Source organism: Rhipicephalus sanguineus, chromosome 6 (assembly GCF_013339695.2).
Source record: "Rhipicephalus sanguineus isolate Rsan-2018 chromosome 6, BIME_Rsan_1.4, whole genome shotgun sequence".
In the NCBI taxonomy this organism is placed as follows: Eukaryota; Metazoa; Arthropoda; class Arachnida; order Ixodida; family Ixodidae; genus Rhipicephalus; species Rhipicephalus sanguineus.
The window spans coordinates 95,671,847-95,743,935 of record NC_051181.1 but is presented as its reverse complement, the minus strand read 5'-3'; the positions used below and the strand labels follow the sequence as shown (position 1 = coordinate 95,743,935).

General features: G+C 44.8%; 1 protein-coding gene across 2 annotated transcripts; it reads right to left on the bottom strand.

Moving 5' to 3' along the window:
* Positions 1-27,909: 27,909 nt before the first annotated feature.
* Positions 27,910-65,433, bottom strand: LOC119396004 (thiopurine S-methyltransferase). 2 transcript variants are annotated; one of them, XM_037663028.2, is made up of 8 exons: positions 65,282-65,433; positions 59,074-59,166; positions 58,302-58,431; positions 55,614-55,666; positions 40,361-40,435; positions 36,148-36,239; positions 31,959-32,003; positions 27,910-29,160 (listed from the first exon to the last, which is right to left on the bottom strand). In XM_037663028.2, the coding sequence occupies exons 1-8, from the start codon at positions 65,371-65,373 to the stop codon at positions 29,018-29,020; spliced, it is 723 nt and encodes a 240-aa protein (XP_037518956.1). In that variant the 5' UTR covers positions 65,374-65,433; the 3' UTR covers positions 27,910-29,017. The 2 variants fall into 2 exon arrangements, with proteins under 2 accessions (XP_037518956.1, XP_037518957.1); XM_037663029.2 differs by lacking the exon at positions 40,361-40,435.
* Between the last annotated feature and the right edge of the window lie 6,656 nt (positions 65,434-72,089).

Sequence of the window (72,089 nt, the reverse complement as noted above, 5' to 3'; positions counted from 1 at the left end):
TTGTCGACGGCTGACGCTCTGTTCGACACTATCAGTGTACAGTGTCTATTGCTGTTGTTGGACTTTCCGTTTCCCGGCCACAAGTTCGGCCAAATAAAGAGTTTCATCTCGGACGCGCCGACTGCTGCATTCGTCGACGTCACGACCCTGTGACAATACTTAGGGCATTACCCCGAGACGTCCTACTCTCTATCACCGTAGCTATGCCACACAAGATGGGAAAAACACCGTGGACAGCACTGCTGATTGTTTGAGGCTAAACGGTTTACTGAAGGCTTGTTTCGGCCGAACTGGAGAGCCTGGAGAAGTTTCATAACCAGGATAGCAGCGGACGAGGCAGCGGCGGTCAGTATCCGCCGAACCAGCTAGCCCTAAGTTGCACTTGAGATCAGCCCACTTCATCTGTTCTCCTAACAAACTGTTCTTGTGACTAAATATCTCAGAGAGATTTGCGTGTTCTGCGCATCAAGGCCGCCTTCACCAGAAGCGTGTCCAACCAATGTGTCCACGACGGAGAAGAGGCAAGCGTCGTCCAGTCATGAAGAATGATTAACATGTGCAACAAAAGGACACAGCGCGCGCGAGAGCAAGCGAAGGATCTCTTGCTCGCAGTGCAAAGATCGCCATGCCTCAAGTATGTGCGATTTACAGAGGATTATTCAAGCTCGCATCAAGGCGTCATAGAGACCGTGCAAGAAGTCCAAATAAATACGCAACTAAAGGAAAAGTGCAACAAAGTCGCAACCAAGTACGTCACTCGCAGTTGAAGGTCGAGAAGATACAAGCTCACTCGGCTGTCCCACACTGACTGGAAACCCTGAAGACCATGATGTGGCTTCCCTGTTTCAGACGCCCTCTACCTCTTGGAAGAGAATACCTACACAGAGACTGCATTGCACGTTAACCGCAAGCGGCCCATCTAGCAGAAGAAGGTTGCACCACGTCAACTTGCAGTTCATTGTAACATGGAGCAGGCAACATCAATGGAAGCCAAGATAGCCGAGTTGTGATCGAAGTTGCGCGAGGATAAAATAGATTGTGAACGGGAACACAGTGACATTGCGACCAAGCTGCACCAACTTCAACGCCTGCTTTACGAGGAGTGACGACATCTTGAGAAACTGGAATATAAACTTGCAGAAGTATTGAGGAAAGCCGATCACGCAGAGTTGGTGAAGCAGTGTGAGACAAAAGTACAGAAATTTACTAAGGAATTGAACGAGGTGCGGTAGCGGCTGCTTGCATCAGAAGAGAGGGTACGACCAACACCGCCCCTGGTGCCCACGATAAAACAGAAGTTGGTTGAAGAGTAGCAAGATGCTGAATTGGTACAAGCAAAGAAGCAGGCAAGACATATGGAGACACGTGTGGATCAGCAGACGATTGGTTAGGATGCGCCATTGGCTAGCCTGGAGAGCCGTTTACCAGAGTCGGCCGAGGCAGTAGGAACATACTAGTAATTGCGAATGCAAGACCAAGTGTTGATTTAGAAGCTGCGAGGGTATCTCTTAGTTCAGTTCAGTTCAGTTTTATTGAGCATTTTCTTCACAGAATTGCGGAAAGAAAACGCAAGGATAAGAGCAAAAAGCTGCTATGTTAGCAGCTTGACGAGGCTCCTACCCCTTTTTCACTTGACATCAGATATCCCCAGAGCATAAATATGAAATACAATTTGACATTTCAGCTTCAAACTTCGGGAAATTAGGAAGTAAAAACAAAAAGTACCACATTACATCAGAGTTTCAGGTTTACATAGAAATAAGCAAACCACAAAAAGAGAACGACAACAAATAAAACAAGAGAACCCGCATACAGTTCGACAAAGAAGCATACTTCACTAATACGGTGGGCATTGGTGCCAAGACGGCAGAACTCCCTTACCAAGACCCGCACCAAGACATGAAGACATTGCTGGACAGTTTTAGCAAAAAGCACCTGGAGGCGGGAGAGCCGCAACAGCGGATGAGAGGCCTGTTGACCTATTTGCCTGCTTCCACGAGCTGTCGGTAAATGAGGTTCTCGATCTACACGCCATGTGAAGAAGCTTCACAAAATGAAGGATCAGTTTGAACAGTATTAGGCTTATCATGATAGGAAAAGGCAACATCGACAACTACGGAATCTCGCAGAGATCATTCAGTCGAGAAATTCGGGGGGTAGCGTACGATCTTGCACTGTGGAACAACAAGGAGGCGATGACGTAACAAGGCCGCTCCAAAAGTTCTACCGCCTAGAAATCCGTGATTAGCATCACTGCGCGGCCGGAAATGTCGATTTCATCACAAGCGCATGCGGACCAACAGAAGAGGAAGAAGAAACGTCTGAAAGCGCTATAGCAGGATCTTCATGCCTCAGTCAGTGTAAATAAAAGGCTTTCTGAAATATATAGACGGAATCGAGTTTTTGTACAGCGGCTCTACGCCATATCCGAAATCCATGTCATGTACGGCATGACTTACATGCCACGCTCATGGTGCGCTCGCGGCTGTTTTGCTAGCTTGATATATAGCGAAATTGGTGCTGCGCGGCATGGCTTTATGACGGCCATAAATGACACGTTTTAACATAAAAATGATTACATGCATGCCATGTACGGCATGATTTACATACCACCCTAATGGTGCGCCCACGGCCATTTTATTTGCTGATTTGCTGGATATGTACCAAATTGCTATGGCGGGACGTGAGTGCACGGCGAACATAAATGATGGATCCATACAATAAAATCATGATATACATAATATTGGTGGCGTGACTTACATGACACTCTCTCGGTGTGCTTCCAGCTGTTTTCTTAAATGGATATATATCTAAATTGGTATGGCATGACATGAGTGCGTGACGAACATAAATGGTACGTCATGTGTTGTATATACCTGAATATATATTTGAATTGCATAGTATACATCATTTTGTACATGCATGCGTGCATGGTAAACATGCGATAGTGAACTACACGCCATGGCATGGATGACATCATCTTCCTCCAAGTCAAACAGTGCGATGTATGCAGCTCTTTGCTGACTGCTTCGTATTACATCGATTCCCACAGTGCGAGAGATCTTGCAGATTTTTTCAATCATGAGAACTAATTCGCAATAGTTGCTTCCTAAATAAATGACATCTTCAACATGGTTACTAGAGCTTGATACCCCAAAATAAAGACGAAGAACCGTATTGTCTCGTTATCGCTTTGCTGAGTGCTCAAGAAGCTTGATTTTTAAAAGGATGAAAGTTCGCCACCAAACTCAAAGATTTGACTGCGCGAGCGCCTCTCCGTCAGTAGCTTCAAGAAATACCATACTTAGCAGCAACATGATATTCTGCGTATTTGTTACAGCGTACTTTTTATCCAACGTGAAGTATTTTTAGCGCACGAATAGCATTAAGCCGCATGTATCTCTCTACGTGACCGGCCTCCGTAGTCGTGATGCCATTGTGGTCATTTCATTAACTGTGTAATTACATGTGCGACCGCGCATGGCGTAACGAGCATGTACGAAAAACGCGAAATACATGTCGTTAAATGAATGAAAGGAAATTGTCCTGGGGATCTGTTTTTCATTTTGCGCAACTTTATTAAGCCAACACATAACGAAGGCAAGACAGCATTTGGGGCGTTATTTGTCGTTTTTTATGGAAGCGTCGTAATAATGGGGCAAAAGGAAAAGTAATTAAGCAGGACAATGTGACAAAACTGCGGGCCACGCACAGAACCTTTGCATTAGGAGTGCGATGTTTTATTAACTTACCTACCACTGCGGCCGTTCCCTCGACAAATTTATTGGTTAATTCTGTTTGTGCGACCTTAGGAGTGTTGGCCAAAGCTAGGCGTTGCAATGCATTAAAGCTAGATCAGTATTTTTTCTAGGTGGCGTCATGTAGCAAGCGATCGTTTGTAAGCCAGATGTTTGTATATGAGCTCTGCCGTAGTACCCGAATGTATCAAGCCTGCCAGGTCGAGACCGCCGCTGTGAAACAGGCAAAATAAGCGAAAAACCCATCTAGTGTGCAGAAATGCCGACCTCGAAGATGCGCTTGTCTCATGCGCATTTGTACACGGCGTTTACGAACAAGTGATGCTTTCTAGGCCGTCGGCTTTTCGACGATCAACCTACTGTGATATGGCAGTCTGATCGTTTACTAAAATGACTCGTCATACAGCATTGCCACATTTCATTGCTGCCTGGATATTAACGCATGACCGTCAATATCGCATGTAGACACGTATGTGTTGCGCTCCTCCGTGTAATTCAAATTCTCACTTCACTCAGGTAACCAAGGAACCAATTCCATCATACCGACGCAAAATTAAATAATCCTCTGCATAGGGAAACACTTTGGCGTCGTATGTATTCCTTACATCTATTGCTTATGTAATAGGGTAAAAAAATTGAGAAGTACGTATCGCGTTATTGTTGTTACTGCGGCTGCAGAAACTAGGTAAGATAGCCACCCCGTGCAGATAAAGAATGACCTATTAATAGGCAAAAGGCAGATTAGTGTTCCTTTCGTATACAACACGGGGCTGTTTAGTTATTGCTGTACAGATGTGGTATATACAGATTTCTTTAGCGGTGGCCGCTTCTACGTAAGGAGGCAGTTCGTTGTGTTTAGCAGATATTAATGGAGGATAAAGTGCCGGTAATTCGAGTATCAGCATCTACTCTTTCTTTACATTGTCGAAAGTGTAAATCCACGCTGAAATTCGATGAATAGGTTGTGCTGCACATGCACAAGAATAAATAAGCGAATCTCATGCTCGAGACCTCGCATGACGATAGTAGCAGTAGCGCATGCGTATGCCAGCTTCTACTAAGTTGCATAAAGTAGAAATGAAATGCCTGACTAGACAAAAATGACTGTCGCATATACAACTCTCCTTATAGAGACACCTTAACTCTTTTTTTGAAGAGATTTACGTCTCGCGACTTTTCAACATCTATTTAAAATGTCTATTTAAAGAGAGTTACATCATTGACAGCTACATTAACAGACCAAAACAGTCAAATGTCTGTTTTTTCGTAAAGTGTGTGGAGTCAATCGCGTGTTAGCAATAACTGAATGAGCCTGCTCTTACCGCAGCATAGTCACTATTACTCTCTCGAACCCAAGGGTCGGAGTACAATCTCCTGTTTCCCAACAGATACTTTGTATCTTGCATACGCGTTGCATTTACGTGTCCGGGAATGGCACGTGTTACAACATGACCCTGCTCATACAACTTTAATGCTGGTCCCACGTTGAATGACTGTAGGCGAATCTATAAACAAGTTCTTCGTTCTGATAGAATGTTGCCGGTGTTCAATCACAGGATTTTTCGGAGGCGATGCCTTTAAAATTTCCTTTAAAGCAACTTTCATGCTTTGTGTCATGAGCTCTGAAGGGTGTTCTGTGTTTGAGCTTATTTGAGCACCGGCATTGTCCATCAGAATAATTTGCCATCTAAGACATGTTTGAATGCAATGCCGCATTTTTTTTATTGGATAATTGCTGCCAGCAGGATGAGAACTTTGTAAAACGCAGGAATCAAGGCGGACAAGCTCTCGTCCTCTTCACTTTAAAAAAAGGCGGCCACGTCGATCACCTTTTAGAATTTTTCCGGGGCCAATTATTTTTAGAACAGCTGACACATCTTTCCTGCAGAGAAAAATAACAGGTCACCCACGTGTGTACCAGCGATCGTAATTACGTTCAGAAATTCGTCTTCCACAATGCCAATTTTTCAAGCTGATGTGTACTTTCCCGTAGCCTAATTGTTTCTTCCATCAGAACACGCCAGAGAGCTATAAAAAGGATGCAACGGTTCAACTCCTATCCTCAGAACTCCCGCCCCTATTCACCTAACACTCTTTGAACATTTCTAAAAGCGGCAAAAGGTGAGCTATAGCGCTATAAATGTGTATCCGGCCTTGGATGTTATTTGTTCACAGATTTACAGGGCTCGCATGACGAAAGGCCTTCTAATAGTCTGTAACAATACTCTTTGCTAGAAGTTTATCTTAACTCAATGGCTAACTGTTGCTAGTCGACATTACCGCCAATACCATTTTCTTTGAGGCATTGGAAAATCCGAGTAAATTGACTATACGAAACAGATTTCTGTTTAACTTGTTTACTGCTTTATTTTGAAGTTGTTTTTCTTATTTTTGTGCTTGTACTAGGTATACTCTCGCAGCTTTGCCGCCGCTATTGTACGGTGGCTGTGGCGCTTGGCGGCAGACAAGAAAGACGCAGGTTCGATCACGGCTGCGGCAATCGCACTCTGATAGAAGCCAATTGCTGGAGGCCTGTCTACTGTGCGATTTCGGTAGAGGCGACAGAACCCTAAGTGGTCAAACAAGGTGCACTCCGCTACGTCAAATATCATATCTTGAATCAAGCAAATATGACTTTTTAAGGGCTCGTTTTTTTTGCTAGACACAATATTAATGAGAACGCACAGACCATTATTCCAAGGAAAGTATAGGGGGTGTTATTTGTAATAATTTGGATATAAATGTGAAGAATTAAAGTGGACGAAAAAATAACTTGCCGCCGGCAGGGACCAAACCTGCGACCTTCGAATAACGCGTCCGATGCTCTACCATTGAGTTGAAGCGGCGGTCACCCCCGTCCACTTTATAGGTTTAATATGCGCATTCAAACGTAGGAGTGTTAGTCAGCGCCGATCGCAGCCATGTTGGCTAGTGTAGAACACTCTTTTTCTGCCATTTGGCGTCACGTAGCACGTCACATGATGCCATCAGGACATTACATCGTAGCTTGCTCAAAAGTGGGCAGTTCACGGAGGCAGTGCAAAACCAGGTGAGGTACCCGCGATCTTGGAGGCAATGCAAATCCACGCTAGATGAACAGAACTTTCGGAGGGTGGCAGGGCACGATCCGTATACATCGACTGAGATGAAAAAAAAAACATGGCTTTCGCCATGTTTAAAAACATGTCTTAAGTGAATGTGTAACCCTGGACCCTGCGAGATTTTGTTACGGACAGATTAAGTGGAAGAAGAAGAAGATCGGCAGATGCTGGGTGGTACGCGAGTGAGTTAGACAGCCATATTCACGAACAGTCATACTGAATCTATTCGCCTACCATCAGGTGGGGTCGAACAAATATCCCCTCTTCGGTGTTCTTTCAAAAAGAGCGTTCTTTGCTGGTATAACATTGAATAATTTATTTTATTCATGTGCTTTCACCTTGAGTAGACAGCTGTTAAGGAACTCTGCCTGCCACAAGTGCAAAATTACCTTAGTGAAGAATCACTCGTTAAGTAGAAGTAACAAAAATTGCGAAGACTAAAAAGTTTGGAACAGCGCCAGTTTACCTTTCTAATTGTGCTTAGTTCAGACAGGCCGTTGTACTATCGCCTCCTGTAGTGGTGCAAAACCTGAAATGCAATTCAAATGCAACGTGCGCTTGCGTGTCACACCTCGCGATAACACTCTTTATGCGTGCTTAACGAGACTGCCGGGCGATTTCAATGCAACTAAGTTTTGACACGCGCCTTTTCAGGAAAAATGCTTCAGCATGTATTTCTTTAAAGTTATTTATTCTTGCTGTATTCTAGGATAGAAAGCCGGCTTCAGATCTTTCTGACCGTGTATTAGCTTATCTAAAGCCGAATTTATCCAATTCCTCTTCTTCGGAAAAAAGTACTAGTTCACAAAAAAAAGTAATCTGATCTAAAATAGAAAGTTTCAAGTTCTCCTGAGCGCGATCTCACCGCTCTCATTGCATCGATTCTCAACCGCGTCGTTGCATATATACATTCTGATCTCTCCTACGTTAATTGTGTATCTAAGTTAATGGTTCTCTACGCCAGAATCTCTTCGCCAGAGTCTTCGCCAGAAATTGGCCAGTGAATTGCAATGCGTTTATTGTATCGCAAAAATTCACAACATGATCAAGTTTTTCTCCACTATAATCATTTCAGTCAAGCTCATTCTGTATCTGAACATATCAGCTATGTTAAAGATGCCAGTTCAGGCCCACATCTTCAGTTGTTTTTACAGCGAAGCTATGTATTGCTAGGGGCAAGAAAAATCTCCTGCTAAATGGGACCATGAGGCCATGCGAAGCCGGAGCACTTGCACGATCGTGTTCCGTTGGCTTTCGTTGGGCATGCTACCGACCTCGCGTCGTGGAACGCGAAGAGGAACGCTACGCGCGTCTTGTCTTCCCTCTAGCCTTGCCCTTAATTCTCGCAGAGCGAGCGGGGAGCGCTGTCATCAGGCGCGCGAGCGGAGCAATGTAGGAGAGGAGAGGGGGAGGGGACGCGCATACGCTGGCGCTCATCGCGGCGTTGCGCAGGAGAGGGGCGATGCGAAGCAGCGTTTCGGCATGTTGAGCCCGCGTTTCAGAGGGGAAGTGGGAGTGGACAGCGGTAGAGGGGGAGGGGAAGAGGAAGTTGAGAGGGGGAGAGGGAAAGTGGAGAGAGGGAGGAGGTTGTGGAGATGGGGGTATGTGGACAGGGTTTGCGCATGCGCAGTAACGGTGGTAACGCCACACACCACCACCGTTTTCAGCTCCGCTAGAAGATGCTTCGCATCTACAAAGTCGTCCATGAAACGTACACAAGGGCTCCTTGCGCGCATTTGCCACCGAAAGGAGGTCCCGCCTGCGGTGTGTAACCTTGGGACCTCCTCCTGCATATTTACCTGCAATGTACTATATTTTTGACAAGACTAATAAAATTTGATTGATTGATTGATTGATTGAAAGTGAGCCAGCCCCACAACTCACCGCGGGCAAAAACATATGTGAAAGAAACATCGGGTAAATCCCACTACTGACGACTGGCCCTCTAAGACTAAAGAAGGCAAGGTCGGCAAGTACCAATTCTGGACAAACGTAACTAATAATTGAGAAAGACTTTATGAACCGTCGGGATTAGGCCAGTGGTAGATACCGGTGTCGTTCTCTTAGAGTTTGCTGGTTAACCACCTGCACGGAGAGCTTGGGCGGTGACTTTGTCGAAACATCCTTTGCCTTGTAGAACCATCCCTCGAATATTGACCTTCATATTAACACTGTGCACTTTAATGTCCCCGTGGATTCACTATTTTTACCCACCCTTTGTAAAAACCTGCGTACCGGGTCTTTTTATTTTCAAAAAATAAATACATAAATAAATAAGCAAATATGCTATTCCTATACTGAGGTGTGTTTGCGATTCCAACCTTGTCGCAAACATGGATCTTGTATTACGCAGGAACCGTGTAGGGTGCGTGCGGCTTGGTGGACAATGGTTGCACGTTGCTGCACAGCCAAACTTCGCGGATTTTCTCTAATAAAGTTGAGTGTCTGCTGAGTCGAGTGGCTAAATAACCTCCTTATTCTAGGATACGACAAAGAGTTAATGTTTCAGAACGTATTAGGACGTAGAGTGAGCTGACGAAAGCGGAAAAGATTGCCGCTTTCTGATCAAAGTTTTTTCTTTGCAGGTCAAGCCAACATGAAGTATTTCCTTGGAATGAAGATACTGGTTATCGTCGCTGTCGTAATCGGTAAGGGTTGCTGACTTCCTCTATGCCCCGACTTAGAGACCACATTGAAATGCGTTTACTACAAATATGTGTATATATATGATATTCAGCTCTATATCAGCTAAATCATGTGACTTAATAGAACTTTTTGTTGGGCTAGTTGGTACATGCTTACTGAAAAACCAAAAAGACGCGTACCTTCAAGGAAAAAAGTAAGGACAGGACAGAAAGGGCGTCACTCGCAACTAACTTTATTCCCAGAACATCAGCATCATATATAACCACAGCAATCGTGCGCGCGCACATCGCCTCACAAGCTCGTCAAAAAACCCGCGATAACAAGATTAACTAATCGAAAAATGAATCGATGAAACTAAATTCACTAAATTCACTAAATAGTTGCGAGTGACGCCCTTTCTGTCCTGTCCTTACTTTTTTCCTTGAAGGTACGCGTCTTTTTGGTTTTTCAGTAAATCATGTGAGTGTGAGTCCGCTGTCACTCACACCAAGTACGATAGCACAGTAAACGTTCTTGAGTTGAACTTTAAGCTGTGTGTCACTCATGGTTCTCGGCGACGTATTTCTGAGGTCCTGAACCACCCCTCGAGCTTGGTGAAGAACCGTATTATACAAACTGCAAACACTCCTGTGAACAGTTCAGCTAACTTTTGTTGAGCTAATATGTGGAGCGCGAAGTCGCCACTTTCACAAGTGTCCTATCTTCATACAGAGGTCCCATCCTCGCCTACATCGGGGGGTTTGGAGCCAGCTGTACGTTGTCAAACGGCAGGTTGCTGCTATTGGCTGAGTTCCATAAATAAGGGTGACGTGTGGATCAGATGCGTTTCTTTCCGCGGGACGTCGCCACGTGCCACGCCGTGCTCTATAGCGTGATAAAAGTACATGGTAGCAACACTAGCGCGCACAGGAACCACAATGGGACAGAGCGATCGCGTTTCATGGCGTGCGTGGACGTAGCTTCTTTCCTCCGAGTCATCCCTCCCCGTGTAGCTTCCCGTGGGCTCGTCCGGACGAGAGAATAATGTGCCTTAGGTGTGCGACAAATCGCTGCACTGCGCTCGTTCTTGACAAATTCGAGAATTTTCAGCGGCAGTCTGTTGGTGAGGCAATAAGCTCTGATGCTCAGGTCATTCGATCATTGCTTGGAAAAGTGCTTCAGGATTGTTTAATGGCAATATTTCATCTGAGATCTGGAATAATAAACTTTCAGAAGACTAACTACTTGGTAAACACGTATGCCTATTAATTCGTTGCTTGTCGAGAAACGCATCACGCCGTGTATTGCAATTGCAATAGACAGTATTCATCTGCCGCAAACCTTTTAACATAAGGTTGTTACCACGCATGTTTCGAGTGATGTCATGGCTTCAGTATGCTAGATATACCTGAAGTGGATCGCAAGCAATAGCCGACATATTCGACTTTCGACTTGGCCACCGACGGGGCGCTACTGCGTTGAAAGGAACGGAAACTGATAGTATCCCTTACCCGTTCTTTGTTATCTTAGTTGCCTGACTTTCTGCCTCCACCTCGCGCTTTGCCTTCTCTTGGAGTAGGTCACATTACACTACTTTACGATGTGAGCTACTGCTAAAGCAGGAAAATAGGGTTAGCAGCTGATCAAAAATAGGTACTTTTAAATTGCACGAGATGTAAGAATAAAGTGGCTCTGTATCAATGCACCACTCGTGTAACAAGAGAAGCAAGGAAAAATAATCGCGTAATTTGTTTTAACGTAATGAGAGGTCTCAATATAAGCCTTAAAAGTGTTCTTACCATTGAATTTGTTGAATTTCTCTCTGTTGAATTTTCCATTGAAGATATAGTGAAAATAGATTTCGTAAGTAACAAACTATCCATAGATTGCCTACACTCGGCGAACGAGCTGAATGCAGAGTAAAATTAACGACCGCATCCAGCATGACAGTGTCCCATCACGTGATAACATTTTCTTTACTGCCATGCAGCCTCTTTGGGCATGGCTGATTGTGCGGGATTCCTCGCCACTGAAGCAATCCTCGGCAGGTCTGAAGCTCGAGCAAGCGAGGACTCCTAAGGCTTGCACAGAAGACAGTGTTCGCTGTGTCGCCTACACATACTGTGCTCTACATTGAGTTCCTGGTGTTAGTAAACATGGATGCACAGTGAACATGAAGAGTAATATGGGCAAAAATAAACACCATTTTTCATAGGCACTTCGCCACTCCTAGAAAAAATTCACAACAGACATATTTTTGCGCTGCTGAACATTACAAATACGGATTGCAAAAATTTCATTTCTCTGCGTGTCTCTACATTGACGTGCGATCATTCTGGCTTGTGTAGGGTATGTTTCAAGAGGCACGATATTCGGAAGAAGTTAACAAGTGAAGTATTTATGATTATGATGATGTGCTCTTCCTGATGGGCTCACCCACAAAGGGTATTGGCGCGATCCAGAGAGGGCGTAGTAAACAACGTTGTCTGTTACTAACCACGTAGTGCCCTGAAAATGTTCTCCCTGGAGAAAGTTCTTAACAAAATGCTGACCATTTTTCTGTTCGTGAAGAGTGAATTTGAGGAAAAACATCTGATATGCTATTTAAAGTACAACAAAAATAGTACAGGAATCAATTTATTCAGTGAATACCTTGATGAAATGTGTAAATATCATTGGAACATCAATGTGACGTATTGAGAAGGTAACATTAGTTTTTCATGAAGCTTTCCAGGCTTTAATACCTTTTTGCGGCATTATATTCAGTGTAACGATTGTGATACAATGAACATTTCCAGGTTAATGACTGAAAATCGCGGAATAATGAGAGCGCACAGCCGCGCACTACGCTGTGCGTGGTCATGTGTGTTCGATGATACGTGCTCACGTGTTTGATCGAACGACCTATAGGTGAACTTGTCGCACAATTTTCTGACAGTTCTCCCATCTCTAAAGCAACCGTGCTTGTTAATTCACGTGCAGAAGGAAACTATATGTGCAAATGTCAGCAAAGAGAAGAAAACTGAAGTAGTTCTGAAGTAGTTCACGAAGGAACTCATTCCTTCACATCTGGTTAAACATTCACGGGGGACAATTATTCTTTTTCTTTCAAAAAATGGCGTCGAGAACCCGACGACAAGGTATTTACTTCAGAATGCAGTAGAGGTACATCCAAAGTTTTGAGGAGGCCATCAGGCTTGGCGGTCGGTACATTACGCCGGTACGAGATACGGTGAATTCTCACATATCCCTGGACGGATGAAAGTAGCAAGGGTACATTATGGTCCTGGCATACACTCTGTGATGCCAAAGCAAAACAAAATGCCCAAGGGATTTGCGCAAGGAACTTAGTGGCACATTTGCGAAATTTCTTCGGGTAGAGCTAAACTGGAGACGGACAAAACCCGTCGGACTGAAAGTAAGAACATATGTTTTAACCGGACTGTTTGTTGGCCAAGTTGGTAGTTGCTTAGTGACATATTTTAACCGCGAAAGAGCACATACACAGAGCAAAGAAACACACAACGACAGGATGGGCCGCACTTCCAACTGAAATGGTTGGAAGTGCCACCCGTCCCGTCGTTGTGTGTTTCTTTGCTCTGTGTATGTGCTCTTTCGCGGCTAAACTATGTCACTAAGAAAGTAAGAACATTGTAGAGATGTTTCGGAGACGGCATTCGGAGGAAGCGCAATGGCGACAGTCAAGGCGGAGCACGGACTTCCAGCACTGACTGAATAACTTTATTTGGTCCTGAGGAGGCGATGGCCCCTAGGGGGCCTAGTCTGCGGGCCGAGCCCGCGACGGGACCGGGAGTTGAAACTCCACGGCCAGGTCGTGAGCCCTCTGAACGGCCCGAATTTGGTCGTCCTTGTGGGAACTTGTGAGGAGTGTGTCCCATTCCTTTTCTGTGTTTGGAGACCCGTCGCCCGCGCTCAAGTCGGGCCATTGCCACAGCACGTGTTTTAAATTACATCGTGGTATGCCGCATCGGGGCCATCCCGGCCTTAGTTCGCCTATTAATCTTGTATAATATGCCGGTGAGAGATATGCTCCTGTCTGCAGGAGACGGAAGAATAGCGCTTGTGGTCGTTTTAGCCAAGGGTGAGGTAACGAAAACTGTCGCCGCTCGAGACGGTAGTGATGACAGATTTTATTAGAGGTGTGGAGTTGGTTCCGGAGCCATTTATCGCCCTTGGGCCGTGGGCCGCCCTCTCTCCTGACGCTGCGAGTAAGATCTCGCGCTTGGGAGTCGGCAAGCTCGTTGGCGTTTGGGACGAGGGGGTGGGTGTCAGAACCCATATGGCCAGGGAACCAAATTAAGTGCTTCGTGTCAGTCAACGCGGCACGCGATAGCACCTGGGCCGCGATTCGGGAATCGATGTAAATCGATGTAAATCGATGTAGTGCGGGTTGTGTTCGCCATTGCTAATGCGAATGCTACCTGTTCTGCGCGGCCACTTCTGCGGGAGGCACATTCTACCTCGTAGCCGCATTGTTAAGGTTCTGAGCGACCTTATGTAATAAGGCACAACTGCATGCTGTTCTTTTGCTTTTTTTTCCGTTCGGCTGCCCCCTTTTTATTGTTATCCTAATCGTTTTAAAGACGTTTCAGAAACAGACACAAGGACAAAGTTGGGATATCGCGCTGAATGGTTTATACATTCTTCAACCAGCGACAAAATGGGTTTCTGGGTCATGGAGTAATGTAAATCTTTTACGTAAATGGAGCAAACTGAAATACCTTTTTTAGTGTTCGTTTTAAGGAACTGTTCTAGAAAGATCAGTATGGCAAGGACAAGTCAGGATCTACAAGGGTATCTTGGAACAGGGGGTCTTTTTGTCTAAAAGACACAATTCGGAAAGCATACTGTCGAAGCCGAAAATTCCGTCGCATAACGAATCAGACTCTAGAGTGGATGTGGTTGTTGGCTTCGTGAACTTTGCGAGGCGGCTTCCCAAAGGTTCTTCGTGCTCCAGGGCGGACTCCAGAGTTGCTGATGACGTGTCCTAGGGAAGAGAAGCCTTTCGTACGTGAATCGGCACTTTTCCAGTTTGTGTGTTTGGCCAGAGGACCTGATTGACTGAAGCACCGGTGTTCCTCAAAGTTGGAAGTTAAGTCGACGACGCTATGAATGTAGACAAGACAAGTCGGTTACTTTAATCCAGGCAGTGACCTTGTCCATAACGCGCTGGAACGTCGCAGGCGCGGAGCAAAGACCAAATCATATGACCTTCAACTCAGAGAAGCCGTCCGATGTTAGCTATAAAGCCTGCCTAATCACGGTCTCTCTCCGTCGACTTCAATTTGCCAATAGCGCGTCTTGAGGACCATTGAAGAAAAGCCCTTTGCGTTACAAATTCCATCCAAGGCGTCGTCTACCCGTGGAAAGGGATATACGTCATTTTTCGCGATCTTGTTAAGGTGACGGCAACCGACACAGAAACGTAAAGTTCCACCCTTCTTCTTCACCAAGGCTACTGGTAATGACCAGGGACTCTTCGGTGGTTGTATGGTGTGATCCTGCAGCATTTCGTCGACTAGCCGTTTTATAGCTTCGCCTTCTCGCATCGAAACACGGTAGGGACTGTGACGGAGTGGCTGAGCATTTACTTCCGTTATGACGCGGTGCTTAGCAAGATGTGTTTGTCGAACCCTTGAAGACGACCAGAAAGAGTCCTTGTATTACTGCAGAAGGCACCGGAGCTGTTGCTGTTGAAAAGCGGGAAGACAGGATGACGTCAAAGGATGGTTCTGGTATTGGAGTCTTCGCCGTAGCTTCATCAGAATGTGAAAACGGCTAAGCTCCGTTGATGGCCAAGATTTCCTCTATGTATGCAACAATCATCGTGCATCTGCACAGGAGGCTGAATTCGTGGCTGAAGTTCATCAGCATCACGCCTATTTTCTTTCATGCAACCGAGCAATCCCTCTTGCGACACAAATGTCACGGTCCAGCATCAAGCCCTCATCGCTCTCGATGACGGCTTCAAGGCATTCAGGTTTTTCGGTGCCGCGAAAATTATGGCGCTGGAGCGAGGCGGAATGGTGACTTGATCCCAGTCGTGATACTTTAAGAAGTCCATGAAGTCCATGCCAGGTATGACTGACCTGAAGCAGAGCTGCAGGATTACGAAGCTCACAAAATAACTCTGATTATCCATGGCGATTAGTGCTGCGCAGACTCAAGACGGCGTTATTAGATGGCTTCCGGCAGTCCGCATTTCGGGGCCATCCTAGGTGGTCTTGACCTTCTTCAACTTCGTGGTGAACGGTCCACTGATGACAGAGTAGTCGGCTCCAGTGTCGACGAGAGCAGTGATGTTGTGGCCGTTGATGAGAACGTACATGTCGCTAGTTCATCGTCTTGCGTTGAGGCACTGCCGTTGAGCCATTGCCGAAAATATGTCGGCATTGCCGTTCCTATCAGCCGCCACACGCTGATACGTAATGCGTACGTTCCGTGTGTGCACACGCGGAGCGCGCTTAGCCTTCAACACGGCGGAAATACACACGGCACCTGCTAGATGGCAGCAAATTTCGCATAAAGTCTATTCAGTTACACATCGTATGGCAGGTCATCTATGTTTTTACTGGTGAGTATTTGCTGTGCTTAATATGTTGTATCCGTCTCAGGTATCAAATATCCATCTGGGAATTTCATCTTAACTCAATAGATAGGGTGAAGTTTTCGGCCAGGTCTCAACAGAGGGGCACTATTGCCCTCTTAGGTACTTACAAAAAAAATTATACTTGCAGTGAAGGTTGCTTAAGGTTAAAAAGAATTAATAAGAGAGAGGAAAGTAATGTTGCAGCTTACGCTACTAGACAAGTAGTGCTACACTGGTGCGAGCAAAATGAAATATATAAGTTTATCCCAGGGTAGCGCTAGGCTTGTATTGGCTGCTGGTCGAAGTAAAATTCTATGGCCTATGTCCCAAACGGTCCTTCTGCCCAGGTAAGCAAGAAATATTCTACAAAAATGCCGTAAACATCTGGAAAACCTTGTTGAAAAACTGCCAGTGCTAAAACGGACTGCTCAGATGGAAGAGTGGCTGAACATTAGGTTACGAACCGTCTTTTAGACTAAAACATAAAATGAAGTGCATAACCTTCGTCCACGTGCCGCGACCGACGTAGTGTTTTTTTGCTCCTTGTCGAAACGCGCGCACTTACAGTTCAAATGATTTGGCCCAAACAATTGATGTTACAAAAAAAGTAAACAGGCTTGCGTTTTTTTCAATGCTTCCCTCCCATAACTTCTACAATGCAAAATAAGAAGAATTGCACAACCTTCATCCTCGTGCTCAGACCCACGTAGTTATTCTTTTTAATTAAACGCATGTGTGTTCGGCTCAAATACGTTTCTACAATAAATTCTATGACAAAACGTAAAATGGCTTTCTTGTTGCAGTCCCCGATGACGCTGTCTAGTTAATTTACCAGGCCTATTGTCCAGCTTAGCTTAATTAGAAACGTGGAAGACTGACAGGTGGCAGCCGTTCTAACGTGTAATAAGAGTGGCTTTAGAGTCTTTTTATTTAGGCAGCGGGGCTCTTGTGCGTATTAAAGGGCCCCTCCCCGCCTAGCGTTCAAAGACGAGGGAATGCTTTCCTCCTCGCCTTCGCTACCCTTCCAACAGACCATATCTCCCCCTCACCACTTATTTCTTAAAAGCACGTGTACCATGCCAGCACTAAGCGTTGACCCTATCAAGATTTCGCGCTTGTCGGCGACACGCTGTTATCTCCATTTGCGCACTCGCAAACACAGAAAATGAAATGAATCAGTTAATCGCGCACGATGTTCATGCGAGGCAAGGAACAACGGATGGGCGGCTGCATGGCAAAGCTGTGCAGGAGACGATTCACATCTGATATTTCGCGTATATGGACCAATCGCGAGTACGTACTATATACACACCACGGAAATCCTGTTCTGCGTCATGAAGTGCGCCAGAAAGACGATAAACGCCAGGAGAATATTGCGCTCGTTTTTTTTTATATTTTCAGAGGTGGGTGAGGGGTTCTTTAAGCGCTAGTGCATTAAGCTGGGCTAGTTGGTATTGATGTATGCTTCCATGTTGCTAGCGAACACGCACAGAGGATGACAGAGATCGTTCAGCATATTAGCGTCTAGCGGTTGTCCTGTCTCTTTCTCTGCCGCGTGTCCTTTGCGCGTGTTCGCTAGCAAGATGGAAGCCCTTTAAGCATTTTTTTTCGTGCCATACTTTGGACAGCATGGTGATGTCGCTCCTCCCTTGCTCAATGGAGGGTACCAGACACAAGTGCAGCAGCGCGTGTTCATCGCGCTTCTTAGCTCTACATAAAATCTGATACCATAAGCGTTGTATAATTTGTTTTTAAAAAAAGCACCGTTCCTCAAAATTCATGCGCTAATAAACATGCGAAAATTTCAATGTAATATGTATTGTCATTACTACAATCGCAACAGAAAAGCACCACTGCTGATAGGCGTGCAAGCTGTAAAATATTGACAAGCATACTTGCCTTATGACACTTAAACGTAACTGATATTTAAACGTAAGCGTCACATAAACAGGGACTTCGGAAGACAAGGACACGCGCATACTACGTATAATTGCCATTACGTACGTTGCACACAAGCTCACGCAATCTGTCATTTAGACATCTCCCTTTTTGATATATATAACAAGCGCCACATAAAATAGGATCTTATAGACAATGCTACTGGCACAGTTCACAAACTGAGTTTTGTGCTTAAACTTGCAGAGTCTTTCTTGTGTCTTGCAGCACATGTCAAATTTGCCACCTGAGAATACTTATGTGGTGCCGAAAAAACTATACACACCCCCAGGCGCTGCCCAACCTTTTTGGGACGGTTGCTTTAGTTACTTTTAATTACTACTTACTACTTAATACTTGCTCTCTTATAATTCACGGTGACCGCCATTTCCACTTCTTGTGACGCGCTTTATTGCTCGGCCCAGGCCGCCCTTCAACTTGCACATTACTTCGCGTATGACGCCAACTGTTCTACAAACATTTCATGCCCGACACGCATGTTTGAGTACCTTCGAGATCTTCAAGGATAATACTAGAATGCGCTGTGAAGCATGTATCAAGCCTGACGCATTTCGCCGCAGATCGGTTTTGCCGACACCCAATGAATGTACTCGCGGCTGTCGTTTTCCAGTGTGATTCGCTTGCTTTGCTGGTCACAAATTCGCCTTTACTGACTGCGTTCTGCTTTCTTCAGCACTACAAACACGTAAAAATGTATATCCTCCATTATCAGCACAGTTGTAATTTGAACCATGTGTGACCTCATAGAGATACTCGATCCTTGCGTTGGCTGTCTCGCCCATCTTAGCCCAAAGCACCTCTTGCAGAAGTAGAGTTCAGCTAAACGATGCGATAATAGCCTGCTTGTAATGTTTATTAGCAGGGCTAGTGGAATGCAAAAGAGGGATAGCAGAGTTAGAAAATGTACGAAGAAATTGCTTATTACCTTCATTCTGAGAAACCAGAATAAGTTTGTTTAAAATGTTCCTTGAAGATACGAGCCTTTTAAAGTTCCCTCAAGCATCTTTCTATATCGCTGATCTCGTCTTGATTATCGAAATCGGCTTCATAAGTCTACGCATTGCTAATTCTCATGTTGAATATAGTTGGTGTAAAGACATGCTTGCTTTTTGTGTTCAACAGCGTCACACTATTCCTCCAACATGGGTGCAGTTAGTGTTTATCTGCTTTGATGTGCTTCAGTCGACAGGATATATGAGCAGGCATAACAAAGGACTCAGAGATATAGCTTGGTCTCATGGAATGACTTATCTTTCAGAGAGATAAAAAAAGCGAGTCGCCTTGCTAACGGTCACAATGTAAGCGCAGTTCAAAATGACGAGGAGGAAGGTTACTAACCCAACTATCGATCATACCTATTATATGCGAAGGAATTCTTAGCGAACCTCAGGCACTTCGGGCGTTTTTATGTACGTATCCATCTATCTATCTATCTATCTATCTATCTAGCCGCCTACGTCTGGGCGCTCTCCCGGTCGTCTCCATAGGTTGTATTATACCAAAATTTGCAGAGCATAGGATGAGTGTATAGCGAACACGATTCACTGGTGATGGCATGAATAACGCAAAATACCTGTCGCGTACGTCATGAATCCCTTTCCCTCTGTCACGTGTGGCACATACCCGCATACCAGAGTTCATGTTATGCGGGTATGTGCCACAGGTGATAATAAAGTCTCAATCAACGCAGTAACCGCGAACATACACAGTGACGCGGAAGGAAAGCGATAGTAATAGTAATTGTTGAGGTTTTAAGTCACAAAACCACGGTATGATTATGAATGACGCCGTAGTGAAGGGGAATTTTCACTATCTGGTGTTCTTTAACGTCAACTGACATGGCACAGTACACGGGCCTTTAGCATTTTCCCTCCATCGAAATGCGACCGCCGCGGCCGGGATCGAACTCTCGACTTTAAGGTCAGCAGCTGAGCACCGTAGCCACTACACCACAACGGCGGACGCAAGGAAAGTAAGGGAACTGAAGACAGAGCACCCCTGGAAGGCGGTGGGCTACCATCCACTCGTAAACGTGGTCCGCAACGTCGACCACGTGGACTACGCAAAAACCGAGGCCGATGGTTCCTACAATAACTCTGCCGAAAGGACCATGTCCCTCTTGATTACCGGTGACTACATCATTCATTTATCAAAACCCAACAACGCCTGGTTTTACACGGCATGAAAGACGGCTTGGATATAGACAGGGCATCACAAGGCCTCGGTGCCATGTCCAGGAGAGGAGGCATCATAGATAATTTCTTCGTAAAAGCCATCGGCGGTTTCCACCACCTCTACTCTAACTCGCACTTCATTACACTTATACCGTTGGCAGCCGCGATCACGAACGGATCCGATAACAAGTCCTTTCCAGCTGCTGGTGCTCATTGATCACGGTGATGATTACCTTATTCAAGAACTGCCAAGGACCCCTTCCACGCATCCACACGGTTTCGATAAACGTGCGTGCATTTTCCGTCGTAACGGATAAGTTAAGCGTAACAACTGTTACGCAAATGAACAACTGCAACTGTGACTGAAACGTACTTGAGTGCGCCTGCGCGTGCCACTCGGATGTGTATACCTAGGGAAACGTTTCTGAATAAAGCTGGCTTGCGAGGAGCGCCTGTCCCGCGCATCTCTGTTCCTTCATTGCCCTATTCGAATTCACGCTACCCAGTATTTAAGAATATAAGCACCACATAGCTTACTGCGTCTGGTGTTGGTAACACCTATGTTGCTGTTGGCATCGTTAAGCAAATGTAAACAACTGGTTATATAACACATGTGCGACTCTTCAAAATGTGTGTGTGTGTGTGTGCCTATATCGTTTACAGAATTCTCTAGCGTCATTCCGTAACGTTTCGCTCAATGTGAAAATTGCGACACTGTCACCTTCCTGCGCATGCTTCGCATAACATCTATTCCCATGGCACGTGGGATCTGCCAAATTTTTTATCCTACTCGTATATGAGGCTTTTTAGGGGCGAAGCTCCTTAAGGCGGCACCCGTTCGTCCCTCGTAGTCGTAGTCGTAGTGCGTAACCAGTCTTACGCTTTGACCTCCAAGGTGGTGCCGGTGGGAGATTTTTCCTGTGCGTTGTTGAACAATAAAAAATTCGCAGCGTGCGCGTTAACTAAAAGCCGAATTCTTCTGTCTCTCATTCCCCATTAGCAGCCATTGGCATGTTCCAGTAGGAAACGTTAGTAGAAGTAGAAGTGTAAGTGTTAGGTAAAAGCCGACTTCTTCTGTCTCGCATTCCCATTAGCAGCCATTGTTTACCTCCAAGGTAGTGCCTGGTGAGATTTCTCCTGTGCGTGATTAAACAATAAAAATTTTGTTCAAAACACCGTTGATTGATGAAATGAACCAACGAAAGACGCCAGATGTTTTGTAAAAGCAAAATGAAAGAACGCCAGATGTTTCTAAAGCAAAACGAAAAGACGCCAGCTGCTTAACGAAAGACGCCAGATGTTTTCTAAAGCAATGGTTTTCTAAACAATGAAAATTCACAGCGTACATGTAAAATTAAAGTGAGCTGCAAGTCGTCATAACTCATCGAACCTTTAGTATAAACGCGCCCGATCTCACGTCGGTGATGATGTACTGGGCAGAATTCACGGAAGATTCACGGTTTACCGATGAACCTCCGCAGCTTGCCGTTGTCAAAAGGGAAGGGGAGTCGACACCCGAAGGCATCTAGTCCCAGAGTTCACATACTCATCGACCCCTCATCATCCAGTACGTCCGCCCCGGCAAGCCCCCCGCCCCGGGTCCCAGGGCGAGGTGTTTTCTTGTTTTGAGCGAACGGCCCTACCCGTACAAGGGTGCCACCGTTCAGCGCGAAGCGCCAAACCGACGCGGCATTTCTCGAGGCGCCACGCCAACGAGAAAAGTCGTTGCCTTACCCAGGCAAGGGGACTGCTCTTTTGCTCAACAACCCAGGCTGCTGTGCACGGAGTTGCAGTCGCCCACTCATCATCATTCACTCCGTGGATATGCTGTGATTTTTAGGGGCGAAGCTCCTTAAGGCGGCACCCGTTCGTCCCTCGTAGTCGTAGTCGTAGTAGTCGTAGTGCGTAACCAGTCTTACGCTTTGACCTCCAAGGTGGTGCCGGTGGGAGATTTTTCCTGTGCGTTGTTGAACAATAAAAAATTCGCAGCGTGCGCGTTAACTAAAAGCCGAATTCTTCTGTCTCTCATTCCCCATTAGCAGCCATTGGCATGTTCCAGTAGGAAACGTTAGTAGAAGTAGAAGTGTAAGTGTTAGCTAAAAGCCGACATCTTCTGTGTCTCATTCCCATTAGCAGCTATTGTTTACTTCCAAGGTAGTGCCTGGTGAGATTTCTCCTGTGCGTGATTAAACAATAAAAATTTTGTTCAAAACGCCGTTGATTGATGAAATAAACCAACGAAAGACGCCAGATGTTTTGTAAAAGCAAAACGAAAGAACGCCAGATGTTTCTAAAGCAAAACGAAAAGACGCCAGCTGCTTAACGAAAGACGCCAGATGTTTTCTAAAGCAATGGTTTTCTAAACAATGAAAATTCACAGCGTACGTGTAAAATTAAAGTGAGCTGTAAGTCATCATAACTCATCGAACCTTTAGTATAAACGCGCCCGATCTCACGTCGGTGATGATGTACTGGGCAGAATTCACGGAAGATTCACGGTTTACCGATGAACCTCCGCAGCTTCGCCCACTCATCATCATCCACTCGGTGGATATGCTGTGATTTTTTTTATTGCGATAGCAATTACATGGACACTCTCGGCGGAATTTTGCCGTCGCCGTCATGCACCGTATATGTATAAGTATGTATATATATATATAAAAGCCCCAAAGAAAAATAATTCAGAAAAATGCTTCCGAGGCGCGGAATCGAACCAGGGACCTCTTCCTCCGCAGCGAGTGGCGCTAGCCACTACGCCACGAAACGCAGATCCTCCACGCACGTAACGGCGAGCGTTATATACACACCCTTTACCGCTGGACGGACTCAGAGACGGCTGCGCTTATAAGGGTTTCTTCATTACCAGCGAGATGGCGTTAGGAGCACGACAGGCGCATTTAAAAGTCATCAGCTCGCGCGCTCGCTTCTTCTTATACTTGCGCAGGGAGAACCTTGCCCTTCCGCTGTCTGCTCGCGCGGTTTTCTTGTGCTGAGGGCAAGAGGGATGTTTCACGCTTTCACCGTGATGTCCGCGCTCATGTTACGCAGCGTACGAAAGCCACTCGAGCTCAAGGGACGCCGCTAAACGAACAAACAGAAGAAGAGCGCGAACTATCAAGTGTCACAGCTCGACACTTGAAGCACGCTAGTTTCTTTCGCTGCTTCGGCCACCTTTGCAACAGGAGCGCTGTTCAAACTTAGAGTATCCATTGGCGAGCCTCACTTCATATAGCATTAGTTTCTTGCTATCGCATTCATTGCTTCGCCCTTGCGGCGAAACTGTGACTTTTTTTTTTCCTAAAGAGCCAAGTTCACTTTAACTGAAACTGAATAAAACGCAGTCCTTTGCTACTGACAATATGACCGGGACTGCTCCAACAGTTTTTTGCCATTGTGCTCATGTCCCCAACATACCTCCAATATATATTGCGGCTAAACCTTATATAGCCCACTATTGTCGGTATTCAGAAGCAAAATTTGGATTTCGCCCTTATAGATTGAAACATGTCATTTCGCCTTCAATGAGCCCGTAAAAGAAGCGCAAAGCGCAGCGAATGACGATATAGCAATATTTTCCATCGAATATAACACCGTCATTGTGCCTCCGTCGGTGCTATCCTTTGTTGCATGGACGTAATGGCGATTATTCGACTCCCTGAGCGAGTGGCCCTTTCATGCAAAAGGCGCACCAATCTGTACTCCCGACGGCGTTTTCTTGGTCTTCGCATCTATTGAACGCCTTCAAAAAGAGCTTCAGCTCTTCTTCTTAGCTTGTTTTATTCCGCGCCGTTTCGGATCACTTCTTCTTCAAGGAATATGTCGGTGTCCTATATGTTCATTTCAGTTGTCTTCTATTTCAAATATACCGTCTTAAAGCGAAAGAAGGACATGATACTGTAGAGCAAAACATGAAAAGAAACACTAAGATGCGGGAAGAAGTAGGAAAGTCGTCCTGTTACTCTCTTTGTAAGCGAGTTTTGCCCCGATATCATCTCCTTCAGTAAGTACCAACTCGCCGAAGAAAAGCTAGTTGTGGCAAGAAATCATGATAGCAAAGCAACTAGGATACACACGATGCATATTGGATGCGGTCAGGTTCGTTGAATTTTTTGTTATGGTTTGGTCCATATCGTCTTAGTATTCCTCCTCTTGTTCTAAGGCATTTTTAGATGCGAAGCAGCTCTTTGACTAGCCTGTGTAACGCTGTCCCTCCGTGCGTCCGTACGAACGCGCCGCAACGCGCTCCCCTAGCCGCAGGTGTTGGAGCGGTGCCAAGTAGGTCACGCCGCAGCTGCGCGTTGACGTCACGCTCCGCTTGTAGTGCGCGCTCACGTCACTCTCTCCCTCGCCTGCCGCGCGGTCGCCGCAGCGCCCGCAGCTGCCGCCTCGTCCGTTCGCCCGCCACACCTGCCGCTACCGCCGCTTGCTCCGCTACCGCGACCGCCGCTCGCTACACCGCCGACTCGTTGGTTCACGCGCAATAAACCTGACGCGCGCTTAACGTACGCGTTGAGAGATTTCTATACGTGTAACCTCTCTCTCGCTTCAACTTCGACGTCGAATGTCTGCAAGAACCTCTCAGCGTGCACTTCACCGATCACAGGGCCGTGGTAGTCAAGGCGAAACGCGCGCCAGCTTCGGTTCAGCGCCCGTGTCCACTCTGAAGAAACGACAAGACCTACGCCAGCCATCGCTTCAAACGAATCTTCCAGCGCTCACCGCAGCACCTGCGTTAGCGCCGTTCAACCCGTGACGCCACTAGTGCGCAACGCTGCTGCTTCGCATCCCATCAGGGTTCCCTTTGGGAAGATGGTGTTAATTTACTTGTTCTCAAGTACAATCCTGAATTGATTTGATTCACCCCTGGACACATGCATGTTTGCTTGTTTCTTATCGACTAATTTTGTTTTATTGTTTTCTTTAGGTTGACAGTGATCGTCGGCCTCACTAGCCTATGACGGCTGTCTTTTTATTTTGCCTAATACTATGTCCTGCAGTTTAATGGATGCCCGCACATTTTTTTGTCATTTGTTTCTTCGTTAGGAAAATCATCCGGAATTAGTGAATTCCACTGGCATCTCTCTTATGTTGTTTCCCGTCCCGATACCATAGTTACTGATCGCTTCGTCCCCTTTCATTTTTTGCTGACTTTTCCTCTGAAGTCTCCTATGAGTATAACAAACAGGATTCTCACCTTTCGCATTGCTGATTGCACAGCCTTATATATTTGCTCTGCTTTCTCGTCCTCATGGCTGCACATAAAGTATTACTTTCATTTTATATGTCCTGTTTAATTTTAACACGATAGTTGGGACGTTTTGATTTATGCTGTGATAGTCCTTTTACACTGTCCCGCAATATATTTGTGGAATAAAAACCACACGCCGTGTACTCGCTTCTCGGGAAGTCCTCTGTGACAGATCACGTGTCCATTACTCAGCACAGTGTAAGCGTATGTACTTCTATCTTCCTAAATCCAGTGATATCCCAGTCAATGCCTTCTAACTCCTCAATAACCCGGTGCGGTAAATTAGCATGCGGGCTGTCGCACTGCTAAGCCCCATGGCACAGACTCGATTCTGGCCACGGCAGCCTCCTTTTCATAGCAGCAAAATGTAAAGTACGCCCATGTGGCTAGACTTAGATGCAAGTTATTGAACCCAGGATATCGAAATTATTCCGGAGACCTCCTGTACGGCGTACCTCATAATGTTATAGTGGTATTGGCGCACCAAACCACAGCAATTATCATATTAAACTCATCATGTAGCTGAATTAGCCTAGCCTTGTTTAGATGGTCTATCTTCAGTAGTGAGGATGTGTCTGTGTGTCTGCTTAAATTTGCGAAGTTCAGCTTTTATCCTTCGCTGCGTTGCGATTTTTACCGCCGCTGTAATGACGTATTCTACAGGTGATGCAGCCTGGGGACCAGAATGTAGAGCTAGGCATCATAGGAGATGGGATGCAGCATCACTTAGCTAACAATGGCTAAAGTCACAGAACAATAGGGAGAGTTGTTATACTATTGTTCGATGAAGTAATACTATAAAAAGGTATTTAAGCTCGTATGTGTTACATAATCTGCCATTGTCGTGATCATTTTTGGTGTTTCTAGAACACAATTTCATATACAAACTACACGCTTCGAAGTAAATGTAGGAATCGTTTTATTAGGTAGCAGTGCGCCGTTCATTAGTTCTCCAGCAAAGTTAAGTCGGTTTCGCGATGCTGAGAACATTTGACCAAAGACAGCAGCTGTTTTTCAATGCCTCTTCATTAATTTCTAACTGGCTCCTAAGCCAACTGTTCCTGTGAGTTTTTTTTTTACTGGTATTTGTCTTAGCTGGTATTTATGCCTTGGAGTGCAGTCATGCTACCCTTCTTCTTTTCCCAGCCAAATTCACTGGCACGTCATATTAACCAACACATGGACATGTTGAATGAGCAGCTCGTCACCTCCGATGATGGACACAGCTTACATGCTCCCATTTTGTCACCACTGTGTCGCGTGTAGTTGCTACCAGGGACATGTAGGCACCTTGCTTAGCAATGACCGGGCTGGAGAGGCGCGCGGGTGTTTCTTCTAGAAGGAATGCCGGCGCGCCTCTCTAGTCCGGTCATGACTTAGCAAATCAGCTGCGAGATATTATGGTGTGGTCCACTTCTTCCATATACCGCGTTTCACCAGCTCATTTCGTCCTGATGTTTCACAGTATACAGGCTGCCAACTCAACTATCTTTATTACTGATGACATGTTCACGTATTCCAGACACTGAAACTAGGCTTCACTAAATATAAAGATGCCGGTATTCCCACCTCGTTTCTGTGACGACCGTAGCCCTGCGTCAACTTCAGTCAATGTTTTTGAAACTTGCGCTGCTGCGACAGCACACACGACAGTCTTCAGGATTCGACGCCTGGTTATGCGTCACTCTCGGGATATGTCCGAATTTATTCGCCACAAGTGACATCAGCCACGCCGTGCAAGGCTGTCCCATTCCTGACTATCCACAACACCAAATTACATTACATAACCAAGCGTCACCTTGACACTAAACAGTTATTTCATTTCATGAACGACAGTTGTGATGCTCCGCTCTATGTGGCTCAAATGTGCTCTAATTCTCCTTTCTGGAGCTCCTGTAAGCCTACACACAACAAAAGTTTTCCGGGATACCATACCTCCCTCCGACGACCTGCCACTTCTCCACAGAGTGCAATGCGCTCGCTCTTCACAACAGCATGTTTTCGCGGCAAGCTGAAGCAGGGAAGCATTGTAGTATCTAATTGGTGCTAAGACGTCAGAACGTCGGTCATGTTGATTTTCTGGGGAGGTTTGTCCTGCATGTGTGTGCATGTGTGCATGTTTTGTTTTGATTTTATTATATCTCCCTCTCTCTCTGTCCTCTTTCCGACCCCTATATCCCCACCCCTGTGCAGGGTAGCAAACCGGTCGCTCGCACCAGGTTAACCTCCCTGCCTCTTCCTTTTCATCTATTTCTCTCTCTCTCTCTCTCTGGGGAGGTTTCCTCTCAAAGAACACTTACCTTTGTTAGCATAATTAGAGCTTGTCTGCAAAGCTCTTATTGTTCGTACAATACCAGGCATCTAAATTTGGGTTTCCACAGTGGTCAGGCGACCAGGTTAGGTAAACCAGAAAAACACATGGCTGTTCTTGCACAACCCAAATTTATTTGACTTCTTTACTAAAGTAAACTTTTAACAGGGGCGTAATCATGGATCCGACGCTTTTCAATATTTCATTTCGATATAATTTTCGACCACTCAGACGTTTTAATAGCGAGTCGGGCTGAGCTTGACCAGCAACAAATTTCACCCATGATTACGATAGTGGCTGACGCGAATTCTGAGTGCAGCTTTGTGTTGGGGCAACGCCAACTGTGTTTGAAGTTTGGGCTATCCGCAGTTGTAGCAATGTAACATTCGTTACATATTGCCACAGAAACTGCTAGCGCTCGAGTGTTACGCGTACCCCTCTTTGCATTGCAGGCGTCGGGAACCCAGCGAAACTCCGAAAGCTCCGTCGCGACAAGCAAAGCCAGCCGCAGTGCACGTGCCAGCGCAGCATGCGCACGAGCTCCGACCTAGTGTACAGCGCGCGTGACGGAGGATAAAAGCGAGGTTGTAGGCCAGAGGCTCGTAATATCAACACACTCCGCATTCGCTCTCTTCAGTCCTCGTTCGTTCCATCGGTTAGGCCGACGAATACGCCAACGGCGACGCCGCTCAACACCGGAACAGGCGCCTAAGAGCTGAGCACTGAAAGGTTTCACTTTAAGAGTCAACTAACCTTTTATTAGGCGGGCGCTATGCATATACCATAATAATGCTTGCGGCATCTTTCTAGTTGGCGCACTTAACACTACAAATTTTCAGGTGGGCGCCTAGCCTGGCTGAGTGAGACACACCACCTGCTGGATTAGAGCAGTGCGCTCGGCAAGTCTATGGTCCCCGTAATGGTCCCCGTAATTCGCTGATCACTCTGAAAAACCGCCGCATTTATATGACACTTATCTTCAAACGGTTATTCAATTGCTGTACCTGTCCTGCCAACCTGTTATTAGAGCGACATGTTATGCCGTCCATGCTGCGTCCAACTCGTCCGTTTCCAAATTCTATCGAAGGTGTTGCTTGGTAACAAATATTTTCAATACATACCTAGCTGCAGTTTGTGCCCAAGAGAGTTTAAATGACTATAACCATCACCACATGTTTCATTCCGCTGACTGTGCGTCGCTTCTGAGCTAAACACAGTAGTCGAAGTGACACAATTAGGAGCGCATAGCTGCCAAGTCTCCACTGCGGCTGGGGGTCATGTGCCACAGACAGAAAGTGAACGGTCCTTCACCCTTCACGAAACACGCCTTCTCTTGAACATAGCAATCCACCAGCGCAATCCTGGGGGCCACATCTCCTGCAAAAATTGCGGGACAGCACTCGTTTTTGTAACCCATTTCGAAGCTTATGCAATTTAGACATATTGAAATATTGAGTGAAGCACCATATCGGCGACTTGATGGCATGAGAAATCGCTGAACAGGGAATGTGGCTGTGGATCCGAAGTTGAAAAAACGTCGGCTACGGGATCTTGCCAGTATTACAATCACTCATTCAATAAAGCCTCCATCTCCCCGTGAACTGCAGTCTTGTTTGGATACAGGCAACACATAACGCAGAACGACACAAGTATAAAAGAAACCAGAGGACAGATCAATGCTGCTGGTTCCTTTCGTTTTCTCTACCACCCTTTGTTGGAAAATACTGAAATATTGTACCAACAACGCCCTAACAGCAACATGTATGAGCATCCAACTTCTATTTGCTACGGGGCGCAACAAGGTGATGTACTTACAGTTGTTATGTAGTATGCGAGCAGTAACATTATTAACTATGAATTCGGCTATAGCTGGTAAAACATTTGAACGCTGACCCCAAATAAATCTATATCGCGTGTTCCTGCAGGGTTTCGCGCATCCCCTGAGGACTTGTTTTCATCGCATGGCACCCCACTGTCCAATAGACAGGCGTCCCCGGGGACTTGAGCAAAGATTTAAGGTTGGCGTAGTCACCACCACGCTCGTGTTGGCGCTGTGTTCTCACGGTGGCACCACATGACGGCGAACTATACGCCCGGCCATGAGGAACTGCGTTTTCTTTTTTGGTCCTTGGAGCTTGTATCAAATAGTCCACTTCCGCGCGCGTGAATAGGAGCTCCGTAGGGGCCACTCCGCGAATTCATACCTACGGAGACCTTCCAATGGTAAGTCGAACATCACCGATTCCGCATCGTGTTGCATTGGTTGAGTTAGAGTGACATGCTATTGGTTGTACAAATTCCGCTACTGGACGAGCATTGTCAAAACAATGGCATGTGTTAAGGTGTTTATTTGAAGGCACTCGGCGACGATCCACAATCGCGACAGTCAAAGCAAAACACGGACTCACAGCGCGAGCGGGAGGACAATCCACTAGAAGGCGCTAGAGAGTGCTAGAGAGCGCAACCCATTACTCATCTCCCTCATCTCCATTACACACCCTTACAAAAATGTATGCAGACACTCTATAGACTGTCTAAAAATGAGTTTAGACAGTCTATAGACTGTCTAAATCTAGTTTTGTAAAGGCATGCTATGATTTTCATATTTCGGCCGGCGGGCTTGATATCTAAAACGTGCAAATAAACGCCATTTTGTTGGTCTGCACTGCGGTGTACTCGGTGCGCTGCGGTGTACTCAGCCTTGCGTTATGTCGGCGGTGAACTCCCCAGAACTCTTCAAGGGCACCTGACACCAAAACTGAAACCTCGATATAATTGTGTCCTGTCTACCTGGGCACTCGTGACCTATTATTGGCGGCTAAAGTTGCCGTAAGATATTTTTGTTTGGTATCAATGTAAGCGCGAGTGTTAATTGGACTTGCTAACACCTCGTGACATTGCCTGTAGTATGATTCCCATGGGGAACCCGTTGTGACGTCGCACCAATGAAAGGAGTGTTGTCTACGTCTACACATACAAGTTTGTGAGGCGCACACAATACCACGAGTACCACCCGACTGGGGCTATTGTTCCTTACCTCCTCGTTTTGCTGTCGCGCTGCTCTCCAGATGGTTCTGGCAACGCCACAGCTATTCGGGCTGCTTACGACAGTGACGTTTTAGCTACCGTAGCGAGAATCTCCTTTTTTTTCTGAGGGGACAGTGGGTGCTTGGTAGGTGGGGGTGTGTCGCGTGCAGTTTCATTGCCTGTAGCCTGGAGCTCCACGTGCCTGGAGCGTGACACCCAACAAATACTGAAGCACCTACGTCCTTTCATTCTTTACCTCGTCAGGGTCGCCCATTCAAGATAAGCGCTTTCACCGTCACCAGAGTTTGAGCTCACGTCGTCTTACGGCGCTGCGCGCCCGTAGGGCGTTCGTTTTTTATTATTCTTTGTGGGCGTTATGAAGTGAAGCAAAGACTGGTCATAAGTAACGACGCTAGCATTGATTACACGATACGCTAGAGCTCACTGCTCAGTTGATCACAAACATGTCATGATACGAAGTTGCAGTGTTGTTGCGACTGCACAGTATCTGAGCATCTCTGATGGCATTCAGACATGTTTAGGAGGCCACAACTTTAGAAGGCAATGGCATTTCAGCCTTAAACGCGGATGCACGCATGCCTTAAATGTCGAGTGCGGGCTCTAGACTGGCGTCCAAAGCCGGATGGTCAGCGAAACCTCCGCTGGGGAACATCACCGGGCACATAAGCGGGACTTTTTACTTCGGCGCGGTGGTAATCAACTCCCGCGCTTCGGTCATCTTCGGTCGACTGTTCTCTTGTTTTAAGTCACATCAGACTATAGGTACAGGGGAACGCTCAGGGAAGGAGTATACTGCAGAATCATTGTGACATCTTCTGCAGTTTACCGAAGCGCATAACATTCACATCAACGTACTCAGCAGCATACCTTCACTTTAACCCCCTGAGTAAAGCATTCCCATTTAAACTGAGATGGAAAATTATGCCAACTAAAGGAAACCACATTGTCGTAACAATCTTACTGTTCATAACGTCGGCGATTTTTTTATGAGCAATGTGTCACGAAATTATAAAGCTAACAATTCATCTAAAAGCTTTTGTTTGTGGAAATAAAAGAGTCAGAAAACACAAGGGGCATTCGCTAATGTTAACGCAAGCAACGAGCACGAGTTAATTAGAAGTAATTACCGAAATGTTCACGGAGGGCAGCCTCCCCGGCGCTCCGTGGTGCCACTGCAAAATAGAAACATGGGGCGCTATGAGAGGTTGTACCACGAGGTGCTGTTGGCAGTCCGGCATGGGCGTGATTAGTGAAATTATTGGGATAAATCTTCGGTGATTAGTTTGGTCCATACTAAGATTTTGCAAACCGAGAGATCCATTTCGTAAAGTAGCGTAGCGACTGTCTTCGTTATGTATGTTGTTGGTCAAAATTTCAGTACTATATCGGCATCTTCTAAGTCGCAGTTTATGAGAACCTATTGCTACGCGCGCTTATTTCTTTATTTTTTTATGTGATCGAGTTTCATCCACAAAACGTGTTACAATCATTCGTCGCAGGCCACGCCGCAATGTTTAGAAAGTTCGCAATTGTGTCAGGCTGTTCTGTTAAGATTACGCGCAGGCCACGAGAAAGCGAGTTCATTGTAGATCTAACGAGAGCGCCTGCAATATCGCGAAAAATTTTGATAAGGTGCTTATAAAGCTGACGCATTTCGCCGATGAGCAGATTCCCGACGACCGACGTCTGTGCTTGCCACTTTCTCTGCACCTTGAGTGCCACTTCTTTTACTGGGCACAACTCGCCCAATAAATCGTTTCATCGTTACCGGCTGCATTTTGCTCTCTTCGCCGTCACAATGACAGGCAAAATGTTAACTTGAATAAATACTTAAATAAATATGTACGGGCGTATATATTAGCTTCTTCTTGCGATATCGCTAGCTTTCACAGGGAAAGCTGTCGCACGTATTATGGCTCGGGTCATGCCACGTCTAAATGTGTAGGAACATTGCTAAAACATAAATAGTTTTCGACTGTTCTAGTCAGAATTCGCGTACGAGGCTAACGGTTGAGAGCAATCTGTAATTGTTCGCCAACGCCAGCGATTGCTGGAATGTAGAGGCGGCTCCGCTATTAAAGGGAACGTTTCGGGTATGTCCGTATGTCGCTCTCCTGCAAAAGTATGGTGGCTTTTCTTTGCGTGACATTACTGGCGGTTGACAGTTCCGCACCCTTGTGATCGACTAGTAACGTGCACGAACAATCTATCCGCATCCACTAGCAGTTAGGGGGCCAACAAATCAAAGTTGCTCATCCGAGTGTTCTCTTTAACAGCGGACCGTACTGTACATGGGTGTTGAAAAGTTGTGAGGCCACTATCCAATATATTCGTATGGCAGCATGGCTTGGGGACTCTTGAACACCCCTGCAACTTGGCTCATGTAGGAAATAGCCGTTGAGCTAACACGTGCATCACACTTCAACGACAGAATACTACGTTCGCCGTTAAAATTGTAATGAACGTGTTTCTTTCTTTCCGAGCACAATTTCGCCAAATATGGACCCACTCATTATTTATGGCGCAAGCATTATGCCTCATTCAAAGGTGGCTTTGGGCGAAATCACGATCTGACAAAAGGACGGTACATGAAACACTGGGGGCAGCCACACACCAGCGGGGCAAACAGTGAGTAAACAGCGGAGCCGGAGGTCTTTCCCTCCACCGTTTCCTCCTCCTAGCCCTCACTTCCATTTCCCACCTCTTTGCTACGCTATGGTATACAAGGCTATGTTATGCTTCACTATCTCCCCTCCTCGTTTCACTCCTGTTCTGGCATCACTTCCCTCGACCCCACTTCCCTTCCGACCCCCTGTTATACTATACAGGGCTATGCCATGCTAGGAGCTGCTTGGCACATAACCGCTTTCTGTGGCCCGTACCCACGCAGCTTTGTGCGGGCACGTGGGAGCGGCCTGCTACGTGCTAGTTCACGCCCTGAAGAACCTCGCTAAATTTTTTCCGGTACATAAACGGCCGTACCTCCATTAAACAACTCCGCTGTTAATATCAGGTGACTTCTCAAGCGTGGATCTAGGAACGCGTTCACTTGGCGTTTTCGGCGTTATCGTGTGTGAAAAGATGCGCGAAGTGGCGTTCGCGAGACTCGACATACTGGTGGGTATGGAGTAACGCTAAAAGGACGCGCGATAGAAAACGCTAACCGAGATCCTAGTGGACTGCGTGGTAGGCCGAAGAGGTGTCCACCCCCAGAGCACGCTTAACAAGCACTAAATCAGACGTAACGAGATCAACGCCTCGTCGGATGTTCACGTCACATTTCTGTCATTAATGAATCACCGCCAGGGCTCCCGCCTTCAAGTCGTCTTAGCGACAGTGTAACACACCCTGGAATTTGCGACGCCTTCTTTTTTTTTGAGGTCTTCATTACTACAACGTGGCAACACAAGCAATAATAGTAAAATGTGCCTTATCGCTTTCGGGACATTAGCCAAGCTGTGAGACGAACGCTTGTGTTAATAATGAATTGTACGTGTCCTATTTGGTTCCATTTTACTTCAATTTTAAGCTGTTAACTGAATTCGCATTTTTCTAAGAGCTTGGAGAGGTCGAGCGAACCAAATGTCTTTGCTCTGCTCGGTTAGATAAAAACACAAAAGTGAGGTTATTCCTTACATGCTTCCAACAGTTATTCCTGCTATCGATGCAGTACATCTCTGGTACTGTCCCCTTTACTGGACTACGCTACTCTACTGCCACCTGATTTTCATTGAATGTCTCTAATATTTTTTTCTATAACTGTGAGGAGTCGATTTGATTGTTTTTAAATGCGAATCATTCCTTAGCGAGCCTAAGACACTTTGGCCGTTTCTATCGTGTCTACTACCTATCTAGCCGCCTACGTCTGGGCGCTCTCCTGGTCGTCTCCATAACTTGTAATATACCAAAATATGCATAGCAGTGGATCAGTGTGTGACGAACACCATTCACTTACCATGACATGAATAACGCAAATACCTGTCGCGTACGTCATGCAACCCTTTCACTCAGTCACGTGTTGCACATACCCGCATACCACAGTTCATGTAATGCGGGTATGTGCCACAGGTGATTCACAGTCTATGTCGACACATTAACAGTGAACATGCACATTGAAATGCAACGCAAGTGAGGTAGCTGAGGGCAGAACTCTCCTTGAAGACGGTTGACTGCCATCCACTCATCCACATGGTCGGCCAGAATGACGCAGTGTTCTCTTCATTTCTTACGAGGCTGGGCGGTGACCTTATGTTGACCGAGGATTACGTCAGATTGATTGAGAGCAGCTTTGTGACACGCGAAGAAGGCGCCGCTAAGTGCCGTGACGGCATACAGCTATACTAGAGCAATGAGGACGTCGACCGCTATAACGCGCAGGTACGCAGGAATGCAGTGGTCAAGGTGGCCAGGATGAACGCAATCTACATGGGTGGCTTACCGTCCTCAATTTGCCTGTGGGTCAGGAAGCCCTACACTGATCGCGTACAACATCGACGTAAACGAGGGCCTGGCTAATGTAAACATGGGCACCTTGCTGTAGATTGAGTGTGATGAACGCGACAAACCTCTCGCGACAGTGTCTGGAACTTCCGACGTCCACGCAGGGCATTGTCGTGCCAGGCAGGATGAAACACATCTCTACCGCACACCCCTCAAAACAAATGGAATGGGTGCCCGTGGCTCTGCGAACCAGCGCAACCACGCGATATACCCCAGACAAATTATCTCGTGTAAGAGGAGAGTTTCTGCTCGCGCAAACAAACGGCGTCACTGTATATAAGTCACACGGGGCCACATATGCCCTGGTAGTCTTCGAATACGATAAGCGCCATCCACTGAAGTTGGTCTAAGTAGTACTTTCCACGGCTGTCAGTCTCGACGGCCTATAGCTCACCAACGCAACGGGTGACTTTAGGTTCCGGCACGTTACCGGCTCTATCGACAGGCAATTTGTCGACGAAATGACTCGGCTAGCAAAGAGGCCTCTAGACGCTGTCTTGGACAGGGCTACCGCCTTCATTCGGTGCCACCACCACAACAATCACTTCACACTCACCGCTCTCAACGTACAACATGTGCACGCGTACGTGCACGACCTCGAAAAAGACGCTTTGTTCACAGAAACTGATGTGTTAGCACTTAATGAAACATGGAGCGATGAGCTCACTGCAGTCTCGAGATTGCAACGTTTCGTCCATAGCAAGCGGCTTTATTGCGTCCATAGCAAGCGGCTTCATCCAGCCAATGGGTACCCGCTTTCAATGGTGTTATCACTTCAAAGTAAAAATACTCTAAGTCAAAGAATAGTCTACTCACGCTGAAGAGGAACTGTCCGCGCATCATATACGACCGTCCACATTCCATAAGAGAAGTCTGGAGCTAGTAGATCCTTGATCACCGCTGCGTATCTGAAAGGAAACGTAGCGTATGCACTAATTCATGGTATTTATTCTACACGCCTTAGCACTGTGAGCCTGTAAACAGAGGCGGTAAAATCGCCTATGAATTACATTGGAAATTAGACACTCTTATTTGATACGAAAAGAATCAAGAAGGGCAAAACTTTGTAGCAGAAATCATCAGGGAAGCCGCTCAGAAACTACGCACGGAACAATATTACGCCCTTCAAGGGCGTCACAATTGTGTCTGCGGAACAATTTTGTCAGAGTGACGTGAGAGCCTTAAAACCACAACAGTATCAAACGGACTCGGGACAGCTGAAACGGAATTTCGCCGCTAGGAACTGCCAGCATGCTGTTTTGTTTCTGTTGTTTTGATAGTTTCCTGTGTAATTACGCTGAGCGCTCACAGGATACAAAGTGAAATAAATTCAAAGAAAAAATTTACGATTTTGTGAAGCAGTATATTTCAACTAGACATGTTTTTTTTTTGCATATAACAACGCTTCGCGGCATACTAAATCTTTGAAGCTTCTTCTTATTACAAAAATAAATCCCGTCTCTTGCACGAAGCTAAGCGCAGGTGAACGCAGAGGGAGGATTGCGAAGAAGCTAGCTCAGCCTACGCATGGGTGATGAGGAATACTAAATTTTCATTTTTCATTACGCACCCTCCAGAAAATGGTAATTAATGATCTAAAACACTTCTCAAATGTGGTACAGCCTGCTGAGCTCAAAATTTCATCACTTAGCCCGTCTTCCGGAAAACCCATACTTCGGCGATACTTCGCTAGGATTCTAAATAATGCGTTTATAAATACTTTCACAGTTGCAAGGCGTGATGTCAAAGTTCAAAGGCTATCGCACTGCAGTTTTTACCTGTGGTATTAACATCAGTACCGTGCAAAACAATAAAATGCATTTATTTTCTAGCCTCGTCATATTTCTAGAAGAAACAATTCTAAGAGTCAACATCGCTTTCACAACTTTGTTTCTTGTGAGACTCAGCTGGTAACATTTGCTAATGTCTTATAGCCCTGACACACGGCCACTCTAAAGTCCTTTAGAAAAGGGGGCATCTTCCGGAAAGGCGTTCGAGCGCGGTGACACACGACAAAGGAGTAACTCCCTTCCAGAAACGATCCTTTTCGGAAAGGCAGATCGCGCATCTACTTTTCGGCCAGGAAGGGAGTACTCTCGCACACAGTGTGCAGAACTTATGAATAAAAGAAAACATGTTCCAACACTAAGGTGCCTAATGACTTTTTTTTTTTGCGAGAGAAAATGTTTTAATTTTCAGCAGTAGAACGATTTGTCGAAAAGCGAACGTTTATACTTTATAGCTATACATACTCTCAAACGCCTGCACCACATCACTAGAAAACCGCCATGCCACCATTCGCTGATTCATAACAGGACCACGAGGAAACACGCCTCGCCTTCGCACAGTCAAGAAAAAGTACAGCAAAAGCAGGAACAGCAAAACAACTGTTCATAGTTGCCAGACGAAGTTAAGTTGCTGCTAAAAACGGAAAAAATGAACGGAAATTGCGAGTATGCGCGTTATAAGCCGCCAGACAATAAAAAAAAAGTTTTCATGCTTTAATGTCGCGAAACATGATGTACATGTGCATTTTTTGAATACATTTCCTATTTTGTTGCTTGCACAAACAGCGCCATTTTTTTCTACAGCGTTTTTCTGAGGAACCACTTAAAGCAGTTGTCCGGTGCCGTGTGTCATCGGCACAACTCCTTTCTGCAAATGGTCCCTTTAGGCGACAAAAGAGGTTTACCTCAAAGTACTTTAGTATTGCCCGTGTGTCAGGGGTATTACATGTGTACTGTGACAGTGCTTTTTTGTTTTCACTCATCACACTTTTTTTTTATTTCTCGAAAGCTTTTCACCGGGATAAACATGTATTCTTCCTACACAAACGAAACACACTAAACATTGACCAGGGGGTACTTAGTGTATGTTTTTGAAAATATGTCGGGCACAAATATAGGTCGCCAGTCATATGGCGTCCTCTCGGAGAAATAAAGCAAAAATATTCGAATATACCTCTACCCATATTTCCTTCAGAAACGGAAAAAATGGCAGTGATACACCTTTATTTACAATAAGCACAGTGGCATATTTAAAACAATACACACAAAACCCATGACGGGTCTGCCCCCAACCCCCCGCGAAAAAAAACCGTGATTTTTGTGATCAGTGTTTTTCTATTTGAAGGTGGTCCGTGTGACTTATTTCACTCACTTAACAAAAGTTAGGCCTTCGACAAACGTACCTGCCATCCCGAGCTACCACGTTGGCGTGGGCTCCTCATCATCTGAGGAGCTTCAATGCTTCCCGTGGACTGATCGCGTTGTCTCAGCGCTTTCGTGTGTATGAATCGTCGTGCAAGTTTGCTGTGTATGTTGAGTTCTATAACTCCTGCAACTTCTGGCGACAACGAAATCAAATGCAGTGATCACACATCTATGGATGGCGCTCTTCTAATCTCCACGGATATATTCGTCGACAAAAGGTATTGGCTACGTGTGCCGGAGTAGCAGCATTCACGGTGATTGCTGAACACCATTAGTTCTTAATGCTATTTTTCTTTCTTTTTTTTTTTGTTAGTTTACTGCTAATATACATAGGTAATGTACCAGTGAAGTTGGCGCTGCTAGAAGAACGTCCGCCGGGTCAGTAGGGCTCCAATAACTAGGTGATTTTGCTTACTTTTGGAACGAGTACAAGTCAAGGCTCATTACATGAATATTACATACTTATTAGATATTCTCTGTTCTAAATCATAATTTCCTGCATTCGTTTCCTGCTCTGATGAATTGATTGCAGAACGCTTCGATTCTTCTAGCATAGCGCTGCCGTACAGCTGGTATTGGTGTATCGCAAGATATGGCTGGCCTTCCCGCAAGCGAGCGTAAATATCGTCATTAGATTGCTACCGGCAAAGCATATTGGCTGAAGATGATAGCATATATTCGGTTACCATCTCAGAATAAACACAAACTCCTCCCCCAGAGCTGCGGCTTGCCTACCATTCATCTGTGCGAGGGAGTCATGATGGGTGGTTTCTCTTCTAACCGTAAGGCTTTTTCTCGGCTAGTGTAAATACGGCGCATGGGTAATAACTAAACGTTTGCCGCCCCTACCTCAAATATTACGTTTCCTTGAGCAGTGACGTCGGAATATTTACGTAAACTGGAGTTTCTCTACTGAAAACCAGCGACGCGAACATGTATGTACCTGTATGCGGAGATGACGTGCCTGAAATATGCGGAACGCGCTTCATGCCACGGAAATGAGAAAATGCAATTGGGTGGCGCGTCTAAGCAAGTTTTCCCTGGGTAAAGCAGGGGTGGCTGTAGGCGGAGCTTACACTTACTCTTAAGTTGTAACCGCCTACAGCTTAAACCTTAAGCTCCACGCTGCGTGGTGCGCCGTAAGCAGCGTGGTGCCATCTCTCGGAGGAAACGGCAATCCACGCCGCGAAACCGTTACCTCCGCGATTACCCCCGCTATCGCGCACCCGCTGATGTTTCATGAGAACCGGTGGGGCACCAGTTTAAAAGATCCCATATATGGTGCCCTGTATATGCATTTGGAATGTTTCTATTGGGAATTGCAAATAAAATTTCAGCATAGTATAAGCTGCAGCAAACGAAGTGCCGCGGAAAATAGAAACGCGCATGAGAAGCAAACGATGACGAACGAGGACGGGCGTTCTCTCCTCATCGTGTTTCTTTTTTTTGCGCAGCACCTCGCTTAAATATATACGATCGACTTATGCACCAACATGCATTACAAGCTGCAGCTTCATTGATAGTATGAGCAAGCACAGGAAACAAGCCGGAAACAATATATTTTGTAGTTGCTTTGGTCCATAACTAGTCTATGTAATCGGGCCTTGTACAAAAGGTTAGCGGCCAGAGATAGCATTGCTTTTTACAGTTCGTCTGAGTGACCGCATGTACAGGGTTTGTACTCGCAACGATGTCTGTATGTTTCGTTTCAGGACCAGGATGAAACGCTGGACTTTGGCTCAATGTAACGTGAAGGTCGCCGACAACGCAAGCGAAAGGGATTTCGTGCTTAAAACCACATATGTATTTTTACTTACCTGGCACGGTCCTCGGCTGGGAGGACATTAAATCCAGACCTATCCCAAACAATGTCCACAGGTCCAGCGCACTCTCTGCGGTGTAATGATAAATGCAGATGTCCAAACAAAATTTGGCATCCTATCTTTCCATAGAAATATTGTTAACATGTGGTCTCCCCGCAGGATCTATTTATTCTGCTTATGTCGCTATTATTTTCCTGCCATTTATTATTTATGTAGCTTACAAGTCATGCGCGCGCGTTTACTGGCGCTAGCTGCTGCTCTTTCTATAGCATAACTAAATGACAACACAGAATTATTGGAAAGACAGAAAAGCGTAGGAGGCTGTTTAGGCCATTCGATTAACTCCATAGACTTGTAAAGAGAGACATTGAATGGGTCAGCATAGTTCCGTAAATACTGCCAACGACAAAAGAGCCTGAAAATCCGCACTCACCTGCAGCCGATTAACGTACACAACAAAGCACATACGCCCACCATAAAATGACGTCACTCACTTCTCTTGTACCATATATAAGGTGAGAAAAATTAATAGTGCCACAAAAAGTGCTTAGTATTTATAACACAACATTTGCTTTGGCCCACATTATCATCACTGAAATTAACGGAATGCATGGCACGCGGCACGAATCTGCTGCCAGCATTGCTTTGATGCTAATGGTGGAAGCCAGCGCTGTCACAGTATTCTTTATTCAGCTCTTTATTTCAGACAACGCCTCGGATACAAGGGCAAAAGGCAGATGTCCTCTACCTGACGGGACTCCATAGCCCGAGTGCACACATTCACAGCATGTATTAACAGAAACAACCTTATACAATATCAACACATCGGAACGCATTTTTATACAAAGTGAACGAGGTGCATATTTGTACAATCACAAAGCGAGAGTCATAAAATTTGAGAAAAACGAAACCCGAGGAACACATTATTTGTACATAAACAACCTATCACTCTTGAGGATAGGAAAGAAGGTAACTTTAACATTCTTTTTAGGAGTTCAGCGACACACATTTGGGAATAACTTCCGTGGCTTGTGTGTGTCTGTCGAGAAGGCTGGAATTACGTATATAGGAATTTGGGTTCTATAGTTGGTTCGCGCAAGTGGAATTCTCTATTGATCGTGCCCTAATGTGTAAGGCACATTGATACTAGTTTCCAGTTCAATACATTTGGAGGGATTAAGCTTAATTTCATTAAAGACGTGATGGAGTAATTTCACTTCACCTAACTGAATCACATTTAGAACAGATATTCTAAAAAGTACCAACCTGTGTGATCGTTGTATGAAAGGCTTCCGCGATATCATATCGTTTTTTATAATGTTATCAACCTCAGACGATAAGATTTCGTTGTATCCCTCCAAATTAGTACACAATAGTGCAGACGTGTATGAATGAGGGCGTAATATAACTGCCACTTTAGCCATTTGGGAACAAGGCTTCTAACGTGGTAGAAAACACCGAGTGGCCTTGATATATTGGCATGAATTTTGTTAATACGCTACGACCAACCCAAGTGTTCTTCAGAAAACACAGATAAAAACTTGTCGAAAGAAACACATCCAATAACATTGTTTTCATTTGTATGTTGAAGTTCAGAATCATCAGGTTGGTTTAGTACCTGAAAAAATAACTTTTGTTTTACTAACATTGAAGTTTAGTTTATTTATGTTCAACCATAATTATAACTCTTCTAACCATGTATTAGGCTCAATGTGTATATTATCGAGATGCATGCCAGGGAAAAACACACTAGTAACATATCCATACAAAACTATTGCAGGAGTTTTGGGGATGGCAATTGTGTCATTAATATAGATAATAAAGAATATTGTACCTAAAATAGACCCTTGTGGCACAACACCTAATGATTGTTTCCGCTCTGATTGATAGCCCTTCAAACATGTATACTACAACCGATGGGGAAAATAACTGCTGATTAGTTTCAAGGCAACTTCTCGAATTCCATAAAATGGTATCTTATAAAATAAATTAGTTTAATGCCCCCACGTGGGAGCGGCCCGCGGCGCTGCCACCCTGAACGGCTGCAGTGCTCCTCAGGACTATCTTAATAAAGTTCATTGTCTGTCTGTTTAATGGAATCCAATGCCTTGCTGAAATCTAACAAATTTCCGACAGTGAATTGGTTTTGCATCTATATTAAGAAGTGCTTTTTCCTTTACGCTAAGTAATGCCATTTCCGTGGACCTTCCCTCGGGAAACCCGAACTGAACTTTCACAAGGATCTGTATGCTCTTAAAAATCTACATAGTCTTTATTTTATCAAATATTCCAGTAATTTAGAATACAAAGGAAGGATGGATATAGGTCCATAATTATTAATGTTGTCATCGGCACAACCTATGCGCAAAACAACCACTCTTGCAATTCTCACACTGTCTGAAATAAACACCTTGGTTAAAGCATGATTACATATATGCTGCAGTGGCGGTCTGATTAGATCGGCAATAGCGATAATTCGTTCGGCCTTAATTTCATCTACTACAGCCGCAGATTTATCTAGATTTCTAAGGAACGTGAACACTTCATGTTCACTGTGCGGCTTTAAAGGCACTGAAAAATAATTTGTAGGGCACCTATTTTCTTTAGCGCAACGGAAAGCTAACTGGTCAGAGTGTCTAGCCACGAAATGGTAATGTGGAAAACACCGTCAAACATTTTAACGACAATTTTTCTATCTGCGGCGAATATGAAGTCTTATACGCACTTAACAACACATGCTGCAAACAGTGAGCGCGACAGCGGTTCGTGTTCAAGAGCGGCGGTTTACTGCGCATGCGTGCACTCCGCGCGCATGCGCCGCGGCTGGAATGGGCCACTGGCAGCCGCGAAGGCAGCGCCGCTTCTCACCGTGCAACTCCTTTTACCTCGTAGGCAGCACAGAACAAAGCGAGGACAGATAATAATATACATGCTCTAACTTGCAGGACCAACTATGGTGCGCCTGACAGTATCAGGCAGCGTACAGCAAAGTGACCGCCTTCATAATCCTGCTTCAGGGCTTTTCCGCTAGGCTGCGCGACATACCGGTTTTTGTTACTTTCAAGCACGATTTAAAAATATAAATCCTATTTACAACACGAAAAGGATGCTGGCATCTGTCACTATATTTCATGGTTATTTCATTTCCACCAGGATCTCATCACACGTTCTGCCCAGTTGTCGGTCCGTTTAACAATCATGAACTTACAACTGGAGAAGTAATGTACTGTTTAATTTCGTGATTTCTATTTTGCTCGTGAGATGATACCCCAGGAAATACCAAGTGCCGATTAAATTTGGCTAGAAAAACCGCGCCACTGTAGTCGACATTATTGATTGATTGAATCTGCGGCAAATTTATTCTTGTAATATTCTTTTCGTGCTCTCTTAATATCAGAGGCTAACTTATTTCTTATTTTTTAATATTCCTTAAGTAAAACTGGACCTTTTAGACGAATGACTTTAGCCAAAAGTTTATGCCATACTAGAATTCGTTTATACAACTCCCTAATTACCCATGGCTTTTTTTTTCAGTAAAGGAAATGCGCTAGCATATTTCTTTTTTACTAACTCAAGGAAGATATTGCGCGCAACACAAGGATTTTTCTCATTATAACCGTCGCTCCATGAAAACCTTTCTACCATAGATCAATATGTAGCCGGATTATCTTGATTAAAACTTTGGTACAATATTTGTTGCGCCTGCAGTTTTTCGTTTTCGTGTTAAAGTAAAAAAAAAAAAAACAAGATATCGGCAGGTGTTCGCTTAAATCAAATGTGAACACACAAGATAGAGCACTAGCCAGCACATGATGCGTGACACAGACGTAGAAACGCATCACTCTCCATCGTTATACTCGTTGTGGACTTGATAACATTGATGCAGTGAAATATATCAATGGCCTCATAGAACGAACGTCGTGGGCAGCTGTTTTTCAAATGGTCAATATTGAAATCGCCAACTAAAATAACAGGCATATTGAGGAGTCATTCATATTGAAGATCACGTGGAAACTAAACAATTCGGCAGTTTCTCTAGATGGGGCCGATAAGTGCAAGCAATCAGGATTCCAAAACATTCCACAGCGATAGATTTATAATGCGTACGAACAAGAGGAAGCTATGACAAAACTTCGTACGGAAGATTTCCTTTAAAATACAGTGCAACACCACCACCTCTCCGATTTTTTTTATAAACACACCCTCGAATTTGCATCCAGGAGAAGACGCAAAATCATTTTCACTTGTCAACGATGTCCATATCTGAAAAAAAAAAGCGCTCGAAAAGGCGTACGCAAAAATGGAGGGAACACATACAGCGCTGCACTCACAACTGAAAGTTTATTGCAAGGAAACATGAACTTATAAGCGAAAAGCCGCGCTTGACAAGTGTAGTCAGAAAAAAATGATTAATTAATACGCTCATCAATAAAACTCTTTTGTGCAACGTCACTGAGGTTTGGCTGAGACAAGACTCACGTGACTTGTTAATGTGAAAGGCTTCTGATACTTCACGTGTGAATTGGTCATGGTGCTTAATCATTGCAATGGTGTTTGAAAAAACGGATGTACAACCGGTCGTGGTGCAGTGAGATGCCGAATGGGAAAGCGAGTCATTCTGTAAAAAGAGATGGTGCTCACGCAGCCGTTTATTAACACCTTGGCCCGTTTGACCAATGTAACAAAGACCACAAGATAATGGGATTAGATAGACAACCCCGACTACATATACAGCATACTTATTTCCATGGTTGACAGCACACTTTATACCGTCAGGCTTATAACTATTCTCCACTTTTTTTTAAAACGAAGCACATATTTTTTTCGATTTATTGGGTGCCCTGAAGACATTGAATTCATAGCGGGAACCAACGCTTTTTAACCCATGCGCAAGTGTATGCACATAAGAAATGACTGCGATCTTCTTTTTACTGGCATCAGCATCTGGCTTCCGCGGTACACCTCCTTTTAAAAATCCAATCAACTTATCCCAGATAGCAATGACTATGCTAGCTGGGAACCCTGCTTTCTCTAGTATTGCTACTTGCTTTGCAAAACTACAGCCCAGCACATGTTTCCATGAATTTTCCAGACCGGATCTTAGCCAAGTCAAGGCGATGCCCCTTTTCACCCCCTTTTAGTGGGCTGATCCAAACTTAAAAATCGGTTTTCCTGAGCGTGGTTAATAACACCAGCACATATGGGAAACCTCAAACCGAACGTTAAGATCGAGAAATTGCAGGGAGTCGTGCTTTGGGACCTCAGATCTAAATGACAAGCCGATGCCTTCTGCCTTAAAAACAGTCAACACATTGGAAACTGTTTCAGGCAACGGAACATCTTTACCACCACGAAATAGTCATCCGCGTATCGTAAAATACGTTTCACTGTTGCGGTTGTGATTGTATCCAAAATGCGATCGATTTCGGCAAAAAAATTCACACAAGACAGGTGCCACGCATAAGCTTATGCACTCCTGATTGCTGGATTAGAGTCTGCCCTCGTCAACCGACGAAGGTGGAATATATGTAAAGAGCCAATATTTCAGTGAATAATTATACAGAATTGCCACTACGATTCCTGAAACGAAGCTCATTATTATCTTCGAAAATAGATTCCTGAATACACTAAAGAAGCGTGCGACTAGGAATAGAAAAAAAAAAACATGTCTTGAACATCAATACTGAAAGCCATGCAAGAGCTCGTGTCGCACTCCCTTAGAAATTGAACCACCACACCCGAGCTTTCTGCTCTAAAGGAATCATAAATTGACAGCTGCTTCAAATGACTTTCTAAATACCTGGAAACATCTTTTGCCACGTATCTGTTTCGGTAATAATGGTATGAAAAGGCCTGTCTGGCTCATGGGTCTTATTGTAAAAAACGGACTCAGTTCTAAACCCTGGCTCTAAGCGACGGAAGAGGATAATTTTTGAAGTTTAATGTCTCGCGACAGGGTAATCGTCCTATCCCTGACCTTCGACCACGTCACAATGGCTTGTTTAAAGTTCTTTTCTAATGAATAACGTGGCGTGCTGGGCCAGTTTGTACAGCTATTGTAGGAGGAGGGAAAAAAACGGAAGGACAGGCATGTTAGCCAGTTCTCAGATTGTATGAACGGAAAATAGCGGGAATAGAAGGAAAGGACTTGACAGGACAGATGCTCAACTTACAACTGCAGTTTATTGGACATTTTTCTCACGAAAGCACGGAATCGCGCATGTGGAACCACCTATCACAAGAAAAAGAAGGCCAACAGGAAGGTTACTTATCCGAACTGATGTGTTCCACACTTTAACTATTTAGAAAGCCTATTTCTTCATCATTCAGCGCTACCGAGGGAACACTGATGCACGTGGTTTAGTTTGCTTTAATCAGTTCCGCGTCCGTGATCTCCTTGGCCAGTCTGTGCCTTGGTTTACAAAGAACATATTAGTGCTCGCAAACTTCGGACTGCACCCGCAATATTTGCAGTGCAGAGACAGGTGCATGCCACCTGCGAGAACCTTCAATGACGGTGCATGCTCTCTGAGTCTGTCATTTAGACATCGACCTGTCTGGCCGATGTACACTTTTCCGCAGCTCAACGGAATCGTGTACACAACCTCCTCGGTACAGAGGACAAATGCATGGCATGCTTTTTTGTGCAACATATCTTGTTCACCTTTCCCTCGCAATGATTTTTCACCATGGAGCACAGCTTGGCCAGTTTGCAGGGGGCTGTGAGAACGACGTCAACGCCGTGCTTGCGACTAGCCTTCTTCAAATTGTGCGGCACGGAATGCACATACGGCATGACCACAATCTTGTCTGTTTTCCTTCTGCAGTATGTGCCATTTATATTTGTATATAAATATATATATTGTTGTATATATATACTTATATTTGTATATAATATATATAAATTTATATATGGTTGTCAGCAAGCACAGGGATCGCCTAACACGTGAAGTTGTTGAAGCGTATAAGATTGAGCAGTTGGGTTAAAACTGTGTCAGCACCCCGTCAATCGCATTATTGCCCAAGGAAATGGAGTATCTACGGATGCGTTTGACGTGATCTTCTCGGTTGTGCTATTCGCGGCTTATCTGCGCTATGTCCAGTGACGCACTATTATGCGAGTGGTTCATGTGTATTTATAGGCGTCGCATTTGGTTTTTCACAATAATTATTTGTTGAGAGTTCAGCGCTGTGTGCGTCCCCTTCCTGTGTGTCCTGTGGTTTTGCGCTGTTTTTTCTAATCATGTACAACCAACAAGCCCAGCTCTCCGCACTTTTACGACATTTAGTTCGCGCTCATCCTGTGTGTACCTGTTCGCTCGTTTCGTGCGTCCTGCTTTATGTTTCAGCAGTGTTCTTCAAGTATCGAGCTGTGACGCATGATAGTTCGCGCTCGTCCTGCGTGCGTTCTTTTCGTGCGGCCTTTGGGCTGGAGCGACGCACTGGCAATTTCGAGCTGCTTTCCGTTCTTCGCGTTACATTCCAATTTGTTGCTATCGCATTCATTGCTTCGCCGTTGCGGCGAAACTGTGACTTTTTTTCTATTTTCCTTTAATTTTTTCGAAATAGATACTCTATATTACGGCCTACAATATATACGTCAGAGCCCTCTCCTTGCTGATTAAACCACGCGCTTATTAAAGGGCAGCTTTGGAGTGTGCAAGGACAGTTTGATCCTTGCTGAATTCTAAAAGCGATGTGAGAGCTCTCAAATGCCAAAGTTTATTAAATGCGAAGCATTTCTTAGCGAACCTCTGGCACTTTGAGCGTTTCTATCTACGTATCTATCTATCTATCTATCTATCTAGCCGCCTACGTCTGGGTGCTCTCATGATCGCCTCCTTAACTTAATTTTGGTGTAGACCAAAATTTGCATGGTAGGGTAAGAGGATTTGACGAATATGATTGCCGGGTCATGACATGAATAACGTTAAAATCCTGTAGCGTACGTCGTCAAACCCTTTCCGCTAGGCACGTGTGGCACATACCCGTTTACCACGAGTCGCGGTGTACGGGTATGAGCCACAGGTGAATGACAGTTTATATCTTCCCTGGAACGGCGACAACAGACATTGGTAACTCAAATGCTAGAGCGTTAAAGAAAACTAATATCGGCAGCGTTGACTCAACGAATGGAAAGAATGAAAATTAGGATCCCAGCAGGAATCGAACCCAAGCATTCTGCGTGGCAATCAGGTATTGTACCACTGAGCCACGCCAGGTCTATAAACTGGTTTGGGAAAACAGCCTACGCAGGCGTAATATCGGTGCAACGTCAATTGTGGTTGTGGTGCTGGCTATCTAATTTTACAAGAAAGCAATAGACACTACATGATACTCCTACGATGTGTACTCCTACGATACAGGCGTCATATCAGATTAACATCTGTAGTTCCAGTGTTGGCTGCGCTTTTATAGCAGTATAATAAACATTACGTTTGTATTCCTATGATTCAGCAAGCTATATTGAAGCATTGCTTGACCCCGGAGGAATACATTAACGAAAGTTACATATGATAACCACATCACCGTAGGGTAAAGTGCACTTCGTCCACCAGAACGACGCAGTGTCCTCTTTATTTCTTACGAGGCTGGGTGATGGCCTCATGCTGACCGAGGATGATGCCAGATTGCTTGATAGCCGCTTTGTAGACTAGGCTACGTAGGCCAGTTACGCCCAGGTAGTCTACGAATACGACAAACACCATCCACTGATGTTGGTCTACGTAGCACTATCCAGGCCTACCAGCCTCGACGGCCTATACCTCACCAACGCGAAGGGTGGCTTCAGGTTCCGACATGTCGCCGGCTCTGTCGACAGACAATTCGTCGACGAAATGACCGAGGCATCCACGAATTCCAACAGCTCTACTATACCACATACTTCACTACACATGGACCCGTCGTCACCCCGATCACGACCGGATCCTATAGCAAGTCATGACCAGCTGCTGGTGCTCACTGATCGCGGTGATGATGCCCTTGTTCAAGAACTGTCAAGAACTTCTTGCACACATGCACACGGGTTCGTGAAACATGCGTGCGTTCTCGGAACACGTATAAGCACTACATATCAGCTTACCGCTTCTGGTGTTGGTAATACCCACGTTCCCATTGGCAGCGTTACCCAACTGTAAACAACTGGTTTATAACAGATATGCGGCTTTTCAACATATATGTGTGCGTATAAAGTTATACAAATCTTTCGCGTCATTTTGTGACGTGTCGCTCGGTAAAAAAAGTTACGCCACAGTCACCTACCCGCCGCATGCTTCGCATACATCGACTCCCACGGGACGTGGGATCTGCCTAATTTTTTTCCATTCTGTCGTACAGAAAGAAAGGACTGTGAAAAAAAGCTGTGTTAGACAGCTTCACCAGTTCACAGGCCCATGCAAAAAAGAAAGCAGAAAAGAAACACAAAGTAAAAAGTCGGAGCGGTAGCAGCACCGCGGTAAACATGGCGATGTGGCACCTCACGGGCAGTGCGCCATGACAGGGCCTACACATTGTAGTCGTGATTTTAATACATATATGAACCACAGATTGAATACGAAATTATTACACTGTGTAGAAAACATAAACATTATAATGCGATTATCACCCAGAAACAGATTATATGACATATAATACACTGCATAAAAAGACATTATATAGATTACGACATTATACATTATATAGATTACAACCCTAGTAGTATCCGCATGCAATTGAAAAAAAAAACAAATATATATCTAAGAGTTTTGATTTGGGACTGAGAGAAAAAATGTGTAACTGAAAATACTATTGATTTAAAGATCAAGTATTATATTGTTGCAAATAATTCATGGATGTCGTGGTATGAGCAGTCGAATAAGTCAAAACCTTCTAGGTCACAATAATTCAGAAGAGGTAGAAGAGCGTAAGATAAACGCTGTTTGTCGGAGTTTAACCGTGTTTCATCAACCACCCACTTCTCTCCATGACGGGTGGGGTAGTTTAGATTTTTTGTACGCAGGTTGGCTAGACTACCTAGATTTTTTATGTGCCTAATAGTTTCTGATCTGAATTTTCGGCTTAATGCATAATTATATAGCTAATTCACCTTATTTATTCCTGATCTACAAAATAAGGGTCTAGTGGAATGCACAAAATGAGCATTGAATATATGCCTGATACATTTTTTCTCTGAAGCATGTATATTTTATCAACATAGTAGCCGTCGTTGTACCCCACACCAATTGACAATAGTTTAAACGAGAGTTAAAAAGGGAATGATATAGCAAAAGCTTTTATGGAAGCAAATACCGAACTTCACCTATTACACCTGTTACCTGAGCTAATTTTTGCAAGACAGATCCCACATGATAATCCAAGGTCATGTTCGCGGAAACAATTGTGCCAGGACATTTAAAATTGTCAACAATCACAATTTTGCCAGTACTCAGTATTATATCTTGGTGAGATGGCAATATTTTGTTCTTAGTTCGAAATATAACAGCTTTTGTTTTGTTTTCGTTAATACGCATAGCATTTGCTGCTGACCATCTTTCTAGCGTTTTCATTGTTTTGTTACAAGTTTTTATAAGCTCGTTAATGTCATGCCCTGAAAAGAATATACTGGTATCATCGGCATATATGATATATTTCGCCTCGTTGGAAATGTTTATGATATCGTTAAGATATATGTTAAATAATAGTGGTCCGAATACACTGCCTTGCGGCACTCCACATAGCACAGGTTGCACACTGGAGAACGATTTGTTTATGCATACAACTTGTTGTCTGCTAGATAGGTAAGAATCAATAAGCGATAGGGCCTGGCCTCGAGTACCATTGCAATGTAATTTATTTAGCAGTATTTTGTGATTAACTAAATCAAATGCCTTGGAAAAATCGGCAAAAACGCCAAGAACGAGTGCCTTTTCTTCGAATATTGTAAGTATGTACTCTTGTTGCACCAGAAACGCTAGTTCAGCGTATTTATTTTTTCTAAATCCATACTGAGCAGGCGTAAGTAAATTGTGCTTTTCAATAAAACTTGAAATTCGAGTATGTAGAAGTTTTTCAAAGGCCTTTGAGAACACAGGTAAAACACAGGCCTTGAGAACACAGGAAACCGGTCTATATTTGCCTACATTTCGATCGCCTTTTTTATAAAGTACAGTCACTTTTGCCACTTGCATATTCACAGGAAAAACGCACTTCGTTAAACAGACATATAAATGTGTGCTAAAGTAGGAGCGATAACATAAGAAACTTCCTTAACAGGGCGTATTTGAATTCCATCAACATCACAACTGGTACTATTTTTTATACTTTTTATTGTTGACGAGACTTCGGGGGCGGTGATAGGAGATAAGTACTACGACTGACCATTTCGATTTTAACGTACTCGCAAGCATCATCCGCACTTCGGTTGTAGTCATATGAGTGAAAAAATTATGAAATGCGTCAGCCAATTCTGACCCACCTACATCTTTGCCGTTGACTTTCAGCTCGGAAACAGGGGCGGTAGTGTGACCACGATGAAGGAGCGTGTTTAATCTAGCCCATAAAACGTCGCAAGGATTGCCAGGAACGTCAAGATACGTAGATTGATAGCGTGTCCTTGCGGACCGTAAACATTTTGTAAGTTTGTTGCGATAGCTCTTGAAGGCCGCTAGGTCATCCGGTAAACGTGTTCGCAGAAAGGTTTGGTAAAGTTTGTCTCTTTTTTTCATTTCATCACGCAACTCAGGCGTTATCCAAGGTTTTCGTATTTTACGGTTTAATCTGCGTTCTTTTAGCGGAAAATGCACATGATATGTTCCTTTGAAAATTGCAAGGAATTTACCGTAAGCGTCATCTGCATCTACAATATTTGTTATATATAGGTCCAGTCTATCTGCCATAGACTTTCACCAAATGCACCCAGCGACTCTTCCGTAATTGATTGAAACATGATTGTCCGGGGCTTTGTTGTATATTGTGTCATTGACGCTGCACATAAAAATATCAGAAGATGGTCACTGATACAATACGACAGAACACCCGACCTAATATTTATCTCGAACAAATTTGTGATAAAAAGATCAAGAACTGACTCGCATTCAAGGGTCACTCTGGTGGGTACTGTATTTGTGTTCATGAAGCCATTAGACGTAATGACAGCATTAAGGTCACGAGAAATAGAGCTGGTAGATCCAACGTCAATGTTGAAATTTCCTCCAGCAACAAGTATATGCTTATTTTCTGTCATATATGTCAGGAATTGATCATAAAAACTGAGAAACGCGACACTGTCACCATGTGGTGGTCGATAGCAAACTGAAAACACGGTGCTGTTGGCACGAACACAAAGCACTTCATAATCAGGGGTAGTCCGAGTAAAGCGATCCAACAATTCACATTGAATGGTACAATTCACATTGAAGGGAACAGAGCAACGCCCCCAGCACGACCACTCTGGCGGTTTAAATAAAATGTCCTGTAACTAGAGAGCTTAAATATATCCATTTCATTACTGCTCCACGTTTCAGTGAGCATTATGGCCGAGTATTTGAATGAAAACTCAGTGAAAAACTCTTCCAGGCACGATACCTTATTTCTTATCGACTTAGCATAGAAATACAATGCAAATAGCACTTTTTGGCAAAAAAAAAAGGAAAGCAGAGGCTCAGGACACGGCGCTTCCTGAAATAGTGAGCGAACGCGGAGACGTCATGCTCAGTATGCCGCGTTATCTGCAATAGCAGCACTGCTAAAGCACGGCCCCCTCAATTAGCTCCCACAACGGCACGTCACGAATAAGTCACGGAGGCGAAGATTGAAGACACAACAGACGCTTGTTTACGTTGCGCGCGACTGTATGTCGTTGTTCCAGATATCGCAATCCAGCTGCAGAACTTTCAGCTGCGCTGTACGTGAGCCTTCGTCGCATAAACAATGCTCTCGTCGCTCGGTTCAGTGAGCGGCGGGAAGCTTCCATCGGGGTGCAGCACGGCCCCGCCAAAGGAATCGATGACGTAGGTTTCCACGCCCACACTTCCGGCGCGCTCCCGTGAGCGGAGCGAGACAAACTTGTTTTCCGCGTATTATAAAGCTCCTGCTGCAACCACCGCGGAAAACATTGCGACATCGTAAACAATAATGTCATTATTAAACGTAGCGCAAAACAACACGGACAAAGTAAAGTGGTAATATACACAGCGCAGATGTCAGGTATTTTCTAACCACGAATTTTGATCGAATTCTAAAACCTCTACAGCTTCCCTTTAAAGCAACAGGACATCTTTTTTAGCGGCTTGTGGACAAAACTTAAGACAATAAGGTGGTCTGTACTGTAGTAGTGTATTCAGGCGGCTTTTTTCCTACTTCGTTCGCTGCAGTGTTTTCAGAAACATCACTGTGTCCGGTCACCCGCTGGTTAGATACAAGGCGGTCTTTTGGGCTGACCTTCTGTATTCTTTAGGTTTTTCATACATTAAATTTTTGCTCAAAAAATTGGTATATCTGTGCATTAGCATATTGAAGGCGCTTTACGTATGTTTAAAATTATAACCCATTGCTGTGTCATCTCTACTGACATGTAGAGCAAGTAGAATTTGGTAGCAAAACGTTTCATGACAGTGTGTGATAATAAAACTGAGGAGACAGTTCCTGTTGACGATGATTGCGGATGGGCGGCGACATGAAGGATCAGAGAAGAGAAGAAAGAAGAAGGAGGAATTTGGCACGAGTAGTACAATGAAAGATGGAGTGCTTGGTCTAGGGATCGGGTCTTTATTACGCGACATACTTTCTGGTGCCAAAACCCGGGATCAAACCAGCGACCAGGGACCAGGAACTCACTGAAGGTGACTGATCAGCGAAGCTGTTTAGCAAACGACAAAAAGGGGATGCAGGATTTCGAACCATAGGCGACCATGCACCTGCAAGTCTTAGGTGTTGTCCAGAAAGGACGTTTTTATGCTCTTCGAAAAAAAAGTTCCTCGTTTGAGCAGCATACATCTTTCTGCCGCTACATCCGTCGCACTACGTTTTGTGTGTCCATTTCGTTTCACTAAATATTATAGTGCAAAAAAATCCAGTAAGAGATCTAACTATAAAATCGACCTACACCGAAGTAAACTTGGCTCCCCCTTCAACTTATTTGTAAAGACGTTTAATGGTAGTTGCCACTTTGTGTAAGACGACTGTTTGTTAGCATGACAGACATTAATAAATCTGAGATTCGCTTATGTGGCATCTAAAGGGAACACAGAAAAATTGGGGGACGCTTAAGCTTCGCTTTTAAGAGTTTAACGCGATAGCGATATCCTGCCCCTAGTGCGCACTTCGAACACTACGAGTGTTCAACAGAATGCGCGCAATAAGGTGTGTGCCTTATGTAATGGGTAGCATGCTTTAAACCAGGAGCAATTATGCGCGAGAAACTTTTTCGAAGTTGCGATGCACCCACTACGTGGTCTTAAGGGAATACGCGCAGTAATGTGTGTGCCTTTTGTAATGGGTGGCTGTCTTTAAACCACCAAGTCGTTATGATATTGACATGGTGTGACGCTCGATGGCAATGTACGCTTGTACCACGCAATATTACTGCGATATCACATCTCGTACTGTGACACCTGTATACAGGACGCGTATTTTTGGGAAGCATGAAAGTTACTTTCAGTGCAGCTCTAAGCAGAGGCGTGGCTGTGTGGTAGAAGACCTGCTTGCCACGCAGACGGCCTGGGTTCGATTCTCACTCGGACCCAACATTTTTATTATTTATTTTATTTGCAGCTTTTTCGATTTTTCGGTCACGGACAAGATGATGATTTTTCGCTCACAACCAACGGTGCCGACGCCGACGGCGGAATTTCTGCGATACGAGCTCTTTAACGCTATCGCGTTAATAATCCTACTGTGAAGTTCAAATTATGAACCAATGCCTAATAAAACGTACAACCATGTTACCTTTAATGATTGCATAACTAATATATATGAAGCCTTTGCCAGTTGCGGCCGAAATTGAAGTCATCGAATTAAAACTGGCGCTTCGTTCACATCGTTATTTGAAGCACACGTGTGTTTCTAAAGTCTTTTCCCACAATTAAGTGTAATTTAGGTTGTCGAGAAAATGCTGATCAAATCATTATGATGAACAGAAGTACATCCGCCGTATAGAAGCAATGCCCTTTCCTTATATTCTGTTTTGCTCACACGTTTAGATACATTCTCAGCTATGTTTTCGAATATTAAAAGAGGTCACTGTCGATAAAAAATACAAATTTGAATTTACCTTTTATATTCAAAGATGTTGCAGATGAACACTTGTAGTCGATGGTCTGGCGTCTGTGCAAGAAATTAAAAAAATGAATTGTGTGAAATTGCTTGCGTGGGCAATAACAACGACTTGTCGAATTGCCGTCTGTACACGCCGGTGAGCAGAAGCGCAAGAATGTATGAATACAGAATAGGTTTGCTGCTTGTTCTAGTTAATCATTTTCATACTTGGGGAGGCCTGTAGCAGTTTAATGAGTGGAGTATGTGCGCGAATGATGGAAAAGACGCATACTGTTGTGACGTAATATAGTTGACAACCTACCTAAAAGCGAATGTAACATGACGAATAAAAAAAACGGCGAGCCGTCTTCATTAGTTATGCATTGTTCGGTTCTTTGCTACACCACTCCTCGATTATGGAAAAAAATTCACTAAGACTACACAACTTGCAATAACGATCAATAACGAAACAACGTGATGATTTCTTTCGTTTTCTGTATAAAAGAACGTTGGACGTCTACACCGTAGCACTACAACTTGTGCACATTGCAGTCATGTGAACATCAGAAGGCAAACCGCAGACGTGTCTCCATTTCCAAAACACTAGTGAGGGAAACATTACATGATATGCACTCGACTGTATTCTTATGTTTTTTTGTTTTTTGCTCTGAAAGAACTCGGCTGTGTCGTTTTTTTTTTTTGCATCGAAAGGAACTTCGTGTGAAATAAGCCAATGGGGCCCTGAACAAAGGGGTTCACCCTACGAGGAAGATTTCTTATAATTTTACAAATAAAAGTTCTCTCTCTCTCTTGTGTCTCCTGATTCCATCTGTCTTAGCACTCCATCTGCTCATGTGACTACCATGAATCAATGACTGCGTGAGGATGCTGACGACACATGCCTGCTTTCGGTGGCTCAATATAAATTTGTTGTTGCAAGATGCGGCAATAACATGACACATACTAAAGCAAGAAGAAGGTCTTTCAGACTGTTGGCGTGTGCACCACATAAAATATCAAAAGGTAGCGAAAGAACCTTCTTACAGAAGTAGATGTTCATAGTAGATGTCCAAGTCCATATCGCCATAAATGCGGAAATAGAACTGACAGAATGCTCAGCCTTGACTTAGTGTCGTGCTTTAATCTGCCAGGTCAGTGAGCATGTACGGGAAAGACTTCGAGGTTTATCGATAGCGTATCGCATTTTCGACGCTAAAAGATTCACAAGCCGCGATATGTTTGTTCTAGTTTTAGCAAAAATAAAGGTTCGTCTTTCTTCTGCTGTGAGACCAAGCTCCTTGATATCGCTTTCTATGCGTCCAAGACTATCGCTTGGACTCCGCAACGTTCTTACATGTACCTTATTTTTATCCGACTGTGATATACGTTGATGCAATGGCGATGAATAACAAATCCGCCATGGCTAGGGGTGGTGCGCTGGTGTGCTCAAGGATTCCGATACGGGCGATGATGGCGACAGTTAGGAGGTGCTTTGACTCTACATTTTAACTTGTAGCTTCATGCAAATCGAATTGCAATGAATCTACATTTCCATTGAGTTACGATGCCCCAGTAGAGATGTAGGCATATCCTGCGTATACCGAGAACTTAATGCAAGATAAAGGCTGCTTCGGTAGCGATATTACCATTCGAAAGACATATCGAGGCACAAGCTGTGATAGCCAGTGCCCACGTTTACTCGATTATTTGTTCTGGCTAATTCATGTCTCACTGGCGTACATTACACATGAAACGAAAAGTGCTTCCGGAATAAGCAGGAGTCATCAGTCTGAAGGGCGAATATGACGGTGACATATACGCGCTCCACACACACAAAAAAAAAAAGCCACCTTCGCACTAGTGGCGCCAAGTCTGAAGGAAGAGCGGTGCTGAAGCGCCCTTCCTTGTCTTTCGTTAGTTGTTTTTTTTTCTTTTTTACCTTTCTTTCTCTCTATTTCTTTACCTCTTTTTTTATCCGCTGATTTCTGTTTCTTCCTTTCTCGCTATTTCTATATTTCGTTCTTTTCTATCCTTTCTTTCTCTCTTTCTCTCTCTCTATTCATTGATTCCTCTTTCTCTTAATCGTTTTGTCTCTTTTTCTTTGTTTCTCTCACTTTCTCTGTCTATGTTTTTCTGTCTTTGCATCTTTTTATGCCTTTATTCCCGTTATTTTTCTCTATTTTTCTCTTCATCTTTATATCTATCGCTTTTCCCTCTCTTTATGTTTTGTCCCTCTTTTTCTCTCTCTTTTTTTCACGCGTCGTTTTCGCCTGACGCAGGCACCTGCTGCTAACGGTGCTGGGCCTTGCCCAATTCCTGTGGCGCGTACCGACCTGAAGAGTTCTGCACGGCGGAGCACAAGTTACCGATAGCTTAAATAGCTTCACTTTAAAAGAGAATCTGCCGGTTCGTGATGATGCTAGCTTTTTTTACGACGGAGCACAAGCTACCTACAGATGCTACCGACAGATGCGACAGAAGCGAAGCGCAGCAACTTCGCTTTTAAACACCGGTACTGAAAGGTCTGGCTCTATAACGATTCTAGATCGATGAAGCTATGAGTTCCACACTTTCCCACGTTGAATTTAAAACTATTTTCAGACAGCAAACTGTTTGCTTCATTCCATCGCTGAATATGCTCACCGCAAAGTTAGATACACGTTAATACAATCGGTTAAGCATGTTGGCGACAGGTTTTGCCTACCCTGAGTATTTTGCGCTTAATGATGGGACAGGTTGCCTCTTCCATCTCCAGACCGCTCTCAGTGAAGTAGCTTCGCACACATTCCTCCACGAATTCCACGCCGATCACGCTGTGTCCCAGGTCGTAAAACCTAAAGAAAGAGATTGTATTGCATAGAAGCAAGAGCATAAAATATCGAGGTCCACAAGGTGTTAACGAGTCCAACACTGAGCTTTGATCCTGCAACTACATCGTAATTACAACTTTCGCTTACTTTGGCAACATTTCATAGCAGCGCGAGACAATTTGTTCGTGTCGAATCTTCAACCAACGCCACGCGCATTTAGTAACTTTAACGGAAGGATATTGTCGAGGTGTTTTCTGAGATGTATTATCAACAGCCTAAACATAAATAAATTCACAGGTAGCTGTCATCAGCGCAAATGAAGGCCGCTATATTTCTAGATGTGGCGCTACCATACTTATTCATAAAAAGTATGAACCTTTTAGAAAAAAGATTACGTTATCACTGCTTGCACATACAACCAGTTTCATTGAAATGTCTCCTAGACCTCAGAAACCAGAAATTTGCACTATGCGCTGCAAAACATCAGAAATGTAGTAAATCTGCATTCGTTAGCCCGCGAAGGGTACCGTGCCTTTCGATAATGTATGAGTAGCACACTTTGAATTCCTTTGTTAAATACCTTCAATTATTTTTCATACAACAAGCATATTCATGCGGTGATTCAATATTTGCGAACGAGTATATCACATGAGTTGGTTTACTCACCATTTCAGTTCATGTGCTTTTCCGCATAGTGGTATGAACACACGAGCTCCTGTTTTTCCCGCGAAGATAGCTTCTTTGTTGTCACTCAAAAGCCTATAAACAAGCGCTATATCACGTTTCGCAATATCAGCAAGAAATACTTACCGAATACTTAGTACGTAGCTCAATTGATGCATAAAATAATGTTACCTAAGGTCAAATGGTGGCGTTTGCAGCAACGTGAGATATTTGCAATGCTATTCCTTTTTTGATGTAACCGAAGCGCAATATTGGACAGAAAAGCAAAAATGTTCATTAGTAATGCAGTGAAAATATATATTGTAACCATAGTGTCAAAATTTAATGCAAATTTCTTTGGCTGAGTTCCAATCGATACTTTGTACGTATGATGTGCGTATTTCTCTCCCACATCTGCTACAACTCGGAAAACTATGCACAGAATTTTAAAGAAACACAGCACACTAGCAAGTTCAGGGTCCGATTCGTAACTTAACTTAACTCTTTATATGATCTCCTCGTCTTTTAGCGGCTTAGCAATATTTTTCTCCATCGTGCAGGTTCACAGTGGGGCGTTAAGCACAATGCATTCTCTACGAAGGGTTGGCGAAGTGATGTCGTGTGAGGGTAGAAGTGGTTTGACAGCGTGATACTTTCGAGGAATATTAACAGCAAAGCTGTTTAAGTCAGCCATAATTTGTGCGGCCTATCCGTGAGGCCTAGCCTGTGCGGCCAATTAGGCATGTGGCAGAGAAATTGGGTAAGTCCCACTACTCACCACTGTTCCACCAAAAATTAGGAAGGAAACAGATAGCCCAACACTAGAGAACGGGAAAGGTAACGGCGGCTGCGAGAAGACCCCGAAGCGATGGAAGGCCCACGCCAACGACTGCCTGCCCTTAGATCTATGAGAGGTGTGAACGCTTGGTTTCAGCGTGAGTTTCTGTCTCTGGAGATTGGGCATGTGTATCGTGTCTGCGAGTGCCTGTGGTTTAATCCGAACCTTTCTGCGCTGAGAATCAACGTAGAAACAACCTAGCATCACCTAGCTAAAGCCTAGCAACGACCTAGAGACAAATTAGAAAAAGCTCTCATCACCTAGCTAAGGCCTAGAAACAACCTAGAAGCAACCAGATTACTCTTCAGAATCGCCCAGTTTGGCTGTGTCAAGCCTTGAGCGCATTAGGGAAAGCTTCACCAATTTGTTTATTATGCGTAAAAAAAACTGGCCCCGGTAGACACTAATATAGTCAGCGTCACAACAATCGGCAAGTGGCAATGTTTTGTTTTATATTTTGCGACACTAGTACTGTTCGTATCACCCGTCAGAATTTCAGTTCGGCTCTCCATATTGATTCCCTGTACGCTCACCGTCTAGTTGGTTAGTTATAAAAGTTTTGTGATGTTTATGTAATGTGGCAGACATTGGAGCTACAAAGTCTTAACGGCGACCAACAGGCAGAATCCGTTTGATTTATTTTCTTTTTTCCTAACTGACCGCGCATAAACATTATTATAGGATTAGAAGTTGTGGTGGTATCCGTTGAATAGCATGACACAGCGATGCAATGTGCATGACCTAGAAAGACGTGGATCTGCTACAGTGGTGAACTTTGAAATTAAAAAAAGTCACAGTTTCGCAGCAACGACGAATCAATGAACGCGATAGCACTATCAATGCGATCTGGCGTAGCTCTACAGAGCGCAACTTCTCGCTGACCAGGACGACCCCCAGCCCCTCCTTTCCTATACCGATATACTGCAACACATTAGGCTGTGTACACGCACTCTACTCCCAGCTTATCCTAAATTAGTTAAGGAAACGCAGGTCGCGTGGCAACGATTACAATCATTATATTTTCCAAATCCTTATATATTGTCCCAAATAGATCATTCGGCGTACAATCCACAATGTAAATTCTGTCCCCAGACGGCCGCCTTATTCCATATGATGTGGGAGTGCCACGACAATCCCAATATATCGGCCAAACACAATCCTACATTAGTCGAATGGCAGGCAACCCTGTCTAGCTCTGACCCAAGGCACCAACAAGCCCTGCTTGACCGAGCCCGGACGGCGACAAGAACCAATGATCTTCCGGACTAGGAGGTCCAACTACTAGAGACTCAACTTGTTTGAGATAAATGTTTTATTCTCTCTCTCTTTCTCTCTCTCTACAAAGCACTGACATAAGGCAATATGGCTCAGCCAGGAAGCGAAGTGGTTGTCGTGCTACCTATCACTTCAGCGCAAAGTAAGCGGCGAGAGCGACCGCGCCCTTTTGATCAAAGTGCACACTTGCTGCCAGAGCGACACCTCTCCCCCCTCCCCCTTCATGGTCCTTCACCCGACAGGGACGGCGAGCGCATTTCATCTGTATGAGCTGCGCCCGTCTGCATCCTTCACAAGCGTTCGCTCCCACTGAGAGCACACGAGGCGCGTTGCGATGTTGTCTATTTGAATTTTGTAATGAAAACGACGGTGACGGCAACTTCAACAATGTAGCTGCAGTGTTCATATAATTGATATCGCAAGAAAAGATAGTGAAATATGTTTACGTAATAGCGTGCTTGAACGCGAAGCGCTGTCTGTCATGATCTGCGGCAATTCATGCTTATGATAATGATAATGTTATTTTCAATGATAATGTTATTCAATGATAATGTTATTCACGCAGCCCCAACTTATGCTGCAGTAAATGTTTTGCTGTATATGCAAGTGCACAAACGGAACTTAGAGTAAGTCTGTTGGGAAACGTATTGGTGACATCATTATCATATAATTATAGTGCATACTATTTTTTCCTATAATAATAACGATCAGATAGTTCTGTTAAACTTTAATATAACAGCAGCGGTCCTGCTACCAGGTATTTCTTCCACATTTGCTCGTGAACCCAGCATCAGCATAAACTGTGAAATTTGTTTAAGTATATTGTTACACGAAAAAAAAAATTACAACAATGCACACTTTCCGTGAACAGCCGGTAAACTTTATTTCGCGGGGTTTTCGAGGTATCGTCGCAAGGAACAGTGGGCGGCGTTGGTCGGGGCATAAAAGAACCGGCGCAGTACCATTTCTTTCACCTCTATTCCCAATCGCTTTTTCCAAGTACTCAAATTCTAGATGTTCTTCAAAGACCGAAGGACTGTACGTACGTGTACGAGTAGTTCCTTCCTTAGTGGAAGGAGCACACAGTGACATTGTCGTTTCTCTTTCAAGCACTTTCGGTCAAACACTTACTTCCGCTTTTTCGTATATTCAGAAAAAGATAAAGCTAGCTCCATGGTTGTGAAATCTGTGACAGCGGAGCTGGCAAGCAAGCGCTACCATCTGCCGAACGCATGTTTAGGTATTTCTTCATCCTTCTTCATCTTCTTCTTTCTTTCCATCTATCTTTCTATAGCTCTTGCTGCGTCTACTTGTTTTTTTTCTTTTATTTCATCTTTCTTTCTTTCTTTGTCTCTTTTTATATTGCCATCTCTCCTCGTTTCCCTCCTCCTAACCGTCGCATCGCTCATCTTCAGCCTCATTTCTCTTTCCCACCTCTTGTTGTGCCATACTTTACCTAGCTGTGCTATCCTTCATTCTCTCACCTCCCATTCCCCTCCTTCCTCCTCACCTTCCCATCATCCCTCCTCACCCTGACTACCCTTTTTCATCTCCTTGCTACACTACACTATGCGTGGCTATGCTATCCTAGGAGCTGCTCGGTACATACTCATCGTCTATGACGCATAAACTATACTATGCAAAGCTATGTCATATTTTACCCTCGCCCCTCCTTTTTTTCCATCCTTCTCAACTTCACACCACTCCTCCTCACCCTCACTTTCCTTTCCCACTTCCTTGGTATTCTATCCTCTGCATAATTATGCTATGCTAGAAGCTGCTTGGCACACACCCGTTTTCTGTTGCTCATACCCCGCCCAGTTTTCCGTCAACGATACCGGCCTTACTCCGAGCCTAAACAGCCTCGCTGGTAAGGTTTTAAGAGTACAGTGAACTGGGCTAGTTGGTACTGCTTCAATATGTTACAGCGCTATCATCTGAACACAGCGCTATCATCTGAAAAAAAATTACTATTCAAGAAACGTGTTGATATAGGGTGGGCCAAACTTGCGCGCCTGCGCATAGTTTGGCCCACCCTATATTATGCTTGCAATACATACATGCTTGCAAAAGTTACTAACTTGAACGATTAGAAATGGTTCCCACGTGTCGCCCTTTTTCGCTGCTCATAGTCATAGCACTTCTGGACTTCGGATGAGCAGCAAAAAAGACTGACACGTGGAAACCATGTCTAATCTTTTGAGTTATTAATTTTTGCAAGCATGTATGTCGCGTTTAACTGTGCGCAGGCTCGCAAGTTCGGCCCACCCTATTTGAACACGTTTCTTGAATAAAATTTTCAGTTGATAGTCAGCGCTTTGTCTTATCGTACGTGTGCGCTAGCTTTTTTCTTCGTTCTTTTTGCGCTGTAACATACCGAATAAAATTCTTCAAAAAAATAAAAGAGGTACGAATTCAACGGTTGTGCTTGAAGTTAAAAGTTATGTAAGATGCATATGATATGTGAGCCTAAGCTTAGGTAAAATAAATACCATTTAAGTTTCAGGATAAATGATGAAATTTAATTGAATTACTTTATTAAAAGAGCAGACGATGTTCTTGCGAGCTACTGGAATCGTCGCGGCAGCTGAAGGAGCAGATCTCAACCACGCACTTGTTTCTACGTGGTTTGCGCGATAACATTCCTGATCGCGACGAAACACAATATTAACCCAAGGAATGCACCAGGGGATAGGATCGCGGGCGTACGAGTGCGGTTACCGGACACCTAAGTAAAGGATTGGGTAGCAACCATTTTTTTTAACACGAGAGTGTTTTATGCCGCGGTACACCAAGATTTCACTGGCGTATTTCCGTCACGGATATGACGTTGGTAAAAGGCACACTAACGGATGAGAAAGAAAAAAAATACAGAAGAAAGAGTTCCGCTGCCGGGATTCGAACCAAAGAACTTTCGGCCCGCGACGACAGGCGCGCGGCGCTGTACCAACCACGCCACGGACACTCACGCACGTGGCTCAACGAATACGCGTTATATTTCGCACATATGCTATCTCGCCTGGTGTTCTCTGTTGGCGGGGCTAGGCGGCGCGGGTTGGTGCCGCCGTCTGTGAGCGGTGAACTGAAGTACTGCCTCGTGACACTAACGGGCGCCGATAGAGAGCGATTTGGCGACGACGCAGTTAGAGCGTCTCGATGCCAACGAAGAGCGCTAGCTGGAGTAGTGCAGCTTCTGCATGTACCAACAATGTTTCTCCGCCGCCTACTGCTTGGAGTGTGATAGCACCGACTAATGAAACTACTGCAATAACGCCGCAGCAAGGCAAGGATGTCAACGGGTGAATGTCGTGACTTTGTAGAGCGAGGCAGAGGCCAGCGGGACGTGGAACGCCTTCGCGCGTTCGCGGCTCAAGGTACAAGTATCTGCCTCCCGTGTTGCTTAAGCACAGTTTGGTGGAGTATTACTCGGGAGCGCACATCGTGCCGTGTGGCTCCTCAATTAACAACGCATTGAAGAAGTGCCTATCGAGTACCGGTGTTTATTATGTGCTGGTTGATGGCATCTTTGCGCGCATTCACGATATGCTCTGTCTACGTATAAGTTAACAAGTTCAGCTACCACAACGGTAAATCATCATCGTGGGCGTTATTCGTCGCGATGGAGATATGCCACTAGGCGTCAATGTGGGTGCATCCACGTCAAACGGTGCTATAGCTGCCAAACACCAATAGGCATTGCACAAGCTCTCATATATCACTGCACAATGAGCCCTACTTCTGTGAAGAGACGTTTCACTTTCGTGTTATGCCGATTCCTATGATGGAGGGATCAGGTATATTTTTTACCGCAACTGCTTTTCTCCAATAAACTAGATAGGTGAATTGTATGAATAGGTAGAAGAACTCGAAGCTTAATAATCTCATTCCTCTATTTCGAAGAGCAGTGGAAGGTTTCTGTCTTGCAGGAACAAAAAAAACATGGTGGTTCTATCAAGTCTCTCTTAATTTGGGCAATTTCAAGGCTAGAAAGTGAGAGTGATAGCTGTTAATGCTCGATGTCTAAAATGCTTACGACTATCGGTTACAACTATGGCACTGTCAAATTTATGCACAAAGGAGTTTGAAGAAATCACTCACTTGGTGACTCCTTCCTGCTGCCATAAGGGTCGTTCTTGTTTCCAAACATGGCTCCAATATTCTTTCGGCTCTTGTGGCGTTGCACATTCCATCGTGTTTCTAGCAGCGATGACCTAAAATATGGAGCAGCGGGTGGCCTAAAAAAGTGCACGTGCTGATCAGGCTCCGTTCGTGTTCTTAAATACGCCCGTTCGCGTGCGACGCAAGCTGTACACAGATAGAAACTAGACAAACACAACAAAAAAGTATGATAAGCACGCTTCCACCTGCGCCGCCATTTGCTAGAAAAAGCTGGAACCTAAATCCAAACACTGCGCTTCACTGGAGCAGCATGCTCAGCTATAGGTTAGGCAGATGTGCCATACCTGACTCTGCGAGTTTAATAAATATAAACTAGTAGCAATTCAGTGTAAGTAAAGGTATCTATAACGCGCAGTTTCATTATTGTTTTGGAGTCGAAAATCATTAAAATGGTATGGAAACCACTAAAAACAATACTGCAGCAGGAACTTTCCGATGTCAGTTATCATTCGCAGTGTAAATTGCGTAACGACGATAATAATATTAATAATTTTAATATTATTTAAAAACCACGTTCAAAAACCACGATATGATTATGACAGACGCCGTAGTGGGGGGCTCCGGCAATTTTGACCGCCTGGTGGTCTTTTAACGTGCACTGATATCGCAGAGAACGTGGGCCTCGAGCATTTCGCCTGTGCCGAAATGCGACCGCCGCAGCCGGGGCGTAACGACGACTCGACTACACTCGCGTCCGCATTCTGTAAGCCTACCTTTCTGAAAAGAGTGGCAGGCCTAAGAGTATTGAAATGATTGAATTGGCAAATTTGAAAAGTACGGTGTACAAGGTATCGCACTGGAAGTTTTACTACATTACTCATCGAACGGTTAAAAATATGCTTGTGTAAATTATGATTCTCATTATCACGCGACAATTTCTACCGTGTTCCACAAGCATCAATACATAGTCCACTTTTGTGTGCAATTTATATTTATAACATGTGTGACATCCTCGAGTCTCCTGAATTAGCTATGAATGCTAACTATACCAGCATTTCCTTAGAAGCTGCTATTCCGGCAGCGCTCCAATTAAAAGTTGACAACTACATGAATCAACTCCCTCGTTGGTCACGACAGGAGAAGATACCAATGAATGCTTCCAAAACAAAATATAGGATATTTGCTCCTTTTAATACACAGCGTAACTGCAATGCAAATACTCTTTTTTTTAAGGAGAGATAATAGAGCAGGCAAAATGTCAAAAACTCCTTGGAGTGTGGTTCCTGAACGTTTGTTTCAAGCACGGTTCCTGGAACTTATATTTCGACAAAATTGCAACTCAACTGCACAGAACTGTTGGTTGCTTATGTAGAATGAGTACCCGGTTCCTCCAGGGTCGAATAGCGCTCTGTGTGTCCGGTGAAGTAGCGCTCTGTGTGTCGTCTTCTTGTTCCCGTCTTCGCGCGCTCAACGGTTTCATAATGTAAATGTACCAACTAGCTCGCACCCAGCCTATGACTCTCCTGGTAGATTGGCTGTCTCCACCCTTTGTAGCGCTGCAATATTGACTACCTCCGTGATCAGATGTTCTCCAAATGCTGCGGCCTGGGAACCAGGATGTAGTGGTGGGCATCATGCTGCCAATATGAGAAGCGTTTGGCAATGTGATAAGAAGTGTAGCGTTCTTTGCTAACTACTACGCTAATGCACAGGACAATGAATGAAAATCGTTTCATTTCCTTATTTAATGAAACTATTCCACTTAAGGGCATCTATGCTCGCACGCGTTAAATATTTCCTTGACAGTCGCAATTGCTCGAGTGCGCCCAGTACACATTCTCATAACCATACTCTACCCTTCGAATTCAAAATAGGAATCGTTTTATTGGAAATGCTAGCCTCAAGAAATAAGTTCTTAAGTCAGTTTCGTGGTGCAGAGTGTACTGGACAAAGGCCGGAGCTGGCTTGCTTACAGACCAACTTGCTTTACATGTTTCTGATTAGTTCTCAGCTTTATCATAACTTGTCATTCTACCTTGCACTGCAGACATGCTACGCTTCTCTTGTTGCCTGCCAAATTCCCTTCCACGTCACACAACAGAACACACGAACAATATGGATAAGCAACTCGTCACCTCACGAGGCATACAGCTAACATGCTCTCAAGTTTGGCGCCACTTTGTCGCTTGTCATGGCTACCAGGGACCTTCCTTCGGAAACCAACATATTGCGGTGCAGTCCACTTCTTCCACGTTCAGTATCTCATCATAACATTTACATCAAATTTCCGCAGCACACAGGCTGCCAAGTCAACAATGCTTATTATAATTGTGATATGTCTATGTAGGGCAGGCACTAAAAGCAGGCTTGAGTAAGTGTAGAGGTGCCGGTATTCACACCTGCTTCCTGCGATCAGTGTAGGCTTGCGTCTACTTCAGTCATCGTTTCTGCAACTTCCGCTGCTACGAGAGCCCACAGGTACGTCTTCTGGATTTGACGCGTAGTTACGCGTTACTGTGGCGCTATGTACGAACTCCTTCGCCAACCATGATATCACCCACGCCATACAAGGCTGTCCCACTGCTGACCAACAATAACACCAAAATGCGTTACATAACTAAGCGTACCAACAGCGTGCCAACAGCTTGTGACAATGAGTAAGCATAGCCCTTCTTTGTCCTGCAATATTGAACGCTACAATACATCTTTAAGCACCGTGTGCGTGCAGTGGCATGAACTGGTCCCCGTAAATCACTGATCACTCTTGGCGCACATAAAAGCACCGCATTTACACGGCCCTTACCTTCAAACGGTTATTCATTTGCTGAATCCTATCCTGCCAACCTGTTATTATAGCGACATGTTCTCAAGTCCGCGATGCGTGCAACTCCTTCTTTGTCAAATTCTCTCGAAGGCGCTGCTTGTTCACAAATGCTCTCAAAGATAAGTGCCTCACTGCAGTATGCACCCGAGATGGTTGACAAAGATTTTCACGCTAAGCCTAAGCTTCAGTCAGGGCTGGGCAGCGATACTCAGAAAAGAATTCCGGAATACAGATATCGAAATACGTGAACTGCAAGCCAAAAATACAGATACTGAGATACATTTGCCGTTAACGTAACGGGATATTTCGGAGATACTTTTGGAACAAGACAAAAAAAGTATTCCGGAATACAGTGAACGTGGAATACCCTTCCACGTTCACCAGGTAATCTGGTAAACCGTCAATCCCCGTAAATTTCGCCCACTCGATCATCATAAAAAGACCTGACAAACAAACGCGGGGGTCCTCATACATGACGTTAAGCTCAGGGGAACGTTTGTAGTCGGCGTTGCCATTTTGCCTTTCGAGGGCGAGAGCGCGTTCACGATCGTTTTCATCCATGGCAGAAAGAGAATGTGGGGTCTGGAACGCGCTTATACTTCATGGTCATCAGCGTCATCGTCATCGTTATCACGTGTAGTGGGTACATTTCACTATACTGGAACGCGCTTTTTCTTCATGGTCATCATTCGTCATCGTCATGGAACGCGCTTATACTTCATGGTCATCATCGTCATCGTCATCGTTATCACACGTAGTGGGTACATTCCACTATACTGGAACGCGCTTATTCTTCATGGTCATCTGTCATCATCGTCATCTTTATCATATGGAGTGGATACGTCCCACTATGCGTGACTACCTACTACTACATACTACAAAGGAGGAACAGGCCCACACCCTGAGGAGCTTCGCCCCTAAAAAGTCTCTCTACCGCTGAAGCCGAGCACATATTCGTGTTACAGTGAATAAATATCGCCTTCATAGCCGGATTGCCCTACAGCGTGGCGATATCTCTGCTCGGGTCACCTAGATACCGAAACACTTCTCCCTCACGTATGCTGTTCTGACCACTCAGAAGCCGAAGTCGGTCCCCATCTTCGGAATCCTCAGCTGTCTGACCTGGTCGGCTCCGGGTCAGACGGCTGAGGATTCCGCTGCCCATATAGGCCGGCCATAATTACCCACGCGCAATGGAGTCCAGTATGTCAAAACTGCACAATTCAAACATTGGCTTCCTAAAATCACGTTCTTTGGGGATGAGAGGGTTTAAGCTCTCCGAAGTCGCTCCTGCCAGCTCTCAAAACAGACGTGGCAACAGGCACAGCTGCTCAGAGCACCCCATCGGAAACTACAGCAAGCACTCGTCGCCTGGGTACGAAAAGGTCACTCTTCAATAAAGCTGCCACGACCACCGACGCTACCAGCACCCATTTCAGCAAGCCGCAACAGGCGAGGTCGGCTCCGGCGGTGGGGAAGCCTGGTACCACAAAAGACCGTTTCACGCTTGTAATCAATTAGGAACGCACCCTGACACGTTAAGGAGGTGGCTTAAAGCGCGACAAAGATAGCCATTTTCTAGTCACTTCCACCACGACCACGGCAACTGCTTTTGGAAGTGCCGCCGCTTTGAGAACCGAACGCACGCAAAGCGTTCCAAGGCGGTATCCGCGTGGAGGGTCGCGAAGTAATGGCTTGCCACCCTAAAAAAATTAGGCGTGCTACACTGGCCTTCAGAGACCACGACTTTCGTCGGCAGAAGCCGACAGCACTGCCTCCGCGATTCTGCCGTCTGCGGCGTCACGCGCTTTACGACATGGGCCATTCTGTACTTGAGGGGAAACCATCGCCGCCATATCTGTCGGCGACCGGGGGCACGCCTTTGCTTGTCTTGACATGCAAAAAAAAACTGTCATTGCCCCTTGGAAACATGCCTCAACATATTTCCGACAAAAAAATGTAACGATAACCCGGGTCCTGCATAGTATCGCGATAGAAACAATAAATCGTAAAATTATTTCACTACTGAGATACAAATACATTTTTCAAATGTATCTCGATAGAGAAACACAGATACTCAAAAGTATCTCTGAAATACTATCGTGATACTCCTGTATCGCGATACTGCCCAGCCCTGGTTTCAATCCGCTGACTGTGCATCGCTTCTGGACTAAACACAGCAGTGAAAACGGCGCCATTATGAGTGCACAGATGCCAAGTTTCCACTACAATTGGCGGGTCATGTGCCACAGACAGAAAGTGAACGGTCCACCGCGCTTGGTGAACAACGCCCTCTCTTGAACATGGTAATCCACCAGCGCAATCCTGACGGCCACATCTCCTGCAAAAATTGCGGAACAACACTAGTTTTTAAAACACGTTTGGACGTTTATGAAAGCTCAACATATTCAAATTGTAAGCGCAATATCGGCGACTTGGTGGCGTGAAAAATCACTGAACAGGGACGTAGCTGGTGGAGCCCAAGTTGAAAACACTTTGCTTCAGGGGCAGTTCCCCTTTAGCGATCTCTCATCCATTAAAGCCTCCTCAACTTCAGTCTATTTTTGATAGGGGCAGCATCTGACACAGAAGGACACAAGCATGGAAGAAACGAGAGGGCGGCCGAATAATTCTCTTTTCTCTTGTTTTCTCTGCCCTTCTGTGTTGCGAAATAACAAGATATTGTACCTACAAAGCTCGAATAGCTATACTAATGAGCATTCCACTTCTATTCGTTTTGGTGGCACAAGGTAACATACTTAGGGTTCTTATGTAATATAAATGATATTAGGCCCAATAAACACGAATTCGATTATAGCTGCTAGAACAGGTGTACGTCAAACCCTGAATAAACGTACTACTTTGCAACTAGAAGAATACTTTGGTGTTTTAGTTGGTACTTGTTTTGATATATGCTAACAATGCACAGCGCAAGAAGCGAGGACAGGAAAAGACACATAAACGACTTAGACTGGCGCTGAATAAGGCAGGGAGAGAGGTTCCAATATCCGTCCCTTTGTGGGGGTATTCGCACCCGCCGAGAAGTTTTCATGGCATGGCATCCACGTCTATAATAGACCCGCTTCTTCGCAAGACATAAGCAAAGCTGGGGTCGGCATAGTCGCCGCCATGCCGGAGGTGGCGCTGTGTTCTAGCGGTGGCGCCACATGGAGCCTAGGATACTCGAGGCTATGAGAAGCAGCACTCTGTATGCCTTGGTCCTCGGAGCTGGTAGCGTCCAGTGTACTCCCGCGCCCGCGATGGGAAGCTCCGTGGGGGTGAATCCGCGGATCGTCCCCAGGGACACCTTCCCGTGGTTAGTCGAGCATCGTCTATATTGCATCGTGTTGCAATAGTTGTGTTACAGTAGCATGCAATGGGTGGTATAATTCGGCTAACTGGTTCGCTATGTAAAACCAATGGCATGCTATTATTTGCATAGTTCGGCTGGCGGATGTTATATGTAAAATTTGCAAATAAATGCCGCTTTGTGGATCTGCACAGAGTGTGCTGTGTCCGGATTGTTATCTGAGCGAGAGAGCCCGACAACTCTTAATATTTTATTCCCTACAAGGCACCTCTGAAACACATTCTTAATGTTGTGCTCAATGCCACCTTGCGAGTATACCGAACAAATGGTAATACAATAAAGAAATAAATATATTGTTGTTTCCTTAATACTCAATAATACTCACGCGATGTTGCAGTGTTCTTGTGATTGCACACTATTTGACCGTCTCTTGTAGCATTCGTCCATGTAGAGCAGGACAGCTTTAGAAGGCAACGTCATTTCCACCTTAAAAACGCATGCACACAGTTCTTCACTGCTGAGCGCGGGCGCTAGACTGATTTCATCTGCCCGAAGATCACTGAAAAAGCCACCGCAGAGAATCGCTGTGTACATGACCTGGATTTTTTTTTATTTCTTAGGCTATCAGCTGCTGCGCTTCAGTCACCTGGGCG

Bases quoted from the DNA above. Each gene is read 5' to 3' on its own strand.
- LOC119396004 (XM_037663028.2), bottom strand. From the start codon at position 65,373: ATGGAATGTGCAACGCCACAAGAGCCGAAAGAATATTGGAGCCATGTT. The intron at 40,436-55,613 runs GTAAATTCAAAT...ATTACACCGCAG, and splicing joins AACATCTTTGAATATAAAAG to AGAGTGCGCTGGACCTGTGG. The intron at 36,240-40,360 runs GTAAGTAAAAAT...GTTTCCTTTCAG, and splicing joins CCAGCCGAGGACCGTGCCAG to ATACGCAGCGGTGATCAAGG.